The sequence below is a fragment of the Silene latifolia genome, chromosome 5 (assembly GCF_048544455.1).
Source record: "Silene latifolia isolate original U9 population chromosome 5, ASM4854445v1, whole genome shotgun sequence".
Taxonomy (NCBI): Eukaryota; Viridiplantae; Streptophyta; class Magnoliopsida; order Caryophyllales; family Caryophyllaceae; genus Silene; species Silene latifolia.
The window spans coordinates 68,987,076-69,059,164 of NC_133530.1; the positions used below are offsets into that span (position 1 = coordinate 68,987,076).

Genomic DNA, 72,089 nt, shown 5'->3' on the forward strand with positions numbered 1-72,089 from the left:
TTTCCACCTTGACTTGGACTTGAAGTTGGGCTTGACTTTGGTTTGTTGACAACAATTGTATTGCACACATTAGTCCATCAACTTCTTCATGAAAAACCCATGCAAACACTCCATGTTAGCCCAATATTTGGTCTTGCTTAGCCATTGCACTCTAGTAGCTCATCTTGTAGTATTTTAGCTCCAAAAAGCTTAAGTATCCTACAAAACATGTGGAGACAAACAAATGCACTAGAATAACAAATATTAGCTCAAAACACTATGATAAGTGCTAAATGACAAATAAAATAGAGCTATTATAGGGGATGAAAGTATATAAAATATGCACTTATCATGTCATGAACACTTCCTTTTCCAGAAACCCGTTCAGGAAAGCGGTTTTGACATCCATTTGCCATATCTCATAATCATGAAATGCAGCAATCGCTAACATTATCCGAACAGATCTAAGCATAGCAACTGGTGCAAAAGTTTCATCATAGTGTAAACCATGAACCTGAGTGAAACCTTTTGCAACTAATCTAGCTTTGTAGACATCTTTATGTCCATCCATGCCGATTTTAATCTTGAATATCCACTTACACTGAAGAGGTCGAACATCTTTAGGTAAGTCAACCGGGTCCCATACCTGATTATCGTACATGGAATCCATTTCGGATTGCATGGCCTCGAGCCATAGCTTAGAGTCAGAACTCATAATAGCTGCTTTATAGGTCTTGGGTTCATCACTTTCTAAAAGTAAAACCTCATAGTCACCATCTTCCTCGATAATACCAAGGTATCTATCAGGCTGGCGACTAACCCTTTCTGACCTCCTAGGTTCAGAAGGAACAATAAATGATTCAGACGTAGAAGGAACATCTTCCTGCATTGTCACATCAGTTTGTGGCTCTTGAACTTCATCAAGTTCAAATTTGCTCTCACTCTGTCTTCTAGAAATAAACTCTTTTTCTAGAAAGACAGCTTCACGAGCCACAAACACTTTGTTCTCGTTACTATTGTAGAAGTAATATCCACAAGTTTCCTTAGGGTAGCCTACAAAAATACACTTTTCAGAACGAGGTGCAAGCTTATCGTCAGACTTGCTCTTGACATAAGCATCACAACCCCATACTTTCATGTATCGCAGATTCGGGACTTTCCCTTTCCATATCTCATATGGAGTTTTGCCAGTTGCTTTAGTGGGACTTTTATTAAGTGATTGTACAGCAGATAAAATGGCAAAACCCCAGAATGACTTAGGTAACTCTGTTTGACTCATCATCGATCGAACCATATCTAATAAAGTTCGATTCCTCCTTTCAGCCACACCATTTAATTGTGGTGTGCCAGGAGGAGTTAACTGAGATACAATACCGCAGTTTATAAGGTGATCTTTAAAATCATTGCTTAAATATTCCCCACCACGATCTGATCGTAATGCTTTAATCTTCTTATTTAATTGGTTTTCTACTTCATTCTGAAACTCTTTGAACTTATCAAAAGCTTCACTTTTATACCTCATTAAGTAGATATACCCATATCTACTCATGTCATCGGTAAAAGTAATGAAATAGTCATAATTACCTCTAGCAAGGATCGCTTTGTCATTGGGCCACAAACATCGGTATGTATTAAACCCAATAACTCACTAGCTCGAGATCCTTTTCCTAGAAAAGGTGAACGAGTCATCTTGCCAAGAAGACAAGATTCGCATGTACCAAATGATTCAAAATCAAAAGGTTTAATTACACCAGTCAACACTAGTCTTTTAATGCGCTTCTCGTTGATGTGTCCTAATCGACAATGCCATAAATAAGATAGATCAGGATCACCTGTTTTGAGTCTTTTATTATCTAAATGATAAACATCGTTGCATGTATCTAGAATATAAATACCATTGATTGAAATAGCTTGACTATACACAATCCCATTAAGGGAAAAAGTACAACGCTTGTCTTTAATTACAAAGGAAAACCCTTCTGTGTCTAACACAGATACAGATATTATATTTCTTGATAACGTTGGTACAAAATAACAATTATTAAGATGTAACTCCAACCCCGAATCTAAACTAAGTACATAAGTTCTTACAGAGACGGCAGCTACTTTAGACCCGTTTCCCATTCGGAGATCGACATCACCTTTGTTTAGCTTTCTTATGCTTTTTAGGCCCTGCAAATGATTACACAATTGAGAACCACAACCAGTATCTAATACCCAAGTTGTATTTGAAGCATAATTTATGTCTATCATAAAAGATTCAGTTGAGAAATTACATGTCGGCTTTACAATGCCAGCTTTTATGTCATCCAGGTACTTTGTACAATTACGTCTCCTATGTCCCTTGTTATTACAATAATTACAAGTATCTTTAAGAGGATAACCCTTTATAGGTTTTTGCTTGGTAGAGCAATTCGCAATTGCTTTACCTTTGCCCTCCACCTGAATGGGCTTCTTACCTGCGTTCCTCTTAAACTGCTTCTTCCCCTTCACGTTAATCGCAAGCACATCTTTCCTCGTACTCCCACTCAATCCCATGTCCTTCTCTGCTTGCACAAGCAGAGAATGGAGCTCATGTAAACTCTTTCTCATGTTTGTCATATTGTAATTTACCCTAAATTGGGTAAATCCCTTGACGTGCGAGAGAGAGTGGAGCACTCGGTCCACCACAAGTTCGTCGGGGATCTTACATCCCAACCCCTCTAAAGTTTCCATGTACTCAATCATTTTAAGTACGTGTGAATTTACAGGTTGACCATCTTTGAGGTTAGCCTTAAAGAAACGAACAGCGGTGTCATACCGAATTATTCTCGGGGCTTGAGAAAACATAGTGGAAAGCCTCGAGAATACTTCATGTGCATCACGAAACTTGACACATTGCCTTTGTAAAGCAGGATCCATTGAAAAAATCAAAACATTTTTTATTGCAGCGGATTCCTTTTGATAATTTGAAAAAGCCTCCCTTACATCGGCAGTGGCCCTAGTACAAAGCGAAGGGGGAGAGGGATCGACAAGGTAGCGTAATTTGCCATCACTTGCGGCAGCTAATCGAAGTTGTTCCTCCCAATCTTTAAAATTACTACCGTCGGCTTTTAATACATATTTGTCCATAAAAGAACGTAGCCATGAATCTCTAGCTATGGTGGCGGTTTCACTAGTAGAAGGCATCGTGATTACTATAAAGGAAATAAAGGAAAGATTAACATTTATCGTCTAGAAATATTTAACTTGTGAAACTATTTAACAAGTTCCCATTTATATAATGATCTCCCATTGAATTATATAAATGATTCCAAGATCCAATTTTATATAAACACGGGCACGGTGGACCGATTCAACCCATATTTATATAAATTTGGTGAGTCAACAACTTTGACTGATTCTACTACTAGAACACTTGGTTGACGGATTTTCTTAAAATCTATCTTTTAGCCCCAGAATAAATATGGGCACGGTGGATCGATTCAACCCATATTTATCCCGTTGAGTCCAACCAATTTTCACGCGTAATAACTTTTATTACCCTACTTACCCAACGTAAAAAGAGTGTACCTCGGTGATCCGAACCTACCTCTAATGAAGAAGGGATTCATAGACGCTATTATTTGGTAAGGCTTAATCTCAATTTTAAACAAATGTGAGAGATCTTATCAATTTAATTGTCTATCACTTTTAAGTGAACTAAATTGGTGAATGCTAGACAATTAAATCGATAACAATAAAAATAAAACATGTAGTGACGATTTGGCATGAATGCATAAAAGAATTAAAACAAACAAGTCCTAATATGGCCACTTAGTTAATCTAATTAACTAAAATTATTACACTTCGGAGACCAACTCCTTGGTCCCTTGAGTCTTCATAAATTGGCCTCCTTCTTTAGGATTTCGGAACGCCTTTACGAAAACACCGTCTTCATGAAAACTCCGTCTTTAGTAGCTTCATCTAATTACTAATAATTAAATTACATAACAATACCCTATTATACAATTTTTAATAAAATTAAAATATAACTATTAATTAATTACAAATTAGGCGATGCGAAATCGCAATTAATTACAAAATAAGTCAATATTCCCTTACATTACGGGAAATACCAACTTCTACCTATGGCCATATTAGGAAAGATTAGATAATTAAAATGATAAAAAAAAAAACCATTCATCCAAATGAATAATAAAATGCATTATGGAAAATGACATGCCAAATCGTCTAACTTACCAACAACGATCATTTGAGCTTGCCTTGACGGAATTTTTACCAATAAAAATTCATAATCAATTCTTAAAACACTTTTAAGACTTACTTATCATACTAATCTGGTATAATATCAAAATAATTATTCTCAACAATTATCTTGAATTTATATGGGAATTAAAACACAATTGTGACAAAAAATGATATAATAATTCACAATTATCATACAAAAATTCCATTTAATATAAAAATTAATGGAAAAATAAATTTCAAAACCATGAACATTCTGGTCTTACACCAAAAATGCCATGCAAGTGAAAATTTTTGATTTTAAAATTTATTTAAAACGATTTCACAATTTAATCGGTAAAGCGACAATTTTTTACGATTTAATTCTAAATCAAACCATAAAAATTGAAATGACTTAAAATAAAATTTTATACATTTTAGAACATTTTCCAGGAGCTAAAAATTCAGAAATTTCGAGCCCTAAAATTAAATCAATATTTATTTACAAAATAACCATTATTTACCAATTTTTATCAAATAAAAATCAATAAACTACCTTAATTAATCACATTAATCTAAAGTATCTACTTATCTCATAAATAGAACATGCATGTGGTTATTTCTAAATAAACATGCATAAAATTAACATGCAACCAAATTTAATTAACTCTTAATTAATTTTAATGCAATTTTACTCAATTTTATGCCAATTAAGTTATAAAAAGTGGAAAAATTTAACAAAAATCAAATTTTCGTCCCATATCATCCTAATACCAGATTATTTACATGAAAGACTATATTATGTGATAAAACGAATTTTAGTAACATAATATCAATTTTATTAATTTATCTCATAAATTACTAAAATCGTCTTAAGACAACATGCATGTATTTAACAATGCTCTGATACCACTTGTTAGTTATTTAGACCAAATTAATACTTATCTTATGATATTAAAATTACAAATTAATTTAAAGTTGTCTAAATCTACATGCATGCAAATAAAAAGTATAAAAGATGGTTTTAAACCATCTTAAGAGAAAAATTCCTTACATTGCTATAAGGCAAATATGAGCACTACAAAGGTCTCCTACCTTTATAGTTCTTGAGCTATTCAACTATGGATGATCCTCCAAGAACACCAATTACCAATATAGGTAATCTCCTTTGGTGGCACCCAAGATTAACCCAAAATACTACTAAAATTAATAACTAGTTAATAGTAGTAGTAACCATGTAATTGTATTTTTGATGTACTAATTAATATTATTACTTTGATAATATTATTAGTTAGTTTTTATATGTGTGTTATGATGAAAATGATGAACAAAATAAGAAGAAATTTTGTCTCTTGGTGATGACGAGAAACCGGCCAAAGCACCCTTAAAGACAAAAAATTTCTTCAAATTTTTCCAACATGTTAAATGGTGTAATTGCATGGGTATTTATAGGCAAATTTGGAGACAATATTAAGTGGAAAAATGCCACTTAATGGACATTTTACGAGATTTAATATGTAAACGCACTCATTGTGGAGGACACTACTCCAACAATCTCCCACTTGTCTGACACAAGTGTGCGTTACCAATTCTCTTGTCCAATAATAAAAATTAAATAGCTAATTAATTCCATCTCAAAACAAAAAACACATATCGCATAAAATTAATTAATTAACAATTAATTAATAAATTCTAATCATTTATTATTTAAATATCTCATAATTAAATAATAAATCTCTTTGTCCCGAGTTCGTAACTCGTCATCAAATAATACATTTATGTGACTAACTAAGAGTCAAATAATACAAGGAATTAATTATCTCGTATCTCATACAAACAATTAATTTATTCTATTTGGGCGTCATCCTATAGGTGTGACCTAAAGGGATCAGCTGATCACCACCGTCACACGACAGTAATGTCAAACTCTAGTCAACCAATCATTACCGATTAACGATGACCAGCTGACAAATAAATAAAATAAATCCCCGATATTCCTTTTACGAGATTTAATATGTAAACGCACTCATTGTGGAGGACACTACTCCAACATTCTTAACATGATTGAGAATGTCGAGAAGTTGGAGGCACTTGATTGCAAAATCAGTGAGAGCATTGTCATTGACCGAATGCTTCATTCTCTTCACGATGGTTTTGCCCTTTTCGGGCGAACTACTACATGAATGACTTGAAAAAGAGTCCTCATGAGCTACACTCCCTTCTCGTACAGACCGAGAAGGATATGAAATTGAGTGGGAGCATGAAGCAGGATGTTCTCACGATTTCCAACAAGGGTAAAGGTAAGGGCAAAGCTCCAGGCGACCTAACTGTAGGTAAGCCAAAATTCAAGAAGCCAGGAAACGGCAAGAGTGGGCCCGGTGAGACTAGTGGCTCACAGGGCAAGGCAAAGAGCAAGGGCAGTGACATTGAGTGCCACCATTGTCACAAGACTGGACATTGGAGGAGGAACTGTCCCGTCTACCGTGAGGACATCAAAGCAGGCCGCGTCGTTCGTGTTGGTATGTCATCTTATATTCATATGATTGAGATTAACCATGCAAGTTTCGGAACTTGGGTACTTGATACTGGTTGTGGTTCTCATCTGTGTAATCATTTGCAGGGCCTAAAGAACATCATACCTCTCGAAAAAGGTGATGTGGACATGCGAGTCGGGAATGGAGCACGAGTTCTTCTTTGTCTCGAAGGAACATATGTAATCCAACTCCATAGTGGTTTTGAGTTATTTTTAAATAATCACACTATGTACCCATTTTTGTCTAAGAACATTATTTCAGTTTCCGTACTTGATAAAGACGGATTTTCATTTTTAATAAAGGATAATAGCTGTATTTTCTCTTTCAATGAAATGATTTATGGCAAAGCGGTTTCCATGAATGGAATTTATATCTTAGATCAAACCACGGAAGTATTACACGTGAATAATAAGAAATTAAAGGTTGGTGACAAAGATCAAACCTATCTATGGCATTGTCGAATGGGACACATAAATGAGAAACGCGTAAAGAAACTTGTCGATAATGGGACTATTCCCGCATTCGAATTTTCTACATATGGCACGTGTGAATCATGTCTCATTGGCAAAATGACTCGAATTTCCTTCAAAGGTGTTGGAATGCGCGCTAGTGACCTATTAGGACTCATACATACAGTTGTTTGTGGACCTATGTCAATTACCGCTAGAGATGGCTATAGATATTTTATCACTTTCACGGACAATTTAAGTAGATATGGATATGTCTACTTAATGAAGCACAAAAGTGAGTCCTTTGAGAAATTCAAGGAATACCAGAACAGGGTTGAAAACCAACTGGGTAGAAAGGTTAAAGCACTCCGTTCAGATCGGGGTGGCGAATATCTTTCAAATGAGTTTGATCAACTCCTTAAAGACTGTGGAATCGTTCTACAGTTAACTCCACCTGGAACACCTCAATTAAATGGTGTGTCCGAACGGAGAAATCGAACCTTACTTGGCATGGTTCGATCCATGATGAGTCACACGGTAGTGCCTGATTCATTATGGGGTTTTGCTCTTTTGTCAGCTGCTCTTATACTTAACCGAAGTCCGACTAAAGTTGTCGACAAGACTCCATATGAAATGTGGAAGGGAACGGTCCCTAACTTGTCCTTTATTCGGGTTTGGGGCTGCGAGGCTTATGTCAAGTGGAGACACGAGGATAAGCTCGGCCCGCGATCGGTCAAGACATACTTTATAGGTTATCCAAAAGGAACATTTTGTCATTACTTCTATTCGCCTACCGAACATCGAGTTTTGTTGCGGCTAGTGCGACGTTCTTAGAGAAAGAATTTCTCGAGAACAAGACAAGTAATAGAACCTTCGAGCTGTCAGAGATTCCAGAACCAACAACCGAGGAACAGATGGAGGAAGTGGTTCCTCCAACTGATGATACGGTTAGTATTCCTGAGGAACCTAGGACGTCGGGTGGAGTCTCTAATCCTCCGGACAGATACATTGGTATGGTCGAGGAGAATGACGTTTTACTCCTAGAGAGTAATGAACCCGCTACCTATAAAGGTGCTATGGCCTGTTCCGACTCAAAGGTATGGCTCGAAGCCATGTAATCCGAGATGGACTCTATGTATGAGAATGACGTATGGGATCTTGTTGATTTACCCAATAAGGTAAAACCTCTACATTGCAAATGGCTTTACAAAATAAAGCGTTCTGTAGACGCGCAACCAGATACCTATAAGGCATGACTAGTGGCAAAAGGTTTCACTCAAGTGCACGAATTGCATTATGATGAGATTTTTGCACCTGTAGTCATGCTACGTTCCATTCGGATAATCTTAGCGATTGCCGCATTTCATGACTATGAAATTTGGCAAATGGATGTGAAAACCGCCTTCTTAAACGGTTATTTGGAGGAAGAGTTGTACATGGTGCAACCCGAAGGTTTCATAGATCCTGAACATCTTAAGAAAGTATGCAAGCTTAAGCGTTCCATTTATGGACTTAAGCAAGCTTCTCGGAGTTGGAATCATCGTTTCGACCAGGTGATAAAAGAGTATGGTTTCACTCGATCGATCGAGGAACCATGCTTATATATCAAGTCGAGTGGGAGCAAGATTGTATTCTTGATATTGTATGTCGATGACATACTCTTGATTGTGAATGACATTCCTCTCCTATCTTCGGTTAAAGAATTGTTGAAGAACCATTTCCAGATGAAAGATCTTTTTATCGACATACTCTTGATTGTGAATGACATTCCTCTCCTATCTTCGGTTAAAGAATTGTTGAAGAACCATTTCCAGATGAAATATCTGGGTGAGGCACAACGCATTTTGGGAATCCGTATCTACCGAGATAGATCGCGACGGACGTTATCACTTAGTCAGGAGTCTTATTTGGATAAGATTCTTGAGAAGTTCAGCATGACCAACTCCAAGTAGGGGAACTTTCCCATGACGTCTGGGATGCAGTTGAGCAAGTCTCAGTCACCCACGACGCCTGAAGGTATTGAGCGCATGAGTCGTGTTCCTTATGTATCTTCAATAGGATCAATCATGTATGCCATGATATGCACACGTCCAGACGTGGCATATGCATTGAGTATGACGAGTCGGTACCAAAAGAATCCAGGTGAAACACACTGGATAGCTGTTAAAAATATCCTCAAGTACCTACGGAGGACTAAGGATAGGGTATTGACTTATGGAGGCGATACTAAGCTATGCGCAATTGGTTACGCAGATGCTAGCTTCTAAACGGATCGAGATGATTCTAAATCTCAGTCCGGATTCATCTTCACTCTTAATGGTGCTGCGGTCAGCTGGAAGAGTTCCAAACAGAGTGTTGTAGCAGATTCTACTACTGAATCCGAGTACTATGCCGCTTCGAAGCAGCTAAGGAAGCGATATGGATGCGTCAATTCTTACAAGGACTTACGATAGTTCCTAGTTCGAATGACCCGATCACCATCTATTGTGACAATAGAGGTGCCATCTTCCAGGCTAAGGAGCCTAAGTCTAGCAACAAGTTTAGACATGTACATCGGAAAGCTCACCTGATCCGTGATTATGTGGAGCAAGAAGAGATAGTGATTGACAAGATTGCGACGGATGATAACATCGCAGACCCTCTCACTAAACCGTTGAATTTTGATAAGCATGAAGGGCACGTTATTTCCATGGGAATTAAACGTGTTCCTGAGTTGTAGTAGTTGATTATGAATTTGATACATTATCTTTTTCATATACTATTTATAACTTCATCGTTTTATTATAATATTTTGTTTTTCATGTGGATTGTACTGACAACTTTGAACGCCACAAAGTGAACTGAATTACATTATATCTTGTTTTGGTCCGTAATCGCCTACAAGAGCTGATAACTCTGGCTATTATATTGTGTAGTCGATTGATGGTGGGTTCAACGAGCCATAAGTCAAACTGTTGACTGATCGATCACAAATGCGAGGTTATAACGATACCTCGTAGGACAAATTTTTGTGACAACGTAATGAAGTCCTAAATGTTTAAAAACATTCGGTGCCAGGTCGTGGATAGGACATCCATTATGTTCCTAGAGTCGATTCTTTTGACTATCGACTGTCTCTTGAGATTAAGGCAGTTTTTGGGTGACTTTGGTTTCTTTCTCACGGTCTGCCGTAACTGGAGGCTAAGTAGATATTTTCTGGGTCATTTCATACTGTGCTTACATCTGCAGGATTCGAGTTGAGGAAAATATCTAACCTTTATCAGGTATAGTTATTTCTCAGGGCCACTCGAGGAGTTGTAACTGAAATGCATGGCCATGCTCGAATGATGATTCGTTTATCAGTTAAGTTACTCTCTAGTCGGGGAAACCACTCTTGATACAGATCACTTGTAAAATACGACCTTTGTGAATACGGATTTGCAAATTGTTTTACATTGAGTGGGAGAAATTTTAGGATATGAGAATCGGTTATCGCACATACACTTGTGAGGACAAGTGGGAGTTTGTTGGAGCACATCGACAAAAATACAGAAACGGCAAAGAGAGATCAATGAGCATTGAGGTTAATAGCAATAAATTATTATCGAAATTTTAGTTAGATTTATCATATTCAGTATGAAGATTTACGAATGATTTGCTTCGAGTGTGGGCGGTTAGGTCATTTAGTGGATGAATGTTGATTGGATGCATCAAAAGCTTCTTCAAAGGACTAAAAATCTCACAAAAACCTCAACTGTACTTATAATGCCGATGAAGAAGTCAGAATCTATTTCATTCGGCCAAGAAAGAGTCAATCTTTGGCGATTGGATGCTGCTAGTCAAGAAACCTCCTCGAAGAAGAAGACCCCTACGAAACCAGATAAGTTAAGCCCGGCTATTTTCCCTTCAAGAGCGAGCCAAATAATACTATTTTGGGTTTTTGTAATTCTCAATAAATTGCAACAAGTCGACGTGTTTTGAAATTACGTTCAATTTGTTTGGTTTTGTTTCCCTTTCCAGAGATTGAATTTGATCAAATAATCAATCATCCATTGCATGCATGTCGTCTTTATTATTAATTGTTCACCCAATTTCCTCGTCTTTTGATTTTTTTTTTTGACAGTTTTCCTTAGCTTGTTTAATTGCATTACTCCGATCCCTTACAAGTTACACCAACTCTTAATTAAGTATTTGAAATTTTATATTTCTTAAATGTATTATACTACTATAAGATTGTTATGTAAAATAATTATGTTTACTTCTGCCTAAGAAAATTTTCTCTAAACACATTTTGGTACTCCGGTAACGTCCATTGCTTACTAACTCGAGAGTTTGACTTGATACAAATCTTTTTTTTTGGCAGCCGTAAAGAAAGATATACCTAACTACGCATAGCCTCACAAGCGAGGCCATGAGCAACAGTATTATAGGCCCTAGGAATATAACTAAAAGCTAAGCAATGAAAAAGCAAGAAAAGTTCCTGAATATCCTTAACGACGTCAGCAACTTGATGGTGAGGTTTCTCAAACCAAGCCAGAAGTCCAACCAGAGATAGGCAATCCGTAGAAACCTCCAAATGATGATAGTTGTGATCAACAGCCCATCTAAGAACCACTCTAATCCCCAACTAAATGGACAAGTAATAACTTGAATCGATAAGACTCAAATCTAACTATATAAACTTGGACTAAGATAGTAAGACTAGACATATGAACCCGAATGCTGAAAGACAATATACGATATTTGTAGATATGTGCGTCCTAATAAATAAGGTTTCTCATTTCTGAGTTTGAGTTGACTGAACTGCTCCGGGCATCAAAATTGTACATATGACTCCTTTACTGAAAATAAAATTGTTGGAGCTTGTGTCCTCCACAAATTAGTGTGATAAAATTTATAAATCTCTTATAGGTTCACAAGGGTATACTTCGTATTTTATCAGTTGATTAACGATTACCTAATAACGGTTGGCTTGCTAGAAAGTTTGACGTTATTATCATATAGATGGCGGTGATCAACTGGTCCCTAAAAGTCACACCTAAATGATGTGTTTGAGAAATGTGATTGTATGAAAGTATAATCACATTGATGTCTTATATGACTAAACAGTTAGTCAATGTGTTGATGAGACGATTATTTAATGCCGATTAAATAATATTAGCTGAGACGAATTAACTGTCAATTCGTAAATTGAATATAATATGTTATATTTAATTAATGTATATAATGTTAGCTTGGACGAATTAATATGTTAATTCGTAATTAAATGTAATCGGTTATATTTAATACGCTAATGATAAATTATACGATATTGTCATAATAAATTATTATTGACCCGTATTAATTAATGCGATATAATATAAATGATAATTTATAAATAATGCGTTATATACATGGTCGATAGACCGGGTATGTCAGTCGATCGACTGATATACCTGTTTCAGTTACATGGTCGATCGACCGGGTGTATCAGTCGATCGACTGATATGCTTGTTTCGTATGTATGGGCCGAGATTTTGGAAAGAAAAATAAATCACCCTATTTCACCCTAATACACGGTTATAAGGGAGAGGGGAGTTTATTTTTCTTAACCTAATTTCTAACCTACTCCTGCCTCTCATCTCAACAAAACACAAAACCCTAATTTTACAGAAAATTTGAGGGATCGATTCTAGCAAAAGAACAAGGGCATATCTCATATCGTCTTGGGTGCAACTGATAGGAGAATATCATTGTGATATTGTTCATAGGCCATAAAAGCTAGGACCGAAGGTTATTTCTTAATCCTTTATGCTTTTGTTTATGCAATTTAGTTTTATGACTCGTAATCATCACTCTATAATTCGTTATAATCTTTAAAATTAAAGGATGCATACAGATGAATCCCACAAAAATAAAGAAAGAAAAAAAAACTCTATGATTGTCGTAATTTATGTTTATTTTTCTAAAAAAAAAAGTATTTAAATTATTTACTGTAATTTTAACTAACAATTAGTTTGTTCGTGATCGATGCAGTTCTTGGAAATCACGATTGTAGAGGAGACGCCTAAGCACAAATGGACCCTGTTCTTAGAAAATTGGATAGCAGATGGTTTTGCCTAAGGTCTTACATTGTAAATGCAGGTTAAAATTGAAGGATCTTCTTTATTTTATTTTCCATTATGTAGGTGTCAGGGTAATTCTCAGTAGTACATTAGTATCGGATACTACATTTGATGAGACGGTTTTAGTATGCGTTAAGAAGGTCGAATTAGTAAAGTTCAAGTGACAAAGGCGGTCCTTAATGAATTATAATGGAACAATGCTTTAAGTTATAACGTTGGCGGAACTTGGATCCAAATATTAAGAAATAAGCATGAAAAAGATGAAGAAGATCTTGTGGGTCAGTTTTATATGTTTAAAACGGAGTCCAAGTCTGAGGAGAGATGGGCCCAGATACCTATGAAGATATCTGAGACGTGTGCGCTTAAGGTGCACTAATTGAGCGCGCATAAATCAAAAAGGGAAGGGGCGGCAGCAGCTATTGCGCGACCTGCATTCAACCTGAGTGCGACCGAGGCGCGACCAACACGCGACTTACATCTGACAGTCCTCGTGTTCGTGATTCAGCTTTAAGACTCGTGTTTGTTTATTTATTTTAGTCGGTTTGTTCCGATGAGTTCTATTATTATTATTACTTTATTTCCTAATCTAATTATTTTACCTAATTACTATATAACACGGTATTTCAGTTTTTGAAAAGACTTACACAACTTGGAGAGACAAAAACCCTATTATTGTTATTGACAGACGATGTGTAACTAATCTTTATTCTTGGATTCAAGCGATTGAAGCACTCTAATCCGGTTGTGAGTTTGAATGTTTTAATTTCTCTTCTTGATTATTGTGAATTTCTTAGCTATTAATTATATGAATGTTGATTGATAATTGCTAGGTGCGCAACTAGTAGTCGATTTCTTCATTCTATTGTTAGTATTGTTAATTGAATAGGATTTATTGATTAACTTTACACAAGTAACATCTAAGAATTAATATTGAACGGGATATGTTGATATTAGTACTTAGAAGCGATTCACATAAATATCTAAAGTGCAACTGGATTGTATGCGCTATTTATTCTCTATCGAATTCTCTAAATTATATTTCTAACATTGAATTAAACCTTGAACTGGATTGTTAGGGTTGTTTAATAGTTATGGTTGATTAAGAACATGATTCGTTTTAATTGACTATTCGTAAGGAGAATTGGAATTTTACATTCATGATAGAGTAATCAAGATTAGTAGTTGAAACCATCTAAGACCTTTTAAACTATTTGAATTCATCTATTTCATTACTTGCTTAATCTTAGTTCTTTAGTTAATCAAACAAATCAAACCCCCCATAAATCAAGTTACTTTACTCGCATTATTACACACATTCGTTAACTTAGTCCTTCTCTCAGGGGTTCGACCCTTACTTTCTCTATATTACTGTTTTAGTAGTTTAGTAAGTAAGTGATTATAAATTTACATTTGATAGGCATACGACTTTCAGCCCGTCAAATTTAGCGCCGTTGCCGGGGAAGGCAATAGTTAATTTTTGTGTATTAGTGTAGAGAGTTTTAGTTAGTTAGTTTTGTCTTAGTTTACTTGATAGATAGATGGCTACTAAATATTTTCCCAAATATGAGCATGAACTGTTTTATAAATATTTTAATAGACTCCATGAATATGTTATAAGATGTCGTCATCCTTATCAAATATGGGAGCTTTGTCATGTAATTTATAATGGTTTGAATAAGGAGACTCTTGGTCATGTGAATTCTTTGAGTAGGGGAAATTTTATTAATGGGTTGAGTTATGAAGAAAAGTGGGAACTTTTTCAATATTTGGCTCATGACATCAAGAATGGGAGCAATATAATTTACTCCATATTCAACCCCTACCCCTTTATTCGGATGCTTTGAGTTGTCATGATAAATCTCATATGTCTCACCAAGACATGATACGTGCTTATATGGCTGATGTGAATTCCTCTTGTATTAATGTTAATCCCTCCCCATGTGAAACTAACCTAGTTAGTCAAGATTTAAAGGACCGTGTTGAACAAGTGACTAACCACTTTGATATGCCTGTGACACAAGAAGAACTTAATTCTTATTATATTAAGTGGCAAACTGAGCATGTTGATAAGTTTTATGACCCCCTTCCCCTTGAACCTGAAGTGAAGCACTCTTATAAAGAATGTGATGTTAACAGTGATGATGATGGTTTTTGGGATGATGAGGAAGATGAATATGATGTGATACATTCTTCACCCCCTTCCTCTGTTTCTATGGTTGTTGACTCATCTTGCACTAATATTGAGACGATACATGTTGATAATTCATTGATGCAAGTGATTTGAGTAATGTTTCGATCGTTGATGATTTTCAAATGTGATTGTTGAGCATGAGAAAGAGGGGGTGTTTGTGTCATGTGATAAGACCATAGTGAGCGGAGTGGAAGAAGAGGAGATAATTATTTTTAATAATATGAAAGATGATCTTCCTACACTTGGTGAATTCTTTAGCATGGAGTTTGATAACAAGGTGGAGGAAGGAGAGGACAAGGTAGTTAATGAGTCTTATATTCACAAGGAGGAATCACCCATTCCACCTTTTGAGACTCAATCTGTGTTAGTCCTTCAAAAAATTCATATTATCCCCATTCCTTACTTGACTATCCCTATATCAACCTCGTCATATAAGGAGCCATATCGTGATGTGGTAGCTAATTTTGAGAAGCATAGAGGTAAAGAAAAGTATTTGCATGTTTATACCTCTTTTGTACATGTATGGTTTTAGCTGCTCTTACACTATTATTGTCACTTCTCGTTTTTGTGGGCTATCATGTTTGATAGGTTACTGAGGGCATTAAGTTGTTCCGCGCATGACTTGGCTTTTCACTCATTCTGAATGGTCCATTGGTAAGTTCAGGTAACTTTTCTATCTAAGCTTAAGTCGGGTGGTTTACCATTCAGCGAGATGTCGAGCCACCGACGTTAAATAAAAGCGCTCCCGAAGGCAACCCGTCGATTATTATTTTTGCAAAAAAAAAAAAAAAAAACGAAAATCCAAAAAAAAAAGAGAAAAATCAAAAAAAAAATTAGAGAGAAAAAAAAAAGGATCGGACAATACCTCAAGATTCATTGCATATTTATGGTGTTGGCGTCATAAGAAGAGCGACAAAGAAGGATGGCTGGGTAAGTTAGTGGTAAAGGTGAGGAGAAATCCTGGTGTGATGTTGTGGGCACCTTTTTATTGCGATTGGATGGACTTGTGAGTTGGAGTAGAGGAGACTAGGACACACCATTTGAGCTTGTTTTGTATTTACTTCATTTGGTCATTTGTTAGGATTGGAGCGATAAGGGGCGCTAGTATTCTTTGGTGATTCCTTATTGTTCTTATTGTGTGTTATTGGAGATGCAAATGGCTAAGTGTGGGAAGGAGGTGTGATGAGTGGTTGACATGTTCATGTGGTTTGCTGAAGGATGGATGTACTAGTGAAGTCGCATGACGCTCCCTTTAATAAGGTATGTTTTCTCCTTTCCTTTTTATTGTGTCCTATACAACATTGAGTACAATGTTTAGTTCAAGTGTGGGGAGGAGAATCGTTCCGATTGTAATTCATTGTACTTGTGTGCTGTGCTTTATTTCAGTTATTTCTATTCCCAAAAAAAAAATGAAAAAAAAAATGAAAAAAAAAATTGAAAAATGAAAAAAAAAGTGAAAAAGAAAAAAGAATGGATCCCGGCTAGGTGAAAACCCGAAAGGGCGCCTAGGCATGATTGGGATGTGGCCGAGGACGGAGTGAAAACCCGAAAGGGCGCTCCGGGTAAAATGAAGAATCGAGTTGCGTGCCACTGAGAGTAGATGTGAGATTGAAAAAAACGAATGATAAGCTAGAGTGAAAACCCGCAAGGGCGGGCGCTCTAGGCAAAATGAGAGATCTAAGAAAAATGAAAAAAATTTGATGTCCCTTTACAATATTGGAGACCCATCTTTATAAGTTTCATTGTGAGTCTTGTTGATTTTTCCCATACTTCTGTGGATTGGTGTTGGTTTAATTTATTGGGTCCTTTGAGTTTACTCGAGGACGAGTAAAGATATAAGTGTGGGGAAGTTGATGAGACGGTTTTAGTATGCGTTAAGAAGGTCGAATTAGTGAAGTTCAAGTGACAAAGGCGGTCCTTAATGAATTATAATGGTACAATGCTTTAAGTTATAACGTTGGCGGAACTTGGATCCAAATATTGAGAAATAAGCATGGAAAAGATGAAGAAGATCTTGTGGGTCAGTTTTATATGTTTAAAACGGAGTCCAAGTCCGAGGAGAGATGGGCCCAGATACCTATGAAGATATCTGAGACGTGTGCGCTTAAGGTGCACTAATTGAGCGCACATAAATCAAAAAGGGAAGGGGCGGCAGCAGCTATCGCGCGACCTGCATTCAACCTGAGTGCGACCGAGGCGCAACCGACGCGCGACCAACACGCGACTTACATCCGACAGTCCTCGTGTTCGTGATTCAGCTTTAAGACTCGTGTTTGTTTATTTATTTTAGTCGGTTTGTTCCGATGAGTTATATTATTATTATTACTTTATTTCCTAATCTAATTATTTTACCTAATTACTATATAACACAGTATTTCAGTTTTAGAAAAGACTTACACAACTTGGAGAGACAAAAACCCTATATTGTTATTGACAGACGATGTGTAACTAATCTTTATTCTTGGATTCAAGCAATTGAAGCACTCTAATCCGGTTGTGAGTTTGAATGTTTTAATTTCTCTTCTTGATTATTGTGAATTGCTTAGCTATTAATTATATGAATGTTGATTGATAATTGCTAGGTGCGCAACTAGTAGTCGATTTCTTCATTCTATTGTTAGTATTGTTAATTGAATAGGATTTATTGATTAACTTTACACAAGTAACATCTAAGAATTAATATTGAACGGGATATGTTGATATTAGTACTTAGAAGCGATTCACATAAATATCTAAAGTGCAACTGGATTGTATGCGCTATTTATTCTCTATCGAATTCTCTAAATTATATTTCTGCTGTTGAATTAAACCTTGAACTGGATTGTTAGGGTTGTTTAATAGTTATGGTTGATTAAGAACAAGATTCGTTTTAATTGACTATTCGTAAGGAGAATTGGAATTTTACATTCATGATAGAGTAATCAAGATTAGTAGTTGAAACCATCTAAGACCTTTTAAACTATTTGAATTCATCTATTTCATTACTTGCTTAATCTTAGTTCTTTAGTTAATCAAAAAAATCAAACCCCCCCATAAACTGGTTACTTTACTCTGCATTATTACACACATTCGTTAACTTAGTCCTTCTCTGTGGGTTCGACCCTTACTTTCTCTATATTACTGTTTTAGTAGTTTAGTAAGTAAGTGATTATAAATTTACATTTGATAGGCATACGACTTTCAGCCCGTCAAATTTAGCGCCGTTGCCGGGGAAGGCAATAGTTAATTTTTGTGTATTAGTGTAGAGAGTTTTAGTTAGTTAGTTTTGTCTTAGTTTACTTGATAGATAGATGGCTACTAAATATTTTCCCAAATATGAGCATGAACTGTTTTATAAATATTTTAATAGACTCCATGAATATGTTATAAGATGTCGTCATCCTTATCAAATATGGGAGCTTTGTCATGTAATTTATAATGGTTTGAATAAGGAGACTCTTGGTCATGTGAATTCTTTGAGTAGGGGAAATTTTATTAATGGGTTGAGTTATGAAGAAAAGTGGGAACTTTTTCAATATTTGGCTCATGACACTGAAGAATGGGAGCAATATAATTTACTCCATATTCAACCCCTACCCCTTTATTCGGATGCTTTGAGTTGTCATGATAAATCTCATATGTCTACTGAAGACATGATACGTGCTTATATGGCTGATGTGAATTCCTCTTGTATTAATGTTAATCCCTCCCCATGTGAAACTAACCTAGTTAGTCAAGATTTAAAGGACCGTGTTGAACAAGTGACTAACCACTTTGATATGCCTGTGACACAAGAAGAACTTAATTCTTATTATATTAAGTGGCAAACTGAGCATGTTGATAAGTTTTATGACCCCCTTCCCCTTGAACCTGAAGTGAAGCACTCTTATAAAGAATGTGATGTTAACAGTGATGATGATGGTTTTTGGGATGATGAGGAAGATGAATATGATGTGATACATTCTTCACCCCCTTCCTCTGTTTCTATGGTTGTTGACTCATCTTGCACTAATATTGAGACGATACATGTTGATAATTCATTGATGCAAGTGATTTGAGTAATGTTTCGATCGTTGATGATTTTCAAATGTGATTGTTGAGCATGAGAAAGAGGGGGTGTTTGTGTCATGTGATAAGACCATAGTGAGCGGAGTGGAAGAAGAGGAGATAATTATTTTTAATAATATGAAAGATGATCTTCCTACACTTGGTGAATTCTTTAGCATGGAGTTTGATAACAAGGTGGAGGAAGGAGAGGACAAGGTAGTTAATGAGTCTTATATTCACAAGGAGGAATCACCCATTCCACCTTTTGAGACTCAATCTGTGTTAGTCCTTCAAAAAATTCATATTATCCCCATTCCTTACTTGACTATCCCTATATCAACCTCGTCATATAAGGAGCCATATCGTGATGTGGTAGCTAATTTTGAGAAGCATAGAGGTAAAGAAAAGTATTTGCATGTTTATACCTCTTTTGTACATGTATGGTTTTAGTTTGCTCTTACACTATTATTGTCACTTCTCGTTTTTGTGGGCTATCATGTTTGATAGGTTACTGAGGGCATTAAGTTGTTCCGCGCATGACTTGGCTTTTCACTCATTCCAATGGTCCATTGGTAAGTTCAGGTAACTTTTCTATCTAAGCTTAAGTCGGGTGGTTTACCATTCAGCGAAATGTCGAGCCACCGACGTTAAATAAAAGCGCTCCCGAAGGCAACCCGTCGATTATTATTTTTGCAAAAAAAAAAAAAAAAAAACGAAAATCCAAAAAAAAAAGAGAAAAATCAAAAAAAAAATTAGAGAGAAAAAAAAAGATCGGACAATACCTCAAGATTCATTGCATATTTATGGTGTTGGCGTCATAAGAAGAGCGACAAAGAAGGATGGCTGGGTAAGTTAGTGGTAAAGGTGAGGAGAAATCCTGGTGTGATGTTGTGGGCACCTTTTTATTGCGATTGGATGGACTTGTGAGTTGGAGTAGAGGAGACTAGGACACACCATTTGAGCTTGTTTTGTATTTACTTCATTTGGTCATTTGTTAGGATTGGAGCGATAAGGGGCGCTAGTATTCTTTGGTGATTCCTTATTGTTCTTATTGTGTGTTATTGGAGATGCAAATGGCTAAGTGTGGGAAGGAGGTGTGATGAGTGGTTGACATGTTCATGTGGTTTCTTCAAGGATGGATGTACTAGTGAAGTCGCATGACGCTCCCTTTAATAAGGTATGTTTTCTCCTTTCCTTTTTATTGTGTCCTATACAACATTGAGTACAATGTTTAGTTCAAGTGTGGGGAGGAGAATCGTTCCGATTGTAATTCATTGTACTTGTGTGCTGTGCTTTATTTCAGTTATTTCTATTCCCAAAAAAAAAATGAAAAAAAAAATGAAAAAAAAAATTGAAAAATGAAAAAAAAAGTGAAAAAGAAAAAAGAATGGATCCCGGCTAGGTGAAAACCCGAAAGGGCGCCTAGGCATGATTGGGATGTGGCCGAGGACGGAGTGAAAACCCGAAAGGGCGCTCCGGGTAAAATGAAGAATCGAGTTGCGTGCCACTGAGAGTAGATGTGAGATTGAAAAAAACGAATGATAAGCTAGAGTGAAAACCCGCAAGGGCGGGCGCTCTAGGCAAAATGAGAGATCTAGGAAAAATGAAAAAATTTGATGTCCCTTTACAATATTGGAGACCCATCTTTATAAGTTTCATTGTGAGTCTTGTTGATTTTTCCCATACTTCCTTCATGGATTGGTGTTGGTTTAATTTATTGGGTCCTTTGAGTTTACTCGAGGACGAGTAAAGATATAAGTGTGGGGAAGTTGATGAGACGGTTTTAGTATGCGTTAAGAAGGTCGAATTAGTGAAGTTCAAGTGACAAAGGCGGTCCTTAATGAATTATAATGGTACAATGCTTTAAGTTATAACGTTGGCGGAACTTGGATCCAAATATTGAGAAATAAGCATGGAAAAGATGAAGAAGATCTTGTGGGTCAGTTTTATATGTCTAAAACGGAGTCCAAGTCCGAGGAGAGATGGGCCCAGATACCTATGAAGATATCTGAGACGTGTGCGCTTAAGGTGCACTAATTGAGCGCACATAAATCAAAAAGGGAAGGGGCGGCAACAGCTATTGCGCGACCTGCATTCAACCTGAGTGCGACCGAGGCGCAACCGACGCGCGACCAACACGCGACTTACATCCGACAGTCCTCGTGTTCGTGATTCAGCTTTAAGACTCGTGTTTGTTTATTTATTTTAGTCGGTTTGTTCCGATGAGTTATATTATTATTATTACTTTATTTCCTAATCTAATTATTTTACCTAATTACTATATAACACAGTATTTCAGTTTTAGAAAAGACTTACACAACTTGGAGAGACAAAAACCCTATATTGTTATTGACAGACGATGTGTAACTAATCTTTATTCTTGGATTCAAGCAATTGAAGCACTCTAATCCGGTTGTGAGTTTGAATGTTTTAATTTCTCTTCTTGATTATTGTGAATTGCTTAGCTATTAATTATATGAATGTTGATTGATAATTGCTAGGTGCGCAACTAGTAGTCGATTTCTTCATTCTATTGTTAGTATTGTTAATTGAATAGGATTTATTGATTAACTTTACACAAGTAACATCTAAGAATTAATATTGAACGGGATATGTTGATATTAGTACTTAGAAGCGATTCACATAAATATCTAAAGTGCAACTGGATTGTATGCGCTATTTATTCTCTATCGAATTCTCTAAATTATATTTCTGCCGTTGAATTAAACCTTGAACTGGATTGTTAGGGTTGTTTAATAGTTATGGTTGATTAAGAACAAGATTCGTTTTAATTGACTATTCGTAAGGAGAATTGGAATTTTACATTCATGATAGAGTAATCAAGATTAGTAGTTGAAACCATCTAAGACCTTTTAAACTATTTGAATTCATCTATTTCATTACTTGCTTAATCGTAGTTCTTTAGTTAATCAAACAAATCAAACCCCCCCATAAACTGGTTACTTTACTCTGCATTATTACACACATTCGTTAACTTAGTCCTTCTCTGTGGGTTCGACCCTTACTTTCTCTATATTACTGTTTTAGTAGTTTAGTAAGTAAGTGATTATAAATTTACATTTGATAGGCATACGACTTTCAGCCCGTCAAATTTAGCGCCGTTGCCGGGGAAGGCAATAGTTAATTTTTGTGTATTAGTGTAGAGAGTTTTAGTTAGTTAGTTTTGTCTTAGTTTACTTGATAGATAGATGGCTACTAAATATTTTCCCAAATATGAGCATGAACTGTTTTATAAATATTTTAATAGACTCCATGAATATGTTATAAGATGTCGTCATCCTTATCAAATATGGGAGCTTTGTCATGTAATTTATAATGGTTTGAATAAGGAGACTCTTGGTCATGTGAATTCTTTGAGTAGGGGAAATTTTATTAATGGGTTGAGTTATGAAGAAAAGTGGGAACTTTTTCAATATTTGGCTCATGACACTGAAGAATGGGAGCAATATAATTTACTCCATATTCAACCCCTACCCCTTTATTCGGATGCTTTGAGTTGTCATGATAAATCTCATATGTCTACTGAAGACATGATACGTGCTTATATGGCTGATGTGAATTCCTCTTGTATTAATGTTAATCCCTCCCCATGTGAAACTAACCTAGTTAGTCAAGATTTAGAGGACCGTGTTGAACAAGTGACTAACCACTTTGATATGCCTGTGACACAAGAAGAACTTAATTCTTATTATATTAAGTGGCAAACTGAGCATGTTGATAAGTTTTATGACCCCCTTCCCCTTGAACCTGAAGTGAAGCACTCTTATAAAGAATGTGATGTTAACAGTGATGATGATGGTTTTTGGGATGATGAGGAAGATGAATATGATGTGATACATTCTTCACCCCCTTCCTCTGTTTCTATGGTTGTTGACTCATCTTGCACTAATATTGAGACGATACATGTTGATAATTCATTGATGCAAGTGATTTGAGTAATGTTTCGATCGTTGATGATTTTCAAATGTGATTGTTGAGCATGAGAAAGAGGGGGTGTTTGTGTCATGTGATAAGACCATAGTGAGCGGAGTGGAAGAAGAGGAGATAATTATTTTTAATAATATGAAAGATGATCTTCCTACACTTGGTGAATTCTTTAGCATGGAGTTTGATAACAAGGTGGAGGAAGGAGAGGACAAGGTAGTTAATGAGTCTTATATTCACAAGGAGGAATCACCCATTCCACCTTTTGAGACTCAATCTGTGTTAGTCCTTCAAAAAATTCATATTATCCCCATTCCTTACTTGACTATCCCTATATCAACCTCGTCATATAAGGAGCCATATCGTGATGTGGTAGCTAATTTTGAGAAGCATAGAGGTAAAGAAAAGTATTTGCATGTTTATACCTCTTTTGTACATGTATGGTTTTAGCTGCTCTTACACTATTATTGTCACTTCTCGTTTTTATGGGCTATCATGTTTGATAGGTTCTTTTGAGGGCATTAAGTTGTTCCGCGCATGACTTGGCTTTTCACTCATTCTGAATGGTCCATTGGTAAGTTCAGGTAACTTTTCTATCTAAGCTTAAGTCGGGTGGTTTACCATTCAAATGAGATGTCGAGCCACCGACGTTAAATAAAAGCGCTCCCGAAGGCAACCCGTCGATTATTATTTTTGCAAAAAAAAAAAAAAAAAAAAAAAAAACAAAAAAAAAAAGAAAAAAAAAAAAAAAATTGAGAGAAAAAAAAAGATCGGACAATACCTCAAGATTCATTGCATATTTATGGTGTTGGCGTCATAAGAAGAGCGACAAAGAAGGATGGCTGGGTAAGTTAGTGGTAAAGGTGAGGAGAAATCCTGGTGTGATGTTGTGGGCACCTTTTTATTGCGATTGGATGGACTTGTGAGTTGGAGTAGAGGAGACTAGGACACACCATTTGAGCTTGTTTTGTATTTACTTCATTTGGTCATTTGTTAGGATTGGAGCGATAAGGGGCGCTAGTATTCTTTGGTGATTCCTTATTGTTCTTATTGTGTGTTATTGGAGATGCAAATGGCTAAGTGTGGGAAGGAGGTGTGATGAGTGGTTGACATGTTCATGTGGTTTGCTGAAGGATGGATGTACTAGTGAAGTCGCATGACGCTCCCTTTAATAAGGTATGTTTTCTCCTTTCCTTTTTATTGTGTCCTATACAACATTGAGTACAATGTTTAGTTCAAGTGTGGGGAGGAGAATCGTTCCGATTGTAATTCATTGTACTTGTGTGCTGTGCTTTATTTCAGTTATTTCTATTCTCAAAAAAAAAAATGAAAAAAAAATGAAAAAAAAAATTGAAAAATGAAAAAAAAAGTGAAAAAGAAAAAAGAATGGATCCCGGCTAGGTGAAAACCCGAAAGGGCGCCTAGGCATGATTGGGATGTGGCCGAGGACGGAGTGAAAACCCGAAAGGGCGCTCCGGGTAAAATGAAGAATCGAGTTGCGTGCCACTGAGAGTAGATGTGAGATTGAAAAAAACGAATGATAAGCTAGAGTGAAAACCCGCAAGGGCGGGCGCTCTAGGCAAAATGAGAGATCTAAGAAAAATGAAAAAAATTTGATGTCCCTTTACAATATTGGAGACCCATCTTTATAAGTTTCATTGTGAGTCTTGTTGATTTTTCCCATACTTCTGTGGATTGGTGTTGGTTTAATTTATTGGGTCCTTTGAGTTTACTCGAGGACGAGTAAAGATATAAGTGTGGGGAAGTTGATGAGACGGTTTTAGTATGCGTTAAGAAGGTCGAATTAGTGAAGTTCAAGTGACAAAGGCGGTCCTTAATGAATTATAATGGTACAATGCTTTAAGTTATAACGTTGGCGGAACTTGGATCCAAATATTGAGAAATAAGCATGGAAAAGATGAAGAAGATCTTGTGGGTCAGTTTTATATGTTTAAAACGGAGTCCAAGTCCGAGGAGAGATGGGCCCAGATACCTATGAAGATATCTGAGACGTGTGCGCTTAAGGTGCACTAATTGAGCGCACATAAATCAAAAGGGAAGGGGCGGCGGCAGCTATTGCGCGACCTCGCATTCAACCCGAGTGCGACCGAGGCGCAATGACGCGCGACCAACAACACGCGACTTACATCCGATCCTCGTGTTCGTTCATTCAAGACTCGTGTTTGTTTATTTATTTTAGTCGGTTTGTTCCAATGAGTTATATTATTATTATTACTTTATTTCCTAATCTAATTATTTTACCTAATTACTATATAACACAGTATTTCAGTTTTAGAAAAGACTTACACAACTTGGAGAGACAAAAACCCTATATTGTTATTGACAGACGATGTGTAACTAATCTTTATTCTTGGATTCAAGCAATTGAAGCACTCTAATCCGGTTGTGAGTTTGAATGTTTTAATTTCTCTTCTTGATTATTGTGAATTGCTTAGCTATTAATTATATGAATGTTGATTGATAATTGCTAGGTGCGTAACTAGTAGTCGATTTCTTCATTCTATTGTTAGTATTGTTAATTGAATAGGATTTATTGATTAACTTTACACAAGTAACATCTAAGAATTAATATTGAACGGGATACGTTGATATTAGTACTTAGAAGCGATTCACATAAATATCTAAAGTGCAACTGGATTGTATGCGCTATTTATTCTCTATCGAATTCTCTAAATTATATCGCTGCTGTTGAATTAAACCTTGAACTGGATTGTTAGGGTTGTTTAATAGTTAGGGTTGATTAATTACAGGATTCATTTTAATTGACTATTCGTAAGGAGAATTGGAATTTTACATTCATGATAGAGTAATCAAGATTAGTAGTTGAAACCATCTTACAATGATCAATTGTTATTGAGTGTGGATATATGCTTGAGTCTAAGATCTTTTAAACTATTTGAATTCATCTATTTCATTACTTGCTTAATCTTAGTTCTTTAGTTAATCAAACAAATCAAATCCCCCCCATAAACTGGTTACTTTACTTTGCATTATTACACACATTAGTTAACTTAGTCCTTCTCTGTGGGTTCGACCCTTACTTTCTCTATATTACTGTTTTAGTACTTTAGTAAGTAAGTGATTATAAATTTACATTTGATAGGCATACGACTTTCAGCCCGTCAACATTATCATGTAATACGGAGTAATTAAATTTGTTATTGTTAGAACAGAAATTGTTGAATTCTTTTTCGTGGATACGAGTCCATTTGTTGATAAATATTTTACGGATGATAAGCACACTTACGATTGGAGAGGGGTTCTACCTCGGCAAAAGTACTTGTCCAACTTATTAAAGGTATACAATTATACATAACATATTTTGCATATATTGAAAAAATTCTCATACATATTACCATTGTTTATTAATTTAGTGTGTATCAAAAAAAAAAAATTGTTTATTAATTGAGTATGTATGTTGTTTATCAATCATTCAAGATGATTGATAAATAAATACTTGCTAGTTGATTATAAAATGAGATTTTGGAAATATAAAGAATTTAGTTAGAGAAATGGGTTACACTAATGGACCCTGTTCTTAGAAAATTGGACAATAGATGGTTTTGCCTAAGGTCTTACATTGTAAGTGCAGGTTAAAATTGAAGGATTTTCTTTATTTTATTTTCCATTATGTAGGTGTCAGGGTAATTCTTATTAGTACATTAGTATCGCATACTAATGTAGTATGCGACACTAATACAGTAGTATTCTCAGTAGTACATTAGTGTTGCATTTTAATGCAGTTCTTGGAAATCACGATTGTAGAGGAGGCGTCTAAGCACAGATGGACCCTGTTCTTAGAAAATTGGACAGCAGATGATTTTGCCTAAGGTCTTACATTGTAAATGCATGTTAAAATTGAAGGATCTTCTTTATTTTATTTTCCATTATGTAGGTGTCAGGGTAATTCTCAGTAGTACATTAGTGTCGCATACTACATTATCATGTAATACGGAGTAATTAAATTTGTTATTGTTGGAACAGAAAATGTAATCCTTTTTTCACTGTTGCCAAAAAAAAAAAAAAAAAAGAAATTGTTGATTTCTTTTTTTGTGGATACGAGTCCATTTGTTGATAAATATTTTACGGATGATAAACACACTTACGATTGGAGAGGGGTTCTACCTCGGCAAAAGTACTTGTCCAACTTATTAAAGGTATACAATTATACATAACATATTTTGCATATATTTAAAAAATTCTCATACATATTACCATTGTTTATTAATTTAGTGCGTATCAAAAAAATAAAATTGTTTATTAAATGAGTACGTATGTTGTTTCTCAATCATTCAAAATGATTGATAAATAAATACTTGCTAGTTGATTATAAAATGAGATTTTGGAAATATAAAGAATTTAGTTAGAGAAATGGGTTACACTAATTTTTAAATAAGACCATTATAAAGCAAACACTGATTTTATAATGTTATACACCTTACTTATAGCTATAATTAAAAGAAAATAGTGTTAATAATAAGAAAAAAAACATTAAAACTATGGAGTATTTTACAAAAGTCTTACTAATTACTCCCTCCGATCCAAACAGATGGTAACATAGGGAAAATTGAGTTATTTAGGAAAAGGTGAAAATGTGAGGGATAAAGTAGGAAAGTTTGATTGGGGCCACATGAGTTTAAGTGGATTAAATAAGTAGTGGGTGAGTGGGTGCGTGGATGGTAAGTTGTAAATATGTAGTGGATGTAAGAGTAATTTAGTTATTTTTCATGCCAAATATGGTATGTTACCATTGATGTGGTTCATCAATTTTAGGTAAGTGTTACCATCTGTCTGGATCGAAGGGGGTATATTATTTTTTTTTTGACAAACGGGAGTATATTATTTATCAATGTACTAGTTTTATGCCCGTGCAAATTGCACGGGGTTGTAGTTTAGAGTTGAGAAGTAGGGTTGTTAATAGGTGATGCTATTTCATGGTAGTATTAATTTTGGAATTCTAGAATTACAGAAAAAAAAAGATCTCAAAATTATAAGAGTTAACAAAAGTAGACAAATTGCAAAGAAATAAGTACAACAAAAAGTTGTTACGGGGTACAATCATAAGTTAATTGAACTATAGCTTCTCAAAAACTTCTTTATACACTACGTTGTTTGTTCTATTGGACACGCGTTTATCATTATCGCAAATCAGAACCTTCAATCCCTTTTTGCTTGTCACTCTTGAAATAGCGACATAGAGCTGACCGTGCGTAAACACCGACCTTGGAAGATAAAGCCCAACATGTGCAAGTGACTGTCCCTGGCTCTTATTTATCGTCATTGCAAAACACACCGCAACGGGGAATTGTCTTCTGTCAAACTGTACCGGGAACTTACTGGAATCAGATGGAGTAAGTGTAATACGGGCAGTATGCACTTTATCGCCCTTATGACTACCCGATAAAACTGTTGCTCTAATCACACGTGATCCCAAATCCGCGAGATTGGTCAATGTTTCGAAGAAGCATAACTATAGCACCAACCTTCAGCTTTATTTCGTGATTTGGAAGCCCCGAGCACTTAATAGAGTTAAGAAATTATGAGGTGTACAAATCACGGACCCCAATATTACTCTCATCTTTACTAACCTCGTCTGAGCTGAAGTAAATTTTCTCTGTTGCATCTATTCGAGATAATACGTAGTCATTAACCAAATCAACGATCTCATGTGTAGGTGCAAGGATGGCCCTCTCCTGAAGATACTCGGGATTCGATAGTTGATTCTCGAGGGATGGGTAAATGGCATCTACAATCGAAGCGATAGGATCTCCAGCATGCTGAATCAAAATGTCATTCGGCAACTCTAATCAACTTCCCCATCATTCGGATCTCCAGCTTCCCCGTCTCCAACTTTTAGTATCCATTCTGAAAACTCTTTTATCTGAGCAAGTTCGGAACACGAATCTCCGCCTCGAAGGCGCATGTTTTTTGTCAATTTCAGCACCTTGTATGAATAAACTAATATGTAATTTATGAGGTTATATAGAGTAAATAAATTTTTAACCGTTACATATGGAATAGTTAATTCAAAACGTGCATTTTTTTTCGTACCTTGCAAGTAGGCCACAAATTTGAAGCACATAGTGACGCATTCACGATTTCCGATCTGCTGCCTTTAGGGATAACGGGAAGTATTTGTCGAAAATCACCTCCAAATACGACAACCTTACCACCAAATGGTTGATTGATATCTCCGTCGTTCGAAAAACGCATGACATCTCTTAAACTCCTGTCAACAGCCTCGAAAGCATATCTGTGCGTCATTGATGCTTCGTCCCATATAATAAGCTTTGTCCTAATTAAGAGTTTGGCTAAATCACTTCCTGGTTTAATCCTTGAACACGTAGAATTTTCAATTACATTGATTGGGATACTAAGTCTCGAATGAGCAGTTATTCCACCAGGAAGTAAGGTAGCTGCAATGCCGCTGGATGCTACAGGAAGCACAATTTGTCCTCTACTTCTGAATGCCGCACATAAGGTTCGCCAAATAAAAGTTTTACCCGTCCCTCCATATCCATATACAAAAAAAACACCTCCGCGATTATTACGGACTGCGTCCATTATCTCATTGTAGACAGCCATTTGCTCGTTAGTCATGGAAGATAAAAGGTGCACATGTTCTTCCCCTAAGGAAACTCTGTCATAAGATAGCTCGTCGGATACTAACGTGTTCACGGGATGAGGTGTGGATGATTCGGGAAAAGGCATGTCTTCAAACCTACGTAAGCTACTGCCGTTGCGTTGAAGACATACTTCAATATCTAGCAATGCATAATTCTTAAGTTCATCCTCCGTTAATCGCAACGCTGTGAATTTAATAGGCGCACACCATGACCTAGGGGGTCAACTGATCACCACCGTCGTACGACAGTAATGTCAAACTCTAGTCAGCCAATCATTACCGATATATGTTGACAGTAATAATATTACATCCCAATTGTATTCTTTATAATGAGATTTAAACATGTGATCATTATGGTCAACAGTCGTGATCGCATTATTGTCGGAGGACACATATTCCAACAATGATTTGACCCCTATCCAAACCCGCAAGCTATCCACAACCATACTTGCTCAATCAATTGCTCACCATCCCCCAATGGATCACCACAATTTAAAAGTATATTAAGCAATTATTACACGGTAGTGCTTAAATAAAAGAGGAGTTAGTATAATATTATATGAATTTACAGTAATCACAAAATGCTCATTTAACAACTAACCTTGGTTTTGAAGCACATTACGTTGTTGATATACGATGTCATCTGAAAGATGCTTCCAAGTTTTCTCCCACACTTTACTTGGCATCGCTATAGCAGCAGACAACAATAAAGTGACAAAGAGGTTTCTTAAATAAGACCCGGAACCCCAACGGCTTGCTTCCTCTATAGCATCAATGTACTCCTTATCATCTCCAAGCAGCCCACGCGCATAACATGCACCTCTGAATGTAGGATGCAAAACATCATCAAACCACCTTAAATCCTCATAATATTTAGGACCCTTGACGAAATTTAATAGAGTTCTCATATAATATAGTTCACCACAATTAGAGGAAACATTATGCATTCTTCCAAGAGCAAAACCACTTTTTCTAGGATGCCAAGCACGTTCTTCTTGTTTCCACACGAATTTCGTCGGGAACTGGCTATATAATAGTTGTTGTGCTTCCTCGCTAGATTTATTACAATTCATCCAAGCGAAGAACTTTGTCATACCGATTGTGGGATTATCGATGACTGAATCAATAGGGTCTTCGTCGTTAAAAACAACGTTTTGCTCATCAGGAAGGTGAAAGCGCAATCTTTCAACAAGGAGGAGTCCTATAATGTATTTCAAAGCCAAAGATTCTCCACACGGCTTCGCATGCTGAGATATAACGACAATCATGGAACCTCTGTATCTCATCTATTTGGTCGGGATTCTCCTCGTTTCGACGACGATAAGAAGATTGCATTGTGGCTCGATCAGGCCCCTTATTTATGTACTTGAACAAATACTTGATTGATCGAGCTTGATTACACCATTCGACATTTATGTGGGCACGATATTTTAACAATAATTGCGCATTATATGGAACTACCCACTCATTGCCCAGTTTCCGTCCACTCTTCACCACGGTAAATCCCTTCTCCCTCCTCTTATATACAGGATACCCGTCGTCGTCAACCGTTGTGCTTTCGATGCACCTCTTCAGAAAGTTTATGGAGCACTTAGATGCAACCATACACGGGCAAGTAGGGAAGTCTTTGCCACATAGACCGTGTATCATATTCTCCTTCACAAGAGCATATAACAAAGGGTTTTCATCAGGATCGGGTATCTCGGCACTAATAATTTTATCTACATTTGCGGCCTCCGGGAATTTGTCGTCACGATGAAGAAATATTAGAATATGAGCATGTGGCAATCCACGTTTTTGAAATTCAATAGTGTACGTGCCTGAAAGACTAGCCAAAACAATTTTAGGTTTTTTTTCATACGACATTAGGAAGAAACATGAATGGTAGTGCTCGAAATATTTATGTGTAACCTCACCTCCAATGACACGTCCGAATATGTGACAGTCTTTCAAGTCTTTCATTAATTCCGCCAGTTTCATCTTGAAAACACGACTAAGAATATTAGGTCGATCCTCCGGCCTCAAACCTCTTTTAGAGACAAATCTCATTATTTCTGGCCATTTTGGATTACATGTAAATGTAATGAACAAATCTGGATACCCATACCACTTGCAAATGGTCATAGTATCTTGGAAATTACCTATAGTGCACCCATCTGATTGCAAAACTGATGAAGACATGAAAATACGGCTCCCGGTAGAGGATGGTTCGGTTTCTCCACGGTCGACCGCATTCGCAAGATTTTTATACGTTTCCACACGAAGCAACCCCTGATTATGACGAAGAAATGACAACCTCTGCGACTCAACCATCATATAACCATCGACAATAAATTGTTGAAGTAATTTAGCAGCTAACAAAAGAATTGGAGATTGAAGGAACGAAGATCTATCCTGGAGTTGAAATGCAAGCCACTCTCTCATTGTTACTTAATTTCGTGGCTTCTTTTTCTTACTTTTGCTGAGAGAAGCTTCGCTATGTAGGATGCCCGGCCTCCAACCGTCTTCGCCATGCGGAAACAACAAAGGATACTGGAGTGCTAAATATAAAGGGTGCAACTCGGATATACGCTGAAGTTCACCACTTTTCTTCTCAATAATAATATCCCTCTTTTCCACGGCGTTTCCAATGTCTCCTTCAATAAGAACGGCAACCTCAGAAGCTGTAGGACGGTTGTATGTTCTACCATTAGTTTCTCGTCTTGAAATAAGCCGAATAGAGACATCTCTTTCTATATCATCTGATAATCTATCTCTCGCCATTCTGAATCGCATAGCTAATATATTTTCCGCATCGATCATTCTTTGCAACAAAAAAATTAGGTCATCGTTAAACCGTTCCGGATTATTCGGGCTGCAAAATATAAAAGAATAATTACTCCGCAAGAAGGTTATCATGAGGCGCAGTCGTATATTGTATTAAATTCGCAATAACATATAATTTGTTGTTATACCTATGAGAATTCTTACGGTTTTGAACTTCTTCTTCTGTGTCATATATGTACAGCTGGCAAAACTTTGGAGTATTTCGATCCGGCGGCAACAAACTCCGATCGGTGGGGCGTTTTGGCCACCCATCCGAAAAGTATATGGTCCTCGACCTTGATTTACAGAATTATCGATCTTTCCTCCCATTGACGTGAACGAAAACATCATATTGTAAGCTCGAATGTTATCAATAAAGTGGTTGCTTAGTGGGTGTCGCCGACTTAAAAGATCCAACAACAATTGAGGTGGTTGTTTAAGAAGAGGAAGAGGAATTTTGTCATCAGAACAACACAATGAAAATGTAGGATGTAATGTATTCCTATCCTTAAGTACGCGTTCTAAGTACCACAACATTACACTGCATTTGTTACATGAAACGTTGGGGTCTCCAATATCCCAATATCCTTCAAGCTCTAAATCTAAAAATTAAAAAATAAAAAAAATTTGAAAAAAAAATGGGACGACATTTATGATGTATAAACGGTTAGTGTAACAATAATAATAAATAATATGTAATTTTAAGAACTTAAACCTTCTTCATTAGCTCCCCTACTTGATGGATCATCATATTCTTCGCTTAAATTTCTAACCGAATCACTCACCAATCTAGCCACAGGATCGAGAGCTTGTTGACCTGAACAGCTTGGTCGGGAACTGGTACCTAAAAAATCAACAACAACATTGACAAACACTCTGACAATATCACATACCTATTTAAGAACTAAATCATCCCTTCAATCAAATAACATAAATAATATAAGAAGTTAAACCTTCTTGTGGATTAACCCAACTCGATGAACTTTCGTTGGTTGGACTTAAGTCTCTGATCAACTCATTGACTAATCTTGTTACGGGATCAGGTTCTTTTTGACTCGTACAACTTGGTCGAGAACTACTGCTGTTACCTACAAAATATGACATCAAACATTACATTAACATAAACGTACCTAATTGTTGAAAAATATTCCAAAATCGTTAAGAATAACGTAAATAACCTGCGGCTGTACAACTTGACGGTCTAATCGGGGTATCGAATGAACCGTTCCTAAATTTCTTATTGCCATGTAATTCTTTTCTGTTAATTCTTGTCATCTTTGAACGTAATGACGCAGGTAGGTTGTTATCATTTTCCGTAGATGGTGTAGAGGGGATAACTGGCCGGGTTGTCAATGTAGTTCGACATGCCCTTTTGTTACTGTGGTTTGAGTCACTACCTTCTCCTGTGACACGGGTGACTTAAAAGAAGACGGGATTATATAACATGTGACTAAATTAAAATGGGAAAAGTTTAATTTTTAAATTTTTAAATAAATATGTAAAATTACTTAGAAAATTATTTATTATTGAAAAGTAGTAAATCATATTGAACTAAATGTACAAAAGTACAAATAAAAATTAAAGCAGATTATTTGAAATTGTGCTACTAAATAACAAAAGTAATCTACGATTAAGGTAAAAGAAATTACCATTGGTGATATCGGACAACGGAACACGATTACTGTATCTTGAATCTTGCGTTGTTGAATTAGATATGAGTTCGGACCGATTGTTATTAGCTACATGTACGGACGCAAATGAATCAGAAAAACAATGAACCTAAATAAATGACCCACAACAAAACTAATATGCGGCCCAAAGTTACAGCCAACATTTGACCCAAATAGACGGACTCAATTAAGAACAAAAATTCCAGCCCAAACCCAATGAAGTAAACCTATCTGGCCATCCTATAAATACACTAAGAAAGCCAAACCCTAAAATTATTACACACATCTCAGATGAACTCTTTAACAACAAAAATTATGGCCCAAAACCAATGAAATAAACCTATCCGCTCAACCTATAAATACAGTGATAATGGAAAACCCTAAAATTATTACCACAGTTCACTCACTCACTCAAACTCTTACCGTCGCTCTCAGCCTCTCACTATACTCCTCTCTCAAACCCTAAATTTATTACACTCACCATACTCCGCTCTCAGCCTCCCTTCTTCATCTCATTCACTCACTTTCTCCCTCCCTGTTTCACCGCCGCTGCTCTCAGTCTCAACCTCTCACTATACTCCGCTCTAAGCCTCTCACCATACTCCTCTGCTATTCCGTCCTCCTCTAACATTCCGATCATTTACCTTGCCGGATCATTGTTCAATAAAACAAAGTCGCCGGATCTTATACTAACAAAGTCGCCGGATCATTTTATTGAGGTTAGCATCAAATATTTAATAGATCTTAAACTAACTATGTTCAATATAACAAAGTCGCCGGATCTGAGGCGATTTGTTTCAAAATTTGCGTTTTTAAATGCACGAACTTCCTTATTTGTTAATAATGGTGTTAATCCATATATTAAATAGAAAAAGTAATCATTTTTTGGAGAAATGCCTATGTATTCATCTCTAAAATTGTGATTTTCATTAATCTTTTCGTTAATAAATCAAGTATTTCGATCATTTTCTGAGAAAGTAATTTTTTTCTCGGCTCTTACTTTTGTTTTCATGTTCATTTTATATTATAGTATTAGATCTAATGAGTATTAAATCTGAGGCGATTTATTTTTCAATTTTTTCATTTGTAAGTGCTCAAAGTTACTGATTTGTTGATAAAGGTGTTAATCCGTTTGATTTCATAGAAAAACTACTCATTTTTTTGGGTTATTGTATATGTATTCATCACGAAACAAATGGATTTTCTTATTTTTTGGGTATTTATTCAAGTATTTCTTCCATGTATTCTGAGAAAGTTATTGTTACATTGGTTTTCATGTTCATGTCCTCTTAATTTGTTAGATCTATTGAATATAAACCCTTATTTTGTTATTATAGGTTTCGAAAGTTCATTTATACACATTGGAATCTGGTAACGTCGGGACCGTGGTCGTCCGTCTCCGGTAGCTGCTTTTCTCTCCTTCTTAGTCGAATTCTTTATGTAAATAGATGATTAATTATTCTGGTAAATTGTTTTACATTTTTATTTTTGATTTTTGATGATTTTTTTGGTTTAATTATTCTAATATAAATGAAAAATGTTTTTTGGAACAGGCCGAGACAAAGTAATGCTCTGTTCGAATTCAAGTATCATATACTACATCCCATTATGAAGGTGATTATCTTTTTTTAACAATCATTTTTGTCAACACTTACGACGGTGGGATCTTATAATATGTTAAGTATTTATTTAATTGATTTGCTAAATGTCAATTGTTAACCTTTGCTTCTATTGTGACCTGATTACACAGAGTAAGAATCAATTTTTTTGAGTATGGTTTTCTAAAAATCAATTTTGCTTCTTCTGTGATGACTTTAAATTAACATAGATGGTCAACATTCTATGTAATCAATTTTTGTCTTTCTGCATTTAAAAATTGTTAAATATGTTGATGTATGTTGAAGGCTGATAACCCAAGTTGATTACTTAGAGAAAGAAGTCAAAGTTGCTTAATTGTTAATAAGGGTGTAAATTCCATTTGATTTGAGCCGTTTTTTTTTTCTGAGCCGAAAATTTTAAATCTTTTGGTAATCGTAATTTGCTGAAACCATAATCAGATAATTATTGATTGCATTATTCATGTTTGTTTTCCCTAATTTATAAGGACACTGTCCATGTTAATGCTTTAAAATTTATTTCGATACATAATTTTTTTAATATTGGTTTAATATGTTTTTTTATGTATTTTATAGGTAGATTATTTGGCTTTAAAAAAATTTGGATCCTGATCATACCAGAACTCCTACTAATCTCAGTTACTGTCTTATCAATTTTTCTGATTAAATCCCTAAATTTTTTTGTTTCTTATTTTTTACATGGTTTGAGTTTAAGTACCATAATCATATAATGAAAAGTTTCTAACAATGAACAATCTTGTGCAGTGATCTTTCGACAGCAAGTGTATGCATCCGACCCGAATACAACCAAATAAAGATAAGTATTAAATTTACCTCGGTTGATTCTCCTGCTTTTTCTGGTTTCGTTGTTCTGAGAAGTCGAACTTTGATTGTTTTCCATGATATTCAACCCTCTATTTACTTCAATTCCTTTGTAGTTTCAACCTTGAACAATGGAGTGCAATTTAACCTTAATGCAGTAGGGTCATTATAAATAAATTTGATAACAATTCTGGATTGAAATTGGTATGAGGTTAATGGTGTGCTTTGGTGCTTGCTAGGTTTTTGGTTTGTGGTAAATGATGAATGATCTTTGAATAATGATATTTCTTTTTGTTGTTCTTTTAACGTTTTATATTTGTGTTGTGTAACTGGTGTTGGTTTCTCAATATTTATGTTTTTTAATTATTATGATAGTAGTGGTCAGTTTTAATGATAAATAATGGTAGTAGTGATCAGTTTTTATGTTAAATAATGGTCAACTGGTATAAGTGGCAACTAATTACAATTTGCTGCTTTTAATTCGTGTTCTCCTTTCCAAATCTGAACTGGTCATTAAAAATTGAAACCCGTGTAAGTGACAGCTAAGTCAAACAATAATTAAGTCTGTGGTAAATTCAGACGTTTTATGTGATTTTGCACGTGGTATAAAAGTGAAAAAAATAGTTCAGATTTTAATTCACATTATTTCAGATTTAGAATTTAAATTCAATATGAAATCGCTATCCTATTAATCCACATTTTAGTTCAGAATTTGACAACTGGTGCACTACTAATCCAAATTTTAGTAACTTTAACTAAAATTTACTGCTTCTAGTTCCGGTTTATTTAAGCCAAGTCTGATCTGATCATTTAATGTGGTTTTAAACCCGTGTAACTGACAGCACATCCTGGTCATAAATCAATAAGTGATAAACTCAAATTCAGGTCACTTGTGAATCTATCATTTTGTCGGTCGTTTTTTCGTTGTTTAGCTACCAAATCTGAACTGGTTATTAAATCTGGTCTTACACCTATGCAACTGACTGCAAATACAGGTCATCAATCGATCATAAATGGTTTTATGTCATTTTTTATGTCTCTTTCTTTGCAATTTTGTTAGTCGTTAAATATTTTTACCCTTGTAAGTGACAGCTAATTTAGGTCATAAATCAATCTTTGATTTCAGATTTTAGTTCATATCTTATTTCAGATTTAGAATTTACGTTAAGTATGAAATCGCTATCCTATAAATCAACTTTTTAGTTTAGATATTGACAATTGGTACACGATAAATCCAAATTTTTAGAACCTTTAACTAAAATTTATTGCTAATAATTTGGGTTCTCCTCGCCAAGTCTGGTCTGGTCATTTTTCTGTCGTTTTTACGTTGGTACTGGAAATTCAGGTCATAAATTGATTATAAATGATTTTATGTCATTTTTTATGTCGTTTTTTCATTGATTGCACTTGCTTTGTAAGTGATTTTTCGTTGTTTAGCTTTTTATATTGATCTTCTTGTAATCCTAACTGTCCTTTGTGTTTTTCTTACAGGTTATTCGTAATTGTTAAACCAAATCAAGTGAATATCTTGGATTGAAATTTGTTAAGATAAGTACAACTTCTTTATATCTGAATATTTCCTGAATTCACCGTAAACAACACTACTAAAAACAAACATACAAACAACATCATAATAACGTAGTAGAGATTGTTCAAAACGTAGTCTAGTACATGTAAACTTAAATACGGAAAACAAATACGAAAACTTCTAAAAAGTCTTTAAACGTAGTCTATTACATGTAAGATAAAGAGCATAGTACGAAATGAGGATTTTCTATCGACGTAAAGAGAGATTATTTCTCGATCTTAATATTCTTGATTGGAATACTTGATTTTCTTGATGACCCCTTATCTGCTGACATTTCTCTTATTTCAGTTATTTCAAAGCCGTCATATTCCAAGGAAGCTCGCTTTTGAGGCAACTTGCTAATCGGTGTGTTTTCTTTCTCTTCTTCGTTATGCGTCCTCATGTTTTCCTGAGTGCACAATAATAATATCATCATTATAATTGGTGAAAGCATATCGGTGTAATCTATCGAGTGTGTAGAATATATAATAAATAACGATGAGTGGTTTACTTACTAATAACATGAGCTCCGTGTTGCTGATCTCACTTCCTGAAATAGTTATTGCTGAATTTTTTTGGCTATTATCCGCTGCCTTCACGATCAGAATTTTAGGCGTTAGTTTTATAATTTTAAAGTGGCATAAAATTTTGTGTTACGTTGCTGCTAATAAAAAAATTTACCTGTGCGCATTCTGCAAGTTCTTTCCATTTTTGTATCACGTCTTTGTCTCCACACAATTGGGTTGCTTTGTAGCAAATTGATTTTTGTCGAATATTATACTCTTGGTCCACAAAGATTTTGGCAATGAACTCACGATCCATTATTTCTCTAAATTCAAGTGGCACTGCATCTTTGTCTCCTTCCTGTTTGTACACTTGTGAGTTAGTCAATTTCTTGCGATAAAAAATAAAAACGGATTTTATATTGATAATAATGTACCCTTTCTTGTGCCTCTAAGATTGTTGATGCTTGCTTGCCAACAATTTTGGAGATTGGGGCGTCCCACAACATTAGTTGAACATTAACTTGACCTCCATCTGTTGCCTCAACTTTCATTTGGTACCTGTTTTTTGCATCCTCAAAATAAATTAGTTGTTGTTGGATGCAACAAAATTTTCGTGAGAGTCTTTAAATTACCTTGGGTATGCCTTGGGGACCCCAATATTTTCAACTTTACACCCAGGTTTCTTGCAATACCATAGCTGATCGGCTTCTTGAGTAACTTTTCCTAGGCATTTACCGCATGAGTTGAAATACCAATGCACAGATAAGTTCATTTCTTCTATGTAGACCAAAGTCACATAATATCCGGCCTATAATTGTAAATTCATGTTAATTCATGTTAGTGTCATCAATTAGAAAAATGGCACGACTTGTGAGCTTTGTAATAAATTTGGAAAGTTCGGAATAAATTCTTTACCTTGTTTGTTTTCTGGATTGAAGCTAATGACTTTATTTTTGCACCTGCGAGGATGTTACTCGCCTTTGACGGGGGTCCAATTGGACCAGAAATAGCATCATTTGAATTGGCCTTGATTCTACAAAATTAAACTAATTATGAGGTATGGGACAAAAACATTTTTATGTACATTGTTATATCAAATGGACAACTAAGTCTCCAACTAATAAGTTCTATTTTGTGCAAAATTCTGTTCATAGTGTAGTTTATGAGCAGCTGTTAATTCAGGTAAACGGGAAATTGTTTGTGCATCTGACTATTTATTTAATTCTGTTTTTTCATTTAATTGTTCATGGGAAATTGGGAAATCCATCTAATTCCACTAATTATTATACATGTACAGTACATTTTTTCGTATTATTTAATGTTCATTTTACATGTAGTGCAAACATGGGTATATAGTGCATGTTTTAGGAACTTAATGTAGTGCAAAAACTGTTTATAAATGGCATATGAAACCCGTTTTTGAAGTCTAAGTCCACTAATTATAATAGATGTACAGTACAGTATATATGCAATCTGTTTATTGCAACCCGTTTTTTTTCATAAAATTTAATGTACATTTTACATGTAGTGCAAACATGGATATATAGTGCATGTTTTTAGAACTTAATGTAGTGCAAAAACTGGTTATAAATAGAATAGGTAACCAACCTGTTTTTGAACTCCTCTACTTCTGGAATGTTTGGATTGATTTCAAATTTTGTCGCCCCTCTTGTGGTTGAAATAGACACGTATCCTATTGTAAATAAGGAATTTATAAGACAATAGGGCAAGAAATTTAATTATAAATACATGCTGATTCTTTTATTGGAAATTGAGCGAATTGATACTTACCAAACCATTCCTTCCTTTGGACACATTTGAGGACCAAAATTGGTTTCTCTTCCAAGGACTTGCATTGTTCTTGTAGCCTAGCTATCTCGGGAAAGTACCGTTCCCAAACCGTTAGCTGTAGCCTCCTTTTCCTTTCAAATGTTTGCAATTTAAAAAATGAGAAATAATTAAAAAATATAAGGTAAATAAAGTGAATTATGGTAAAAATAACTCACTGTTTGTCCATTAGGTCAATGCACATTTTCTTGTATCCCTTTTTTTCTTCAAACTCGTGAAATTGAGTTATTACACCGATAACATCTTCACATGAAAATAAGATAAGCATTAGTTATTCTTCTTAATTAAATTTTTTTGATGGCATAATTTAAAAAGTAGTGAATCTGCTCACCTATGTAATATTCATCTTCCACATTCCCATGAATAATATCTTCGATGCTTACGAATGTAAATGCTTGAGTTAGAATTTCGTGGCCAAAAACTTCTTTCACTCTTGTTGTAAACTGCATTGCAATCCTGCATTTGTGAAATGTTGCTCTATCTTTTCCTATATTTTTTTCCGTCAGAAACTTTGAAATGGTGTAAATTTTTCCTTCGTGCATAAGTAGCTTGAAAATCCGCACAAGAGTGTTTGCTACAGTTGCTTGAATTAACTCACCCTACACGGATTAAAATTTGTTAGACCGTGTTTAATATTATAGTATATAGGAAATGAAAAAAAATTGTAAATGCAAAAGAAATTTACCTCACTGTCGATACAAATGAACTCCATTCCGTACACTGTTCTTTTTGTTACATCTTTTTCATCCGAATCCCGAATCCATTTTCTAAGAACACGAACCATGACTTCATATGTCTTTTTATATGCTTCTATCTTTTTCACACTTGTTGGTACCATAAGAGTTGACATAGTATTTCCTGATTTTTTTGTCAAATTTAACGTATTGTTGTTTTGGCAGATGAAATGAAGAAGCGTGATACTGCTTTCATGTATAATATCTATTATATATAAATATAAAAGTTGGTTGAAAAGTAAGTGGTGAAAGTTATGGAGGCAGTTTTAGGAGTTGTGGTATTCCTGTGCTCAACTGCCTAAAACGTGATGTTTGATTAGGGTTCATTGCTGTCACAGATATTTTATGGGATGGATCTGTTTGTCTGTTACCCATAGTTGGATTTGGGTCCATTCTAATTGTAAATTGGATTTGGGTCTAATTTTTTGTATGATGATATCGGGCCATAACTTTTTACTTGTTGTAGTAGAGAATACCGGGTAGCCTGTCATCGCTACAATTCGAAAACGGGTTGTTGTTTTGATGGTAGTTGCCGTATTTTTTGCTCCAAGTATTTCCCGATGATGATTGGCTCTCTATCCAGATCTGAGGGATATTTATTTTATTATTTTATTATTATAATATGTAATTTTATATTATTATTATTATTGTTTATTATATATATATATATATATATATATATATATATATATATATATATATATATATATATATATATATATATATATATATATATATATATTTATTATATATATTATATTGAGGTTATTAGAATTTAATGTAAATAATGTAAGTAATGACTTACATTATATTGCATACTAAAATTTAAGGCTTAGTATATAATATTTTATAAGTTTGACCTTAGATTATTTTCAAATTTATAAACATGGAACATACGACTGAGATGTTTTTTGGATGATGTATGCCGAAATTAGAATACGAAATTATGTATTTATTCTGAATTGTGTCGAATTTGTAATTTGTAATAATATTTAATAATACTGCTGTAATTTTTATTATATGTAAATTGTTATTTTTTTTTTGTATTTGTAAACGATGTATATTACACTATCTTAATGACATAAATTAAATCAAGAGAGACTAATTAAATGAGGAATAGTGAGTGGTTCCTGAAAATGAGGGTGTTAAATTTGCTTTGAAAAGTCAACAAACAACCATGTGCTGACAACTCAGCACTATGGTTGTTCTTTTAATGAATAGGATTACTGTAGGATGTTGATCAAACATTTAAACAATCAACCGCAAAATGGAAGTTCGTAATTGGTCACCATACAATATTGAGCGCGGGGTATCATGGTAACACTACAGAGCTTCTGAATCAACTTCTCCCAATACTTGAGGTAATTAACATAATATTGCTTATTGTTTATTGGAAAATATAATAATAGATTCTTTTTAAAAATACTGATTACCCAACTTACGTTCAGGCAAATGATGTCGATCTTTATGTCAATGGGCATGATCATTGCGTGGAGCACATTAGTAGCTCTAAGAGGTAAAAACTTGCATTATTTGGATTGTAATCAAGAGTGGCAAATAAAAAATTTAGCAAGAAAACAGTGTAACAAATACCACAATACTAGATGTAATGTGACTTAAGTGCGCGTTTTAATTGACCAAAAAATATATTACAATACTAGTTTTAAACCCGTGTAAAAAATGCACGGGTCGTATATTGTCGTAGTAGCAGGCGCTACCATTGGATACAGGAGTTAAATAGTTTAGAATTTAAAATGTGTACTCACTATGCTAAATATTTTATTTACGATATATATTACTTTTTATGAACCTATGGTGGTTTTAGCATAGGCTCACTGCTCACATATAATAAAAAAATACTTATTTATCAAGATTACATATATATGGCTGACCATTTACATTTAAATTCCATTATAATATGTTTATTAAAGTGTGTATTGATCTCGTTTATTTGAATTGTTCGATCATTATTAATTATAAAACTCTTTCAATAGTATATTACACTACATAAATACGAATTTTAGTTAAGTAATTTATAATTTGACGCTATTACTACATTCCCTTTCGAATTTCGTTGGCTTCTGTGTTAAAACTAAAGGTAAGTAATTGACCGAAACGAAGGCAGTATGAAATAATTTAATTATGATTATCATTCAACTGCTACTATAGATAGAACTATGTTACAACCGTTTACGACGATAGATGTATATATAAGAACATATCAACTTGTTAACGCAAATAAAATACTCCGTTTAAGTTATCCTTAAATGGCTCAAATACGATACATCGTTTATGATGAATTTAGATGAGAACATATCAACTTTGTTAACGCAAAAAAAATACTCCGTATTAAGTTACCCTCAAATGTCTCAAATACGATACGCCGTTTATGATAAATGTATATGAGAACATATCAATTTTGTTAATGCAAATAAAATACTCTGTATTAAGTTATCCTAAAATAGCTCATATACAATCCAAGAAAATAGTAGGATAATACTCCGTATTATAGAAGCAGATACAATTGGGCTCATAACCAAACCATATATTCCTAGTACTTAGAAAGAGACAAATACACTACTACTATAATTTTGCAAACATAATTAATTAACTTAGCTACTTCTATATTTCACCTCACCATCACTTTTATGCTATCTCTCTTACTCTCTCCTAGTCGCTATTTTCTTCCCCTTTGATGTGGGCACAAGATTTTAGGAGAATGATTAAAGAATGAATAAAGGAAGATGGTAGGGTTTGTGAATTGGAGAGAAGAATGAATAATTAGGAATTAAATAAGGAATTGTGAGTAAGGTGAGGTTTGGTGATAGGAGAGAGGGATGAATAAAATAAGAGTAAAAGTTAGGTGGGGTTTGGTGATAGGAGAGAGGGATGAATAAAATAAGAGTAAAAGTTTCCAAAATAGAAAAAGGGAAAGAAAATCCGAATAATCCGTTTAAGGAAATGGGGAAGAAAATAGTGAATAGGAGGGAGTTGTTTTTTTTTTTTTTTTTTTAATTTTTGGTTTTTTACCTTCTTTCACAGATTTAAATTTTCAGCCTGTCAATTAATTCATCTTATTTATTCAAAATAATTATCAAAATCGTTAGTAAAAAAATATTCGATCAAGTGAATCAGAAAATTTGTTGATATGAAGTTGAATATTTTCATATTTGATTAAGTGTTCGATGTGATAATGTTAAATGTTTTCTTCAGTTTGATCGACTCGTCAATTCGGTAAGTACATGCATGCATGTTGTTGATGTCGATTTATAAGATTTTTGGGATTAATGATAATTTTAGTGTGTTTGTGACTTCTTAGTTTCAATTTATTTTCGCTAATTAAAGTCCTTTAATATTTTTTTCAAAATATTTACTTTAAATGCTTTCGCTTTGTTAATTTTCTAAATAGAGATATTTTTTTCCCTTTTTTTTGCAATAGTTAGTCCAATTAAATTGTATTCAACGTATTTCAAAGATTATACTTTGTTCAGTAAGTGGATTATACATCTGATGTAGTACATCAGATGGTATAGTTTTTGAGCATTAAGATAAAGTTTTTGAGTTGTAATCTAAAATTTTTGAGTTTTATTATAAAGTTTTTGAGTTTATTTACTTAAACTTTGATCTCAAAAAGTTATATTATAACTCAAAAAAATTACAAATAAGCTCAAAAAATTAATTTTTGACATCATAAAACTAAAATGTAATTTATAAACTCTATAATACTCGAAAAAAATACACAAAAACTCAAAATGTCATTAAGTATGATGTAGTACATCTGATGTACAATCCTTTTTCTCTACTTTGTTAATGTTCTCAAGTTTTTCACGTTTGTACATAAAGTGAATGATTGATTGATAATATCATATGATCCTTTAAGTTTTTCATTGAATCAATTTTTTTTTTTTTTGCAATTTTATTTCGTTTTTTCTTTTTCGAAAATCATTTGATGTATAAATGTATGGTTTTTAATGTAAGTGCTCCCTTCATACCACACCAATGGTAACATTGAGAATCTTGACAATATTCATAGTTGTAGGGAATTTTCGATATTATTCTTAATCTATAAGACAAAATATAGTCATGTGAGATCTTGTTTGATTTATCGTCATGAATGCTATAAGAATATCAAATTTTTATTATTTTTAATAATGTGTAACTAAAGATATTCACGTTGCAAAACGTGTCTCGACAAGTGTGAAAAAGTCAATGTTACCGTTGGTGTAATATGGATGGAGTATAATATAAAGAGGAATAATAATGAAGAGAGGAGAAGTGTCGTAGCAAGAGTCTTAATTAATTCACATCAACAAAAAAAAAAGCTAAAACTAATAGGAATCCTTTAAAAAACCCCATATTTTATACTATGTAGATTTGCCAAATTTGAACTTGTAATTAAGATTGTTTTATTTGATCCAAACCAAGTTTTGTTAGGACTCAGATAAAATATTTTATTTTGTAAATAATGAATTTAAATACGATAATTTTCTAAAGTGAATTCTTAATGTGTACAATCTATCATTTTTATAGTTTATAAAAAAAAAAAATCAGTTTGCTGAGAGTGAACATAACTAATGTAGTAGATCTGAAAATTTGGTAGTGATTAATATCTTAAATTATATGTATGTATGTATGTCGAATCTCTAACTATAAACTTATTTATATTGTCGTGATACCTATTATTACAACCCGTACATTTTTTACACGGGTTTAAAACTAGTTACAGTAAATAAGATGAAAATAAAAGAAACATAGATGCATGATGGTGAATTGGTGATTGATGCGCTATAACTTTTTTTTTTCTTTCTTCTACAAGTAATTTTATTCTCTTTTACTATGCAAACAAAATTATAGTCTGTTAATCATGCAACGAGTCTTGGTCGTACTTAAATGGAGGAGAGAAAGTCCGTTTTGTAGGCAATGAATCTGCACTCTAAAACCAATTGACTATAGTAGTCCCTTAACTTATAAAATGGTAAACTCTCTTCTCTTTTATCAATGTTGGAAATTCACATATGAGTTAATATGAGTTCTTCACATAGTCAATAGTCATATGTTATTTTCAACCTTTAAAAATTACTAATATCTTTCTTAAATATAAATGAAGTCAACTTCAATTTTTAACAAGCGGAGGAGGATCAAAGGCATGGAAAGAAGCAGGAACGAATCCAGGATTTAAAATGTGGGGTAGCGAAATTTTTATAATATAACTTCCTATTAAAAGGAAACGAGAACATACGAACATGTATTTCTTAACAAATGTTCCATTTGTGATTATTCATGACAATATTACTTTGGGTTGTTGATATTACGCCGTAGCTCGTAGTAATCTAGCTATTCCTGTGATCATCTTTTTTATACGAACAACACGTATAATCATTTAGAATAACTAACAGAATGTTAAACAAAAAATTATACTCACTTAGTATATATATTAAAAAAATGTATATATTGGCCGACGTAAATTTTTTTTCAATGTAAGATTAAACTCATTCCATTTTCCTACTTTCTATCCATTCTGCTGTCGAATTACCGAGCTTTAACCGTTAATATGTTGGAAATTTAATAATATTACTACCTAGGAACAAAAAACAAATACATACATCTTTTATAGAAATACTTTCATAAAATCTCACTTGTGATAAAAAAAAACTTAAAATGAAAGAAAATAGAAAAGTAGACAAAGTATTAAATAAGAGGGGAAAATCGATGGCAAACACGAGCAAATTTAAAGTGCACAAAGTATTTATTGAATTGAAGAAAAATCAACAATGTTTAAAGTTTTAAAAACACATTCAACAAGATTTGAACCCAGGTCTCCAGGGAAAGTAGATAACTCCTTGACCACTGTGCCACAAACACAGTGATGACTTAGTTAGCCCCTTTCTTTCTATTATTCTTAAGATGACAATTTTTGGGGTAGCATGACTTCGTCTTCCTCGACAAATTTTCTGGGTTTGGGGCAGCACTTGCTACCCTTTGCTACCTTCTAGGTTCGCCCCTGGAAAGAAGGCATAAACCATGGAACACAGAGGTTTTTTTTTTTTTTTTTTTTTTTTTTTTTTTTTTTTGACAATTGGCAAGTTTGAGGTTACATAATAATAGCTCTTTGAGCTAGTTTATGGAGCCATACTATTAAATTTCCTAGGAATAAAACAGAAGGAAATGCAATGAAATAGACAACATAAATTCAGGATATCAGCGATAACAACTCTCATGTTTAGACAGCGTTTGGAGCTATCCATGATTTGCATAAACACTGCAAACAGTCGGAGAAGATGGTAACATGGAGGATTTTTTCCTTCAACGCCCACTTTAGAGCTTCGAAGATAGGAGAAGCTTCCGCCTGATCGGGTGAGATACAGAAAATCCCATTCTTCGAACATGAATACGAACTGGAATCCGTAAACTTTATGAACCACCCCAGTCCAGTATTATTATCTTCTCTCCAAGCAGCATCCACAAAAATGTTAGTCTGAACACAATTATAATCAATACTAATGAGCTTACACCTATTACCAAGCCCAAGGTTCAACAAAGAAGAATCCAAATCATCCTGCGAAGGTAAAGATATCAAGGACTTGAAAAGGTTGCAGTTGGCTGAAATCACTCTAGAAGGGTTTCCTCATAGATACGAATAGAACCAACTAAAGAGATATAATTATCACCCAGGCAACATTATTCCGAGCACAACAGAGAGTCCAGATAACACAGAGAAAGGAAATGATCAAGACCTTAGGATCACTAAGCGTGAGAAGGTAAGAAATCCAATTAACAATCCAATCTTGAATGCTTATCATTTGAGTTTGTCTAGATCTGATTCCAAGTTGGGTACCCCTCCAGAGTCTTGAAGCAAAGGGGCAATCTCTGAATAAGTGTTCTAGAGATTCAACTTCCTCAAGATCACAAAGATGACATAGACAATACACTTCCAAATTCCTCTTTTCAAATTCTTTTTCTATGGCCAAAGAATTAGTAAGAATCCTCCATAAGAGGGTGATCCAAGTCCTCGGACCCGGTAAATGCCACAACCTTTTTTTAATGAAGATCCTGTAACTGGGGGAAATCCTGTTAAGATTTTTTTATAGACGCATTATGATTCCAAAAAGGAAATCAAGCTTCACAATACCCTTTATGATGGGCAAGGCTTTATGTCAGTCTAAGTTACGCAAACTCAAGTTGATGTTGTAGTCTATGATGTTTTTGGCAACATATTACATCAATGGAACGCAACCAAGCCCGGTTACTAGTTTTGAAAATGCCATTTATGGGCTTTTGTAATCTTGACAAATTATTAATTTATTATTATTATTATTATTATAATAGAGAAATCGTTTGGAAAACCCGTATCTATGGCGTCTAAGCATTAATGAGATTTTGGATAGAAACCATATATACAATACGTCATTGCTTTTTCATGGACGCGTTTTACTCTTTTACGGACTTTTTTCCATAATTTTTCCATTTCATGCCCTTTTCTAGAAAACAAAGAATACAGTTTCTCTCTCACTCTCTTCTCCCTCTCCTCTAAAATTATTCCTAATCTTACCAAAATCATCAATTGTGCACTTTAATTCACCCAAGTAATTATTCTAATTTGATCGGCAATCCATCAATTTTTTTATATCAAAACTAACTGCATATACTTCAATTAAGCAAAATTTTACAATTAGGGTTCATCGAGGAATTTATGGTTGGGGTGGTCGGTCGCCGGAAGGGAATGGGGCAGGGCAGTGGGCGTCGTTGCAGGGGTGGGTCCTGCGGGTATGGTGGTCGTGCGACTGAAGTCGGGGAGGGATGGTGGTCGTGGGTTTGGGATAGGACGAATGATGGTGGTAGGTGTGCGACGATGGTGGTAGGGGCGAGGGTCACAGATGGAAGAGGGTGGATGTTGCATGGTCGGAGAAATCTGGTCCGGTGGTGCGCGTCTGAGGCGGGAGGGAGGAGGTGGTCCAATGATGGCAGGGGAGGGGGAGGAATGGGTTGTATTTTTCTTGGTTAGTTTCTAGGAATGGTGGGTGGCCTTGGCCGGCTGTGCAGGCATCTGGGGCGGTGGGGCAGTGGAGGGAGCAGCGAGATGGTGGTTGTTGGGGTGGTGGTGGTGGTTGATAGTTGGTTGGAGGAAATTGAAAGGTTAAACTGAATTGAGAACAAAAAATGGTAGTGAAATAACAAGGGTATAATGGTCATTTATGTCCATGATTGATTAAATCATGTCCATGAATGAGCACTACCCATACAATATTACGATATATAGTATCATTGCTAGCTTGATTCTCGTTGCGGTAATCAGTGTTGTCGCCACTGCCGTTTAGGGGCAGACCCAGGGGGGCACGTGCACCCTAAGAGCATCCGCAAAGGTGAGGCTCCCCATATCTTCTCTTTCCTTTTCTTATTCGTCCATCTCATTTTCCACTAACTTTTCCATTTACCCTCCCCATTTCATAATTACATTTATGCAACAATGGGGTTCCCCAATTCACACACAAAAATTTGGGAACCTCCCCAAAAGTAACACAAATTGCCTTACTTTTTTTTTTGGGGAGCTCCTCTAAAAACAGTGGAACCCCAAATGTTGGGGAGCTTTGTGCAACAATGAGGAGCCCCATATGAGAAGAGAGAGGACATATGGGGAGGCACCTCCCCACCTTTGCGGATGCTCTAACCCCCAAAAAATCAATTTTCTAAAAAATTAGAACGACGTTTCATTCATATCGACATATCGACATATCTTCAATCTCAATTCTCACCTTCAAATCGCCAATCGTCATCTCACCTTCTCCTTCACCAATACTACCCTTCATCTGGCCTCACCTACCAGTCTCCACCAGGGCATCACCAGTCCACCACCCTCCTTGTCGCGACGTCCACCGCAGCCAGCCACTATCGCAGCTTTCTCAAATCTCTTGTAGTGGTAGCTTGGGGTTTGTCAGTTATCATTTGTGATAAGCTCATCGTCGTCGGCCGTTTTCCTCCACCGTTGTTCACCGCAGGTATGACCTCACCTTCATAGCCTAAATTAATAACCCCCAATTTAATTTCTCAACTTTTAAACCCTAAATTAATAAACCCTAAATTAATTCAAGATTTCATCATTTGAAGAACATTGGTGAGGTGTTGGAGAAGCTTATTGAAACAAATAAACATCTTTCTTATCCATCGGTTTGTTTGTTACTTAAGCTTGTCTTGATACTTCCGGTTGCAACCGCAAGTGTAGAAAGAGTATTCTCCTTAATTATATTTGTGAAGAATAAGTTGAGAAATAAATTAAGCAATAAACTTTTGAACTATTATTTGGTTCCATTTATTGAGCGCGAATTTTTGTACAAGTAAGAGATTATGATATCATTAATGTCTTCCAAAACATGAAATCTCGTCGAATGGTATTAGATTGACTCTTTAAGTAGTGTGCTTCAATGACACTATTTTTATATGTAATGTTCACGATAAATATATGTAATGAAATTTCATTTTTCTCTCTCTTTTTTCTATTGTGCCCCCCCTCCTATGATTCCTAGGTCCGCCACTGCCGCGGTCATGAATTTATTATGATTGCGGATAGTATTTTATCTTTTAATTTGGTAGTTATTGGATGAGGCTTGTGACCATTGGAGTATGTTTTGTTGAACCGAGTATATTATCGTGTAGTGGCTTGTTGACCTACTAATATTATCATCACAAAATCTCATTGAAGACGACGATATCCATCACACGCTTGTGACGGATACCATTTCCTGTCACAAAATACCCATGAGAGGTGAGTGGGGGAGCATATGAGGGGTGCCCCACCTTGTCCCCTCTCCCTTTTTGTGAGAGGTCTTCAGCTTGTGACGGGATTAGCCCGTCACAAGCAAGACGCTTTGATGTATCATACATATGTTTAAAATTGTTCTTATAGTGACTAGTATTAACCTGTGCAATACCATGTGCAAATTGCACAGCTCCTTTCCAATTTCGATATGAAATAAAGTTTTAGTGTGGACATGGGTCCGCAGGGTCGTTTGGGCGCGCAACGCTCAAATTATGGTTCGATTTAAAATCGGATTAAATCTTTCAAAGAGTCGCCACCAAATTTTGTAGAAACTTGGAACCGTTTAAGTTCATTTTACACCTTTCGTCAAAAAGCACAAAATAGTCGATGTCGAGTAATTAAAGCTTAAGAACTTGTTCCCTAAATGACTCGGTATTATGCAAAATGAGTAGGTGTCCAGGTAATGCACTAATGCGCAATAGATGGAGAACTACACAAGTATCAACCTAATTTAACGGCGTTAGTAGATAATCCCTCAATGATAAACGGAAGAAATCTAGGTCCTCACTGCTAAAAAAATGTAAAGTTATGCCCTAATTGTGATCTTAACTAAAAAAATAGGGTACAATTTACTTTCAAATCAAATAATTAAAGATATGATGAGTATTTTTTTTTCTTCTTTTCTCACTAACAATAAGGGTTTTGCTTTTGCCCTCCTTTGGGTGCAACAAATCTTCTTGTAGAAACCAACATCAAACATTAAATGATGATCAGATAATACAAAGAACCTCCAACCTTCTGCAAAACCATTATCTCAATCCAAAAGAAAATCTCATTCACTGATGGCCGGAATTTAGTCGTCGTTTCCGATATTAAAAACTATTTGTATAACCCAATGTAAGTAGTATGGATTAATTAACGTCAATAATCCCAACTGTTGACCATCTTCTTACAATAATACAAACATTAATTTAACTCACAATAAACCATACTAATATCTTCTCTTCTTATAATACACTTGGCTTAATTTTCACTTGCAAAATCCGGTCAAAAACTGTGTTGGCCCCATTTTTTATTTAGAGTGTACTCCTCCATCAACAACGTGACAACCAACATTTCACCCTACCCTCCACCAACGAACATCACCACCTTCAAACCACACCACTCCCCCACTATCCTTCTCACTATTTCGGCGAGCGTCGTCACCCTTATCCCTTCCCGCAGCTGCAAAATCTGCCATCCCTATCATCCTTAACCTTTGGTATAACTACTCATCAGAGCTCCGGTTAACATTCATCGATACGCACATCCAACATTCATCGATACACACAACCTCAAAGACCACCACAACTCTTCTCATGTGAACTACGACCACACTACTTCCGCTCCACCATCATGTCACCGACTCCACAATTCGTTGAATTTAATCGATAGGATGTGTGATGTTTTCTGTAGTTGTTGATAGGGAGGGAGGAGGAGAAATAAGTGATAGATGAACCATCTCAACCAAAACCTTAAGGTGATGGTTGAGGCCCAACTATTATAATTATTCCTATTATGCTCCCTCACTCAAATGCCCATTGGGCTTGAAGAGTGGTTAGTGCACAGGCTCCCCCGTACCGTGTGCTAAAATTCCACTTCGTGAGTTTTTGAGGAGTTATTGAGGTTGTCAGGATTCGAACCCATGACCTATGGTCACGCTGGCTCTTATACCATAAAATATGTTATTTCCCTTGAATAATATGATTTACATTCATCCTATATATACAACAAATCATACCTAAGTTAGCTAAGATATTGATCAAATTACATGACTAAATACAAGGAAGTCAATCACTGATTATCCTAATAATAAGGAGCTAATTAACATAAAAATAGCTAACAAATATACTCAGAATATTATTTATAGCACCATATCTCTTGATCTCCTTCACACGATCCTTGAACCCAATGCGACTGCCCAAGGTGCTTGGGACCGTCTCAAGGACATTTTTAATGATAACAAGAACTCTCGAGCCGTCATGTTGGAACAAAAATTCACCAACCTTCACATGGATAATTATCCGAATGTATCGTCGTATTGTCAAGCCCTCAAAATGATTGCTGACCAACTCTCTAACGTTGGTGCTTCCGTCTCTGAAACCCGCCTTGTCCTTCAACTGGTCACTCACGTGTCGTATTATCCAGCAAAGCGACCCCTTACCCCTATTCTACAAGGCCCGATTGATGCTCGCCCTCAAAGAAAGCAACCGTACTATCAAAGCTGCCCCTGTTTCATCTGACACGGCCCTCCTCACATCTCAAACAACCACCCCTGCTGATTCGAAATCTCCATCTAATTCCAGCAACTCCAAGGGTGGTGGCTCGTCTCAATCCAACAACTATAAAGGCAAATGTAGTCGTAATAACCGTGGACAACACCGTGGCAAAAATGGCTGTGGTGGAAATTCAAACCACCAAAATTCTGGCAGATCAACGGTCGCAACGGACAACAGCAGCAAGGTACTTGGACTTGGGTTCCGCTGACTTCTTGGCCGTCATCACAACAACAAGGATGACCTATGCCACCGTGACCCTACCCCACAACCGGCTGGACTCCCCCCAATAACAATCGCTCACAAGGTATTCTAGGGCCTCGTCCTGCTCAGGCCTTCATTGCTCAGTCAAGTGCGATTGGTGCATCCCAGGGAGCATTTGTTCCAACCCAAATTGCTGCTGCTATGCAATCGCTCACTCTTCAACAACCCGATGATAACTATTTTAACTATTATATGGACACAGGTGCGTCGTCGCACATGACATCCAATAATGGTAACCTCTCTTCTTATTCTTCTTTGAGTAGTAATCGTCATATAATAGTCGTTAATGGTCATATGATTTCGATAATTGGCTGTGGTGTGATGAGTCTCCCCCCTCCTCATCAATCCCTTATTTAAAAATATTCTCCATGTTCCAAACATAATTAAAAATTTAGTGTCTCTCCGAAAATTTACTACCGATAATCATATCTATGTCGAGTTTGACCCATTTGGTTTTACTGTGAAGGAACTCAAGACGGAGACGCCGATTATGAAAAGCCATAGCACGGGTGACCTCTACCCTTTACAATCCTCGTATCCCACTGCCCACGTCACTCACCCTCACGCCTTTACTGCCATACCGTCTACTACTTGGCACAGACGCCTAGGACATCCTGGCTTCGCTATTTTTAATTCTCTTTGTACTAATAAAACGATTCCATGTCGTCCTATGATTACTTTGTCTGTTTGCAATTCATGTCAATTAGGAAAACACATTAAACTTCCATTTTATGCTTCATTGTCTCAAACTGTTAATCCATTTGATATTTTGCACACAGACCTTTGGACGTCACCCGTTTTAAGTACTTTGAATCATCGCTATTATATTTTATTTCTTGACGATTACACCAATTTTTTGTGGACATTTCCTCTCACAAATAAATACCAAGTTTGTCAAATTTTCGGTACTTCTTATAACATGATAAAGATTCAATTTAACCTTCCCATTAAAACTCTCCAATGCGACAATGGACCTGAATTTGACAATTCTCCCTTACATAGTTTCTTTGCTACGAAAGGAATGTTGTTTCGTTTTTCATGCCCGCACACATCCCCACAAAATGGTAAAGCGGAACGGAAATCTGAACCATCAACCACACTATGCGCACTCTCCTCATTCACGCCCATATGCCCCTTTCTATGTGGCACCATACCCTAGCCATGGCAACCTACATACACAATGATACCCGTCGTTGTGAGTACCAAAAATAAAATTTATATTTCCTATTAAAACTAACCTAGGCTAGTGGTAACAGGGTCGAACCACAAGGAGGCGAATGTAATTAATAGTTGTCCAATTCTAGTCTAAGGTAACGAATGTGGGGGTTGAGTTGATTTGGTCTATAGCTAAGAGTAATAAAAGACAATAAACTAAATAAACGGATAAAACAGATAAAAGAAGGGTACTAGGATGGTCAGTTCGTTATAGCTTGACACATACTAAATAGGTCTAAATCAAACACATGAGGCGGGAAAACAAGAGGTCCTCTCGGTCCACTCTTAACAGATAGCATCTTTCGATCTCGGTATAAGTCCCTAATATCACTAATACTAACTTTCGTCCTGAAAAGTGACTAACAATATAAACTTTGCCTATCTTTCGATCTCAGCATAGTTTAGTCATTTTAATTGGTGATCTAACAACTGTCCCTATCTCTCGATCTAACGGGTCAGTCATATCCTAAACATTCAACTAGTCGTGTGCACTCGATTCGTCGAATAAAGAATTAAAACAATTAAAACGAAGGTCAAACCTCACGTGGTCAGTCGATCGACCAGGTATGGCAGTCGATTGACTGACATGCGATTTCACTCCATATTATTCTACGCCGCCTATACTATAATTCCCCTACATCCTAGCACAATTAAATTAGCTACTCATACTAAGAACAATAACGACAATAAGATTAATGAAATTAACTACTGAATTCATGCTTAGATTAATGAAACAAAAGGCTAGCATAAAGCGATAAATATGGCTTCGGGAAACTAACTAACAAATCTATACTATGAGCGATAAAGTAATGAAACTGAAAATAAGCAGAGGAAAATACCGCGAAGATGAATGATAACGGAATGACTGAAAGCACAACGAAAATCCAATGCGAAAATTGTTTCCCAAACCCTAATTATTTGATAAAACTGAACTGAATGTAAAACGAGGTAAAAACTCGATGATTAATCTGAGGTTCTAGGTTACGTTATATAGGAAATATACGTAACACTTATTATCAAAACCTAAACACAATGGGCTTGCGTTTCCTCGATCTTTTATTTTGCGTCAGACCCGTTGTTCAGTCGATCGACCATAATCATCAGTCGATAGACCAACTTGCGCTGTACATGAGCTGCTGTATGTCATGCTCTGGTCGATCGACCATGTAGGTCAGTCGATCGACCAAGGGTGCTGTACAGAATTGCATTCTGACGAATTCTGCAGCGCGCACCGATCTTAAAACAGCTGCCATTTCTTAGTTACTTATCGGAATAAAGCGATTCTCGCGGCGTTGGAAAGCTAAGAGGATAAGCTTTCACCTCCAATTGGAATCACTCGATTATCTGGTCTAGAACTCGAGATATAGCCATCTGAAACAGGCTGCAATATCGTGAAGTGCTTCTTTGCCTGTTAAACTCGTACGCACCCATGCTTTTGTTATCTTTAGGCCTTGAAACGCGCACCAAGCTCATTCCTCGAGTCACTACTCCATGTCAAATGCAATGCTGAGTACTTAGGGATGGATTTGGCTCGATTTCTACTCATTTCCGCATAAATCTGCAATATTACATAAAAATACGAAAGTAGACAAAATGGGGAGAATAGTAGCAAAAACTACTTAAATGAGCTCTGAAGTGCGTGTAAAATAGGGCGTAAAACAACATATTTAGGACACGCATCAAACTTCCCCAAACCAAACCCTTGCTTGTCCCCAAGCAAGAACTAAACTCGATCTAATGACCTAATGGAACGAGTTCAATCTCAGAGCGAATTACAAACTGCAAAGCCTAAACCATTTTAATGCATTAACCAACAATCAATTAGCAAATGAATCATGCAAGCGAGTTATGGAGTCGTTAAAAACTCGCCTTTGAACCATCAACTATAGAGACTTATCAATTTGGACTCTCCCGGGTCGCTCATATCACACATAAGCACAGGTGAATATATAAGAGGATAGAAAGAATTTATTTTTGTAAAGACTCTCACCTAACTGCGACCTATAAGAACATGCCTGCAATATAATATGAAAACAATCTCTATGACCGTACATATGCATTCCAACCAACAAATGACCATGACACATGCCGAGGTATGAATATGGAAATGTGAGGTATGGGTAAGAAGATGCAAAACGTTTTATGGTAAAGTGGAGGTACAGGTGATCAAGCTAGTACCAAAACGGAACCAAATGGCAACATCCAACTTCTTGCTCATAATCAAACTAAACGGTGCTATAGCAAGCACAAAACTCACAATCTCCAAAATAGTAGTAATCAACCAACTCCCCATAAGATATAAATGGAACATGGGAGCAAAAATCGCCATAAGATAAAGGATTGAATTATGCGAATTGATTTCTTTTCTTCACGGACCTTGATCGATCGACTAGAAATGGCGATCGATCGATTGCTTCTCTAACAAAGAACTCTCTTCTTTTTTTTTTTTTTCAAATATTTTTCTTCTTTTGTTTCTTTCTTTCTTTTTCTTTTCATTTCTTTCTCTCTTTTTTCATTTTACAAACATCACCTCAACAGAGCATATGCCACCAAAAACGAGTAACAATCCCAAAAACTAAACTACTAGCTTGACAAGGCAAAGCTAAATGTAGGATGTAGTAAATAGGTCAAAAAGGATATTTTTGGCAGTGTGGAGCTTATGGGTAAAATAAGAAAAAGGAGACCTCTACCACATGTGTCAACTAACCACGATCGAATGCATACAGGTATTAAGCAGATCAAGTTCATATTTATGCACATTTATGTGACATGTCTCATAAGGAGTAACTACTCACAATCCTAGATAAACTGGTCATGGATGACACCAGTTATAGGCTCTAAATCTCAAAAATATGATGTAGCTTGCCAAATTTTTAAGTCAAGTCTCAAGCTCAGCAAGATATTTAACGAAAACTCGTAGATATGCAAATACGATTCTACTAATAACATGTCAATTAGCAAGGCTCAGGCATAAAACAGGGGCAAATGCAATGTCATCATTGAAATACTACCGTTCCGACTCAACCTATATGCTAAAATAAACGTGCATTTTTTTGAAATTTTTCAATTTTTTTGGATTTTTGTAAATATATAAAGAAATAAACAATGCAAAACAAAATGTAAACGTGAATGCAAGCAAATGATATGCGACGCAAAACCCTTCCCCAAACCAAATCGCACAATGTCCCCATTGTGCAAAATCATGTAATGAAAGAAAAGAGAAGTGGGAATTTGCGTAAAATGAAAGAAGACATGAAGTAAAGACTTGGAAACTCACAAGACTTTAAGCGCAGCAAAGGAAACCTCCCCAAACCAGCGTGAGCTAGGAGGTTTCAGTAGCTAGCAGTGCTACCAAGAAGTACCTGAACGACAGAAAATACCACGCATAAGACTGAGAAAAAAAAAACAATTTTGAAGCGGTAAAAATGTGCATAATTGAGAAAACAGAAGAAATAAATAATTGGACGGAAGGTAAGTGGAGTAGAAAACTCCCTTAAGTCCGCAAATCGACCAAACACAGCAGGGGAGAGGTCGTGAACAGGTACAGCAGTCCATGGCGGTCGATCGACCATAACAGGCAGTCGATCGACCAGATGAACAGGAACAGAAGCTCTTGGAAAGTGCAACTCAGTCGATCGACCAATGAAGCCAGTCGATCGACTGAAAATACTGCTGTACTCCTTATTTCTTCGTATTTGCTCAATAACTTGAGCTAGTGAGCTCTAAAACCCTGCAAATGCACAATAATACGCGCCCAAAATTGCGCAAAACCCAAAGTAAAGTCTAAAGTGTAGCTAATTATTAGAGCACACAAAAACAAATAAAGCTAAAAGTTCCAAAACCAAATTAAACGAAATGTTTCAAACTCCGAGTTGCCTCCCGGTAGCGCTAGATTAGACGGTCTCAGCTCGACCCACTTTTCGATCATCAAAAGCACAAATCAACGGCCCACTACTAGGCTTCTGACTGAACGCAGTGGCTTCAGCAACTGTCAAATCTACTCCCGGCCTCCACAACATGGCAACGGAAGAACAACAACGTTTCGCAGCATCCGGATCCTAATCTTTCACCTCAACGCACAACTTCTTCTTAGACGGCCTATCCTCATCAGGACCTCCTCCGGATCATATATCCGGCGTGTGCAGAACTTCAAGCTAGGAACACCAAACTCACCTCCGGGGTCTTTGAACTTGCCAAGACCTGTAGAAAGAGAAACAAAGCGATGTTCCTCCAATTTGTTCCCAAACCAGGGCGGAGGCATCAATTCTCTGAAAGAAATGGTTCAACGAAGGAGTAAGAAGGTATACATAATCGACTAAAGGAGTGGAATTACCTCTAATCGAATAGGAGTGGTATTCATTTACCTTCTCATCGTCATCCGGAATAGGCGTTGGTGACGATTTAACAATTCCCAAGGCTGCAGCTATCAATCGAACAGCGTCACTACTCGATCGAGTAGTTTCCTCCTCCAGCATAACTGGTCGATCGACCACTGGTTCCAGTCGATTGACCGCGCTTCCTTTTGCAATGTTATTCGTTCGACCACACAAATCGCTTGGTCGAATTCTTCATGTGGCACAAAGATTGAAGTCTTCAATTGACACTTCATCGTCCTCCAAATCATCATCCTCCGAGTCATACATATCATCAATTTGCTCGGCAGCTACTTGAGCCAAGAGAAGCTCAAGTCTTTTGAAAGAAGCTTCTCTCTGTTCAACCATTTCTTGCATTTGGAGTTTAAGCATCTCCACCATAGACTTCAATTCCGCACTCTCTTGGAAGGAAGAGAGTCTTCTTTGAGTGGTGCAAAGGAATATGAAGGCTCTTGGAAGCCTTGGATAAGTACGGATGTGGTGGCGTATAATGACCTTGTTTATAGTGCCAGTAAGCATAGACTTGGTCCATATCTGCTCGGCACATAACAGAATCATGCCCCTTAGCGCCACATCTCCCACAAATAAACAATACTAAAGAAGAAGATGAGAACTACCTCAAGGTACTCAGTCTTCCCTTGAGGCGAAAAACAGACTAAAATAAAACAACTAAAAATTAGAACAATTGCCTCCCCGGCAACGGCGGCAAAATTTGATACCCGTCGTTGTGAGTACCAAAAATAAAATTTATATTTCCTATTAAAACTAACCTAGGCTAGTGGTAACAGGGTCGAACCACAAGGAGGCGAATGTAATTAATAGTTGTCCAATTCTAGTCTAAGGTAACGAATGTGGGGGTTGAGTTGATTTGGTCTATAGCTAAGAGTAATAAAAGACAATAAACGAAATAAACGGATAAAACAGATAAAAGAAGGGTACTAGGATGGTCGGTTCGTTATAGCTTCGGCGACAGCATACTAAATAGGTCTAAATCAAACACATGAGGCGGGAAAACAAGAGGTCCTCTCAGTCCACTCTTAACAGATAGCATCTTTCGATCTCGCTATAAGTCCCTAATATCACTAATACTAACTTTCGTCCTGAAAAGTGACTAACAATCTAAACTTTACCTATCTTTCGATCTCAGCATAGTTTAGTCATTTTAATTGGTGATCTAACAACTGTCCCTATCTCTCGATCTAACAACGGGTCGATCATATCCTAAACATTCAACTAGTCGTGTGCACTCGATTCGTCGAATAAAGAATTAAAACAATTAAAACGAAGGTCAAACCTCACGTGGTCAGTCGATCGACCAGGTATGGCAGTCGATCGACTGACATGCGATTTCACTCCATATTATTCTACGCCGCCTATACTATAATTCCCCTACATCCTAGCACAATTAAATTAGCTACTCATACTAAGAACAATAACGACAATAAGATTAATGAAATTAACTACTGAATTCATGCTTAGATTAATGAAACAAAAGGCTAGCATAAAGCGATAAATATGGCTTCGGGAAACTAACTAACAAATCTATACTATGAGCGATAAAGTAATGAAACTGAAAATAAGTAGAGGAAAATACCGCGAAGATGAATGATAACGGAATGACTGAAAGCACAACGAAAATCCAATGCGAAAATTGTTTCCCAAACCCTAATTATTTGATAAAACTGAACTGAATGTAAAACGAGGTAAAAACTCGATGATTAATCTGAGGTTTAGGTTACGTTATATAGGAAATATACGTAACACTTATTATCAAAACCTAAACACAATGGGCTTGCGTTTCCTCGATCTTTTATTTTGCGTCAGACCCGTTGTTCAGTCGATCGACCATAATCATCAGTCGATAGACCAACTTGCGCTGTACATGAGCTGCTGTATGTCATGCTCTGGTCGATCGACCATTTAGGTCAGTCGATCGACCAAGGGTGCTGTACAGAATTGCATTCTGACGAATTCTGCAGCGCGCACCGATCTTAAAACAGCTGCCATTTCTTCGTTACTTATCGGAATAAAGCGATTCTCGCGGCGTTGGAAAGCTAAGAGGATAAGCTTTCACCTCCAATTGGAATCACTTGATTATCTGGTCTAGAACTCGAGATATAGCCATCTGAAACAGGCTGCAATATCGTGAAGTGCTTCTTTGCCTGTTAAACTCGTACGCACCCATGCTTTTGTTATCTTTAGGCCTTGAAACGCGCACCAAGCTCATTCCTCGAGTCACTACTCCATGTCAAATGCAATGCTGTGTACTTAGGGACGGATTTGGCTCGATTTCTACTCATTTCCGCATAAATCTGCAATATTACATAAAAATACGAAAGTAGACAAAATGGGGAGAATAGTAGTAATAACTACTTAAATGAGCTCTGAAATGCGTGTAAAATAGGGCGTAAAACAACATATTTAGGACACGCATCAAACTTCCCCAAACCAAACCCTTGCTTGTCCCCAAGCAAGAACTAAACTCGATCTAATGACCTAATGGAACGAGTTCAATCTCAGAGCGAATTACAAACTGCAAAGCCTAAACCATTTTAATGCATTAACCAACAATCAATTAGCAAATGAATCATGCAAACGAGTTATGGAGTCGTTAAAAATCTATTTGAACCATCAACTATAGAGACTTATCAATTTGGACTCTCCCGGGTCGCTCATATCACACATAAGCACAGGTGAATATATAAGAGGATAGAAAGAATTTATTTTTGTAAAGACTCTCACCTAATCACACCTATAAGAACATGCCTGCAATATAATATGAAAACAATCTCTATGACCGTACATATGCATTCCAACCAACAAATGACCATGACACATGTCGAGGTATGAATATGGAAATGTGAGGTATGGGTAAGAAGATGCAAAACGTTTTATGGTAAAGTGGAGGTACAGGTGATCAAGCTAGTACCAAAACGGAACCAAATGGCAACATCCAACTTCTTGCTCATAATCAACAGAAACGGTGCTATAGCAAGCACAAAACTCACAATCTCCAAAATAGTAGTAATCAACCAACTCCCCATAAGATATAAATGGAACATGGGAGCAAAAATCGCCATAAGATAAAGGATTGAATTATGCGAATTGATTTCTTTTCTTCACGGACCTTCAGTCGATCGACTAGAAATGGCAGTCGATCGACTGCTTCTACAGTACAGAACTCTCTTCTTTTTTCTTTTTCGAAATATTTTTCTTCTTTTGTTTCTTTCTTTCTTTTTCTTTTCATTTCTTTCTCTCTTTTTTCATTTTACAAACATCACCTCAACAGAGCATATGCCACCAAAAACGAGTAACAATCCCAAAAACTAAACTACTAGCTTGACAAGGCAGGCTAAATGTAGGATGTAGTAAATAGGTCAAAAAGGATATTTTTGGCAGTGTGGAGCTTATGGGTAAAATAAGAAAAGGGAGACCTCTACCACATGTGTCAACTAACCACAGATCGAATGCATACAGGTATTAAGCAGATCAAGTTCATATTTATGCACATTTATGTGACATGTCTCATAAGGAGTAACTACTCACAATCCTAGATAAACTGGTCATGGATGACACCAGTTATAGGCTCTAAATCTCAGAAATATTATGTAGCTTGCCAAATTTTTAAGTCAAGTCTCAAGCTCAGCAAGATATTTAACGAAAACTCGTAGATATGCAAATACGATTCTACTAATAACATGTCAATTAGCAAGGCTCAGGCATAAAACAGGGGCAAATGCAATGTCATCATTGAAATACTACCGTTCCGACTCAACCTATATGCTAAAATAAACGTGCATTTTTTTGAAATTTTTCAATTTTTTTGGATTTTTGTAAATATATAAAGAAATAAACAATGCAAAACAAAATGTAAACGTGAATGCAAGCAAATGATATGCGACGCAAAACCCTTCCCCAAACCAAATCGCACAATGTCCCCATTGTGCAAAATCATGTAATGAAAGAAAAGAGAAGTGGGAATTTGCGTAAAATGAAAGAAGACATGAAGTAAGGACTTGGAAACTCACAAGACTTTAAGCGCAGAAAGGAAACATCCCCAAACCAAATATGAGCTAGGAGGTTTCGATATCTAGCGATGCTACCAAGAAGTACCGAAAGACAGAAAAAATACCACCCACAAGACTGAGAAAAAAAAAAACAATTTTGAAGCGGTAAAAATGTGCATAATTGAGAAAACAGAAGAAATAAATAATTGGACGGAAGGTAAGTGGAGTAGAAAACTCCCTTAAGTCCACAAATCGACCAAACACAGCAGGGGAGAGGTCGTGAACAGGTACAGTAGTCCATGGCGGTCGATCGACCATAACAGGCAGTCGATCGACCAGATGAACAGGAACAGAAGCTCTTGGAAAGTGCAACTCAGTCGATCGACCAATGAAGCCAGTCGATCGACTGAAAATACTGCTGTACTCCTTATTTCTTCGTATTTGCTCAATAACTTGAGCTAGTGAGCTCTAAAACCCTGCAAATGCACAATAATACGCGCCCAAAATTGCGCAAAACCCAAAGTAAAGTCTAAAGTGTAGCTAATTATTAGAGCACACAAAAACAAATAAAGCTAAAAGTTCCAAAACCAAATTAAACGAAATGTTTCAAACTCCGAGTTGCCTCCCGGTAGCGCTAGATTAGACGGTCTCAAATCGACCCACTTTTCGATCATCAAAAAGCACAAATCACCGGCCCACTACTAGGCTTCGATCAACGCAATGGCTTTCAAAGAATCAAAATCTACTCCCGGCCTCCACAACATGGCAACGGAAGAACAACAACGTTTCGCAGCATCCGGATCCCAATCTTTCACCTCAACGCACAACTTCTTCTTAGACGGCCTATCCTCATCAGGACCTCCTCCTGGATCATATATCCGGGCAGTGCCAGACTTCAAGCTAGGAACACCCAACTCACCTCCGGGTCTTTGAACTTGCCAAGACTCAGTAGAAAGAGAAACAAAGCGATGTTCCTCCAATTTGTTCCCAAATCAGGGCGGAGGCATCAATTCTACAAAGACAAATGGTTCAACGAAGGTAAGAAGGTATACATAATCGACTAAAGGAGTGGAATTACCTCTAATCGAATAGGAGTGGTATTCATTTACCTTCTCATCGTCATCCGGAATAGGCGTTGGTGACGATTTAACAATTCCCAAGGCTGCAGCTATCAATCGAACAGCGTCACTACTCGATCGAGTAGTTTCCTCCTCCAGCATAACTGGTCGATCGACCACTGGTTCTAGTCGATTGACCGCGCTTCCTTTTGCAATGTTATTCGTTCGACCACACAAATCTGCTTGGTCGAATTCTTCATGTGGTACAGCATTGAAGTCTTCAATTGACACTTCATCGTCCTCCAAATCATCATCCTCCGAGTCATACATATCATCAATTTGCTCGGCAGCTACTTGAGCCAAGAGAAGCTCAAGTCTTTTGAAAGAAGCTTCTCTCTGTTCAGCCATTTCTTGCATTTGGAGTTTAAGCATCTCCACCATAGACTTCAATTCCGCACTCTCTTCAGAAGGAAGAGAGTCTTGCTGAGGTGGTGCAAAGGAATATGAAGGCTCTTGGAAGCCTTGCTGATAGTACGGATGTGGTGGCGTATAATGACCTTGTTTATAGTGCCAGTAAGCATAGACTTGGTCCATATCTGCTCGGCACATAACAGAATCATGCCCCTTAGCGCCACATCTCCCACAAATAAACAATACTAAAGAAGAAGATGAGAACTACCTCAAGGTACTCAGTCTTCCCTTGAGGCGAAAAACAGACTAAAATAAAACAACTAAAAATTAGAACAATTGCCTCCCCGGCAACGGCGCCAAAATTTGATACCCGTCGTTGTGAGTACCAAAAATAAAATTTATATTTCCTATTAAAACTAACCTAGGCTAGTGGTAACAGGGTCGAACCACAAGGAGGCGAATGTAATTAATAGTTGTCCAATTCTAGTCTAAGGTAACGAATGTGGGGGTTGAGTTGATTTGGTCTATAGCTAAGAGTAATAAAAGACAATAAACGAAATAAACGGATAAAACAGATAAAAGAAGGGTACTAGGATGGTCGGTTCGTTATAGCTTCGGCGACAGCATACTAAATAGGTCTAAATCAAACACATGAGGCGGGAAAACAAGAGGTCCTCTCAGTCCACTCTTAACAGATAGCATCTTTCGATCTCGCTATAAGTCCCTAATATCACTAATACTAACTTTCGTCCTGAAAAGTGACTAACAATCTAAACTTTACCTATCTTTCGATCTCAAAGATAGTTTAGTCATTTTAATTGGTGATCTAACAACTGTCCCTATCTCTCGATCTAACGGTCATCATATATCCTAAACATTCAACTAGTCGTGTGCACTCGATTAGTCGAATAAAGAATTAAAACAATTAAAACGAAGGTCAAACCTCACGTGGTCAGTCGATCGACCAGGTATGGCAGTCGATCGACTGACATGCGATTTCACTCCATATTATTCTACGCCGCCTATACTATAATTCCCCTACATCCTAGCACAATTAAATTAGCTACTCATACTAAGAACAATAACGACAATAAGATTAATGAAATTAACTACTGAATTCATGCTTAGATTAATGAAACAAAAGGCTAGCATAAAGCGATAAATATGGCTTCGGGAAACTAACTAACAAATCTATACTATGAGCGATAAAGTAATGAAACCGAAAATAAGCGAGAGAAAATACCGCGAAGATGAATGATAACGGAATGACTGAAAGCACAACGAAAATCCAATGCGAAAATTGTTTCCCAAACCCTAATTATTTGATAAAACTGAACTGAATGTAAAACGAGGTAAAAACTCGATGATTAATCTGAGGTTCTAGGTTACGTTATATAGGAAATATACGTAACACTTATTATCAAAACCTAAACACAATGGGCTTGCGTTTCACGGATCTTTTATTTTGCGTCGGACCGTTGTTGATCGATCGACCATAATCATCAGTCGATAGACCAACTTGCGCTGTACATGAGCTGCTGTATGTCATGCTGCGTCGATCGACCATGTAGGTCGATCGATCGACCAAGGGTCTTTATCTGAGAATTGCATTCGACGAATTTTGCAGTCACAAGACCGATCTTAAAACAGCTGCCATTTCTTCGTTACTTATCGGAATAAAGCGATTCTCACGGCGTTGGAAAGCTAAGAGGATAAGCTTTCACCTCCAATTGGAATCACTTGATTATCTGGTTTAGAACTCGAGATATAGCCATCTGAAACAGGCTGCAATATCGTGAAGTGCTTCTTTGCCTGTTAAACTCGTACGCACCCATGCTTTTGTTATCTTTAGGCCTTGAAACGCGCACCAAGCTCATTCCTCGAGTCACTACTCCATGTCAAATGCAATGCTGTGTACTTAGGGACGGATTTGGCTCGATTTCTACTCATTTCCGCATAAATCTGCAATATTACATAAAAATACGAAAGTAGACAAAATGGGGAGAATAGTAGTAATAACTACTTAAATGAGCTCTGAAATGCGTGTAAAATAGGGCGTAAAACAACATATTTAGGACACGCATCAAACTTCCCCAAACCAAACCCTTGCTTGTCCCCAAGCAAGAACTAAACTCGATCTAATGACCTAATGGAACGAGTTCAATCTCAGAGCGAATTACAAACTGCAAAGCCTAAACCATTTTAATGCATTAACCAACAATCAATTAGCAAATGAATCATGCAAACGAGTTATGGAGTCGTTAAAAACTGCTGAACCATCAACTATAGAGACTTATCAATTTGGACTCTCCCGGGTCGCTCATATCACACATAAGCACAGGTGAATATATAAGAGGATAGAAAGAATTTATTTTTGTAAAGACTCTCACCTAACTGCGACCTATAAGAATATGCCTGCAATATAATATGAAAACAATCTCTATGACCGTACATATGCATTCCAACCAACAAATGACCATGACACATGCCGAGGTATGAATATGGAAATGTGAGGTATGGGTAAGAAAAGGCAAAACGTTTTATGGTAAAGTGGAGGTACAGGTGATCAAGCTAGTACCAAAACGGAACCAAATGGCAACATCCAACTTCTTTCTCATAATCAACAGAAACGGTGCTATAGCAAGCACAAAACTCACAATCTCCAAAATAGTAGTAATCAACCAACTCCCCATAAGATATAAATGGAACATGGGAGCAAAAATCGCCATAAGATAAAGGATTGAATTATGCGAATTGATTTCTTTTCTTCACGGACCTTCAGTCGATCGACTAGAAATGGCAGTCGATCGACTGCTTCTACAGTACAGAACTCTCTTCTTTTTTCTTTTTCGAAATATTTTTCTTCTTTTGTTTCTTTCTTTCTTTTTCTTTTCATTTCTTTCTCTCTTTTTTCATTTTACAAACATCACCTCAACAGAGCATATGCCACCAAAAACGAGTAACAATCCCAAAAACTAAACTACTAGCTTGACAAGGCAGGCTAAATGTAGGATGTAGTAAATAGGTCAAAAAGGATATTTTTGGCAGTGTGGAGCTTATGGGTAAAATAAGAAAAAGGAGACCTCTACCACATGTGTCAACTAACCACAGATCGAATGCATACAGGTATTAAGCAGATCAAGTTCATATTTATGCACATTTATGTGACATGTCTCATAAGGAGTAACTACTCACAATCCTAGATAAACTGGTCATGGATGACACCAGTTATAGGCTCTAAATCTCAGAAATATGATGTAGCTTGCCAAATTTTTAAGTCAAGTCTCAAGCTCAGCAAGATATTTAACGAAAACTCGTAGATATGCAAATACGATTCTACTAATAACATGTCAATTAGCAAGGCTCAGGCATAAAACAGGGGCAAATGCAATGTCATCATTGAAATACTACCGTTCCGACTCAACCTATATGCTAAAATAAACGTGCATTTTTTTGAAATTTTTCAATTTTTTTGGATTTTTGTAAATATATAAAGAAATAAACAATGCAAAACAAAATGTAAACGTGAATGCAAGCAAATGATATGCGACGCAAAACCCTTCCCCAAACCAAATCGCACAATGTCCCCATTGTGCAAAATCATGTAATGAAAGAAAAGAGAAGTGGGAATTTGCGTAAAATGAAAGAAGACATGAAGTAAGGACTTGGAAACTCACAAGACTTTAAGCGCAGCAAAGGAAACATCCCCAAACCAGCGTGAGCTAGGAGGTTTCAGTATCTAGCAGTGCTACCAAGAAGTACCTGAAAGACAGAAAATACCACCCACAAGACTGAGAAAAAAAAAACAATTTTGAAGCGGTAAAAATGTGCATAATTGAGAAAACAGAAGAAATAAATAATTGGACGGAAGGTAAGTGGAGTAGAAAACTCCCTTAAGTCCGCAAATCGACCAAACACAGGAGGGGAGAGGTCGTGAACAGTCTGATCCAGTCCATGGCGGTCGATCGACCATAACAGCGATCGATCGACGGATGAACAGAACGAAGCTCTTGGAAAGTGCAACTCAGTCGATCGACCAATGAAGCCAGTCGATCGACTGAAAATACTGCTGTACTCCTTATTTCTTCGTATTTGCTCAATAACTTGAGCTAGTGAGCTCTAAAACCCTGCAAATTCACAATAATACGCGCCCAAAATTGCGCAAAACCCAAAGTAAAGTCTAAAGTGTAGCTAATTATTAGAGCACACAAAAACAAATAAAGCTAAAAGTTCCAAAACCAAATTAAACGAAATGTTTCAAACTCCGAGTTGCCTCCCGGTAGCGCTAGATTAGACGGTCCCAGCTCGACCCACTTTTCGATCATCAAAAAGCACAAATCAATGGCCCACTACTAGGCTTCGATCAACGCAAGTGGCTTCAAAAGAATCACAAATCTACTCCCGCCTCCACAACATGGCAACGGAAGAACAACAACGTTTCGCAGCATCCGGATTCCAATCTTTCACCTCAACGCACAACTTCTTCTTAGACGGCCTATCCTCATCAGGACCTCCTCCTGGATCATATATCCGGGCAGTGCCATACTTCAAGCTAGGAACACCCAACTCACCTCCGGGGTCTTTGAACTTGCCAAGACCTGTAGAAAGAGAAACAAAGCGATGTTCCTCCAATTTGTTCCCAAACTGGGGCGGAGGCATCAATTCTACAGCAGCAAATGGTTCAACAGAAGGAGTAAGAAGGTATACATAATCGACTAAAGGAGTGGAATTACCTCTAATCGAATAGGAGTGGTATTCATTTACCTTCTCATCGTCATCCGGAATAGGCGTTGGTGACGATTTAACAATTCCCAAGGCTGCAGGTATCAATCGAACAGCGTCACTACTCGATCGAGTAGTTTCCTCCTCCAGCATAACTGGTCGATCGACCACTGGTTCCAGTCGATTGACCGCGCTTCCTTTTGCAATGTTATTCGTTCGACCACACAAATCTGCTTGGTCGAATTCTTCATGTGGCACAGCATTGAAGTCTTCAATTGACACTTCATCGTCCTCCAAATCATCATCCTCCGAGTCATACATATCATCAATTTGCTCGGCAGCTACTTGAGCCAAGAGAAGCTCAAGTCTTTTGAAAGAAGCTTCTCTCTGTTCAGCCATTTCTTACATTTGGAGTTTAAGCATCTCCACCATAGACTTCAATTCCGCACTCTCTTGAAGGAAGAGAGTCTTCTTTGAGTGGTGCAAAGGAATATGAAGGCTCTTGGAAGCCTTGCTGATAGTACGGATGTGGTGGCGTATAATGACCTTGTTTATAGTGCCGATAAGCATAGACTTGGTCCATATCTCTGCTCGGCACATAACAGAATCACGCCCCTTAGCGCCACATCTCCCACAAATAAACAATACTAAAGAAGAAGATGAGAACTACCTCAAGGTACTCAGTCTTCCCTTGAGGCGAAAAACAGACTAAAATAAAACAACTAAAAATTAGAACAATTGCCTCCCCGCCAACGGCGCCAAAATTTGATACCCGTCGTTGTGAGTACCAAAAATAAAATTTATATTTCCTATTAAAACTAACCTAGGCTAGTGGTAACAGGGTCGAACCACAAGGAGGCGAATGTAATTAATAGTTGTCCAATTCTAGTCTAAGGTAACGAATGTGGGGGTTGAGTTGATTTGGTCTATAGCTAAGAGTAATAAAAGACAATAAACGAAATAAACGGATAAAATGGATAAAGAAGGGTACTAGGATGGTCGGTTCGTTATAGCTTCGGCGACAGCATACTAAATAGGTCTAAATCAAACACATGAGGCGGGAAAACAAGAGGTCCTCTCAGTCCACTCTTAACAGATAGCATCTTTCGATCTCGCTATAAGTCCCTAATATCACTAATACTAACTTTCGTCCTGAAAAGTGACTAACAATCTAAACTTTACCTATCTTTCGATCTCAGCATAGTTTAGTCATTTTAATTGGTGATCTAACAACTGTCCCTATCTCTCGATCTAACGGGTCAGTCATATCCTAAACATTCAACTAGTCGTGTGCACTCGATTCGTCGAATAAAGAATTAAAACAATTAAAACGAAGGTCAAACCTCACGTGGTCAGTCGATCGACCAGGTATGGCAGTCGATCGACTGACATGCGATTTCACTCCATATTATTCTACGCCGCCTATACTATAATTCCCCTACATCCTAGCACAATTAAATTAGCTACTCATACTAAAAACAATAACGACAATAAGATTAATGAAATTAACTACTGAATTCATGCTTAGATTAATGAAACAAAAGGCTAGCATAAAGCGATAAATATGGCTTCGGGAAACTAACTAACAAATCTATACTATGAGCAATAAAGTAATGAAACTGAAAATAAGTAGAGGAAAATACCGCGAAGATTAATGATAACGGAATGACTGAAAGCACAACGAAAATCCAATGCGAAAATTGTTTCCCAAACCTAATTATTTGATAAAACTGAATCAATGTAAAACGAGGTAAAAACTCGATGATTAATCTGAGGTTCTAGGTTACGTTATATAGGAAATATACGTAACACTTATTATCAAAACCTAAACACAATGGGCTTGCGTTTCCTCGATCTTTTATTTTGCGTCAGACCCGTTGTTTAGTCGATCGACCATAATCATCAGTCGATAGACCAACTTGCGCTGTACATGAGCTGCTGTATGTCATGCTCTGGTCGATCGACCATTTAGGTCAGTCGATCGACCAAGGTGCTTTATCTGCACTTGCATTCTGACGAATTCTGCAGCGCGCACCGATCTTAAAACAGCTGCCATTTCTTCGTTACTTATCGGAATAAAGCGATTCTCGCGGCGTTGGAAAGCTAAGAGGATAAGCTTTCACCTCCAATTGGAATCACTCGATTATCTGGTCTAGAACTCGAGATATATCCATCTGAAACAGGCTGCAATATCGTGAAGTGCTTCTTTGCCTGTTAAACTCGTACGCACCCATGCTTTTGTTATCTTTAGGCCTTGAAACGCGCACCAAGCTCATTCCTCGAGTCACTACTCCATGTCAAATGCAATGCTGAGTACTTAGGGACGGATTTGGCTCGATTTCTACT

The 72,089-nt window shown here is 36.3% G+C and overlaps 1 pseudogene; it reads left to right on the plus strand.

Annotated features, from left to right (window-relative positions):
• The first annotated feature begins 12,540 nt into the window (after positions 1–12,540).
• LOC141655491 (purple acid phosphatase 8-like) lies at positions 12,541–48,877 on the plus strand (annotated as a pseudogene).
• Positions 48,878–72,089: the final 23,212 nt, after the last annotated feature.